Source organism: Schistocerca serialis, chromosome 1 (assembly GCF_023864345.2).
Source record: "Schistocerca serialis cubense isolate TAMUIC-IGC-003099 chromosome 1, iqSchSeri2.2, whole genome shotgun sequence".
NCBI lineage: Eukaryota > Metazoa > Arthropoda > Insecta > Orthoptera > Acrididae > Schistocerca > Schistocerca serialis.
In genome coordinates, this window is record NC_064638.1 from 211,622,868 (window position 1) to 211,694,956 (window position 72,089).

The 72,089-nt window shown below is 43.6% G+C and overlaps 1 pseudogene; it reads left to right on the forward strand.

The window, feature by feature from the left end:
- The first annotated feature begins 70,263 nt into the window (after positions 1-70,263).
- LOC126427338 (5S ribosomal RNA) lies at positions 70,264-70,381 on the forward strand (annotated as a pseudogene).
- Positions 70,382-72,089: the final 1,708 nt, after the last annotated feature.

The following is a 72,089-nucleotide window of genomic DNA, read 5'->3' on the forward strand; positions in this document are numbered from 1 at the left end:
CTTCCCGCGCGACTGCTACAGTCGCAGGTTCGAATCGAACATCGGGCATGGATGTGTGTGGTGTCCTTAGGTTAGTTAGGTTTAAGTAGTTCTAAGTTCTAGGGGATTGATGACCATAGATGTTAAGTCCCATAGTGCTCAGAGCCATTATTGAACTTCTATCAGTGCTGCTAATTTTGACGTTATGGCTGGAAGAGCATAGCGCTGTTCAGATAACAAAGATTAACTAACAACATTGTAATACTTCGCACTTCGTCCAGGATGTGCTTCCCGGCTGTCTATACGGCACTACAGCATAATACAGTTTCCTCATGCAGACACGTTCCCACGCTGCAAAACCATCTGCCGCACAGCTCAATGCAGGGTATTCTTTCCCTACCTTGCTGCTACTGAATGTTTTTGTCTGCTTGGCCGCAAATAGTTGTTGTTGTTGTGGTCTTCAGTCCTGAGACTGGTTTAATGCAGCTCTCCATGCTACTCTATCCTGTGCAAGCATCTTCATCTCCCAGTACCTACTGCAACCTACATCCTTCTGAATCTGCTTAGTGTATTGATCTCTTGGTCTCCCCCTACGATTTTTACCCTCCACGCTGCCCTCCAATGCTAAATTTGTGATCCCTTGATGCCTCAAAACATGTCCTACCAACCGATCCCTTCTTCTAGTCAAGTTGTGCCACAAACTTCTCTTCTCCCCAATCCTATTCAATACCTCCTCATTAGTTACGTGATCTACCCACCTTATCTTCAGCATTCTTCTGTAGCACCACATTTCGAAAGCTTCTATTCTCTTCTTGTCCAAACTGGTTATCGTCCATGTTTCACTTCCATACATGGTTACACTCCATACAAATACTTTCAGAAACGACTTCCTGACACTTAAATCTATACTCGATGTTAACAAATTTTTCTTCTTCAGAAACGATTTCCTTGCCATTGCCAGTGTACATTTTATATCCCTCTACTTCAACCATCATCAGTTACTTTACTCCCTAAATAGCAAAACTCCTTTACTACTTTAAGTGTCTCATTTCCTAATCTAATTCCCTCAGCATCATCCGATTTAATTTGACTACATTCCATTCGCCTCGTTTTGTTTTTGTTGATGTTCATCTTATATCCTCCTTTCAAGACACTGTCCATTCCGTTCAACTGCTCATCCAAGTCCTTTGCTGTCTCTGACAGAATTACAATGTCATCGGCGAACCTCAAAGTTTTTACTTCTTCTCCATGAATTTTAATACCGACTCCGAATTTTTCTTTTGTTTCCTTTACTGCTTACTCAATATACAGATTGAATAACATCGGGGAGAGGCTACAACCCTGTCTCACTCCTTTCCCAACCACTGCTTCCCTTTCATGTCCCTCGACTCTTATAACTGCCATCTGGTTTCTGTACAAATTGTAAATAGCCTTTCGCTCCCTGTATTTTACCCCTGCCACCTTCAGAATTTGAAAGAGAGTCTTCCAGTTAACGTTGTCAAAAGCTGTCTCTAAGTCTACAAATGCTAGAAACGTAGGTTTGCCTTTTCTTAATCTTTCTTCTAAGATAAGTCGTAAGGTTAGTATTGCCTCACGTGTTCCAACATTTCTAAGGAATCGAAACTGATCTTCCCCGAGGTCTGCTTCTACCAGTTTTTCCATTCGTCTGTAAAGAATTCGCGTTAGTATTTTGCAGCTGTGACTTATTAAACTGATAGTTCGGTAATCTTCACATCTGTCAACACCTGCTTTCTTTGGGATTGGAATTATTATATTCTTCTTGAAGTCTGCGGGTATTTCGCCTGTCTCATACATCTTGCTCACCAGATGGTAGAGTTTTGTCAGGACTGGCTCTCCCAAGGCCATCAGTAGTTCTAATGGAATGTTGTCTACTCCCAGGGCCTTGTTTCGACTCAGGTCTTTCAGTGCTCTGTCAAACTCTTCACGCAGTATCGTATCTCCCATTTCATCTTCATCTACATCCTCTTCCATTTCCATAATATTGTCCTCAAGTACATCGCCCTTGTATAATCCCTCTATATACTCCTTCCACCTTTCTGCCTTCCCTTCTTTGCTTAGAACTGGGTTGCCATCTGAGCTCTTGATATTCATACAAGTGGTTCTCTTCTCTCCAAAGGTCTCTTTAATTTTCCTGTAGGCAGTATCTATCTTACCCCTAGTGGGATAAGCCTCTACATCCTTCCATTTGTCGTGTAGCCATCCCTGCTTACCCATTTTGCACTTCCTGTCGATCTCATTTTTGAGACGTTTGTATTCTTTTGCCTGCTTCATTTACTGCATTTTTATATTTTCTCCTTTCATCAATTATATTCAATATTTCTTCTGTTACCCAAGGATTTCTATTAGCCCTCGTCTTTTTACCTACTTGATCCTCTGCTGCCTTCACTACTTCATCCCTCAGAGCTACCCATTCTTCTTCTACTGTATTTCTTTCCCCCATTCCTGTCAATTGTTCCCTTATGCTCTCCCTGAAACTCTGTACAATCTCTGGTTCTTTCAGTTTATCCAGGTCCCATCTCCTTAAATTCCCGCCTTTTTGCAGTTTCTTCAGTTTCAATCTGTAGTTCATAACCAATAGATTGTGGTCAGAATTCACATCTGCCCCTGGAAATGTCTTGCAATTTAAAACCTGGTTCCTAAATCTCTGTCTTACCATTATGTAATCTGTCTGATACCTTTTAGTATCTCCAGGATTCTTCCAGGTATACAAACTTCTTTCATGATTCTTGAACCAAGTGTTAGCTATGATTAAGTTATGCTCTGTGCAAAATTCTACAAGGCGGCTTCCTCTTTCATTTCTTCCCCCCAATCCATATTCACCTACTACGTTTCCTTCTCTCCCTTTTCCTACTGATGAATTCCAGTCACCCATGACTATTAAATTTTCGTCTGCCTTCACTACCTGAATAATTTCTTTTATCTCGTCATACATTTCATCAATTTCTTCATCATCTGCAGAGCTAGTTGTCATATAAACTTGTACTACTGTAGTAGGCATGGGCTTTGTGTCTATCTTGGCCACAATAATGCGTTCACTATGCTGTTTGTAGTAGCTATGATTAAGTTATGCTCTGTGCAAAATTCTACAAGGCGGCTTCCTCTTTCATTTCTTCCCCCAAATCCATATTCACCTACTACGTTTCCTTCTCTCCCTTTTCCTACTGACGAATTCCAGTCACCCATGACTATTAAATTTTCGTCTCCCTTCACTACCTGAATAATTTCTTTTATCTCGTCATACATTTCATCAATTTCTTCATCATCTGCAGAGCTAGTTGTCATATAAACTTGTACTACTGTAGTAGGCATGGGCTTTGTGTCTATCTTGGCCAAATGCGTTCACTATGCTGTTTGTAGTAGCTAACCCGTACTCCTATTTTTTTATTCATTATTAAACCTACTCCTGCATTACCCCTATTTGATTTTGTATTTATAACTCTGTAATCACCTGACCAAAAGTCTTGTTCCTCCTGCCACCGAACTTCACTAATTCCCACTATATCTAACTTTAACCTATCCATTTCCCTTTTTAAATTTTCTAACCTTCCTGCCCGATTAAGGGATCTGACATTCCACGCTCCGATCCGTAGAATGCCAGTTTTCTTTCTCCTGATAACGACGTCCTCTTGAGTAGTCCCCACCCGGAGATCCGAATGGGGGACTATTTTACCTTCGGAATATTTTACCCAAGAGGACGCCATCATCATTTAATCATACAGTAAAGCTGCATGTCCTCGGGGTAGTTTCCCTTTGCTTTCAGCCGTTCGGAGTACCAGCACAGCAAGGCCGTTTTGGTTAATGTTAGAAGGCCAGATCAGTCAATCATCCAGACTGTTGCCCCTGCAACTACTGAAAATGCTGCTGACCCTCTTCAGGAACCACATGTTTGTCTGGCCTCTCAACAGATACCCCTCCGTTGTGGTTGCACCTACGGTACGGCCATCTGTATCGCTGAGGCACGCAAGCCTCCCCACCAACGGCAAGGTCCATGGTTCATGGGGGGGGCAAATAGTAGTAATACAGAAACGTAATCTCAGTCAGAGGAGATTCTCTTTCTTGTAACAGGTCCCAATAGGCTACTACGAAACATGTTAAATATACACACCAAAAAAAGTTTTGAGTCGCCCCAGTTCCCAGAACTCCTGAAGATAGACGTTGACTGTGGGTATTGTGTCACAGACACAGCCTCTTTGACTGTTTAGAGATGTCACTAAACCCGCCCAAAAATGTAAACAACCATGCATGTTCAGCGCCGATTAGACGGAGGGGATCCGACAGCTGATCAGTTCCAGTCATTCCACCAGGAAGGAAGTACACGGCTCGTGTTGTCTGTAGTTCAACCATGCCTAGACGGTCAATACCACGGTTCAGTCGCGTCGGCGTTGTTACTTTGTGCCAGGATGGCTCTCAACAAGGGAAGTGTCCTGACGTCTCGGAGAGAACCAAAACGATGTTGTTCGGATGTGGAGGAGAGACAGAGAGACAGGAACTGAAGATGACATGGCTCGCTCAGGCTGCCCAAGAACTACTACTGCAGTGGATGACTGCTACCTACGGATTATGGCTCGGAGAAACGCTGACAGCAACGCCACCATGTTGAATAATGCTTTTCGTGCAGCCACAGGATGTTGTGTTACGACTCAAAGTATGCGCAAGTGGCTGCATGATGCGCAACTTCACTCCCGACGTCTATGGCGAGGTCCTCCTTTGCAACCACAACACCATGTAGTGCGGTGCAGATGGGCCCAACAGCATGCCCAATGGACGACTCAGCATTGGCATCATGTTCTCTTCACCGATGAGTGTCGCATCCCATCAACCAGACAAGGGTCGGAGACGTGTTTGTAGGCCATCCGATCAGGCTGAACGCCTGAGACACACTGTCTAGCTAGTGCAGCAAGGTTAAGGTTCCCTGCTGTTTTCGGGTGGCATTATGTGATGCCGACGTACTCCGCTGGTGGTCATGGAAGGCGCCGTAACGGCTGTACAATACGTGAATTCCATCCTCCGATCGATAGTGCAACCATATCGGTAGCATATTGGCGAGGCACTCGTCTTCATGGACGACAATTCGCGCCCTCATCGTGCACATCTTATTAATGACTTCCTTCAGAATAACGAGATCGCTCGACTAGAGTGGCCAGCATGTTCTCAATACATGAACCCTATCGAACATGCCTGGGGAGAGATCTACGCCGAAACGCCTTCGAGGAATGGGACAATCTGGACCTGATGAACTTGTGGATAGTATGCCACGACGAATAAAGGCATGCATCAATGCAAGTGGACGTGCTACTGGATATTAGAGGTACCGGTGTGTACAGCAATCTGGACCACTATCTCTGAAGGCCTCGCTGTATGGTGGTATAACATGCAATGTATGGTTTTCATGAGCAATGAAAAGGGCGGAAATGATGTTTATGCTGGTTTCAATTCCAATTTTTTGTACAGGTTCCGGAACTCTCAGAACCGAGATGATCCAAAACTTTTTTTGGTGTGTGTTATTCTGTAACAGACACATTTCAGTCTATACTGCGCGCTCATCTGTCTGTTGACTCTCTTGAAAACGGAATTAGCATTTTTATTTGCTGAATCATTTGGAATGCGCCATGTCTCTAGTCGTCTAAGATAAACATTTGCTTGTGCTCCATTCGAATATATTAATTAAGTCGAACAGTAAAGACGGTATGATAGTGTATTTAGTTGATATACTCAGTTAGTTGTGGTCTCCTTCAAAGTAAGACGTATTGAGTATTCTTTCGTTACTTAGACTGGTCAAAACGTTTCCTCATGACATAGTCTGCGCAGAAAGTTCTCCATCTTCAAAAGATAAAATCTGTTTACCTGAATTCTCATGTTTTTATGGATCAAGCAATAGAATTTGGGAACATGGGCATCCACAAGTAAGAACTAATAATGAATATTACACAAGTTCTTTTTTATGTTAGGTTACTTGTAGAAAGCTTTGTAATTCATCCTAAACCAGAAGAAAGAAGGACGCACCACGAAGGAATGGGACGGAAATCAGTCGCTGTGATGCGGTGTACGTCTAGCAGAAGATGGGGTAAAGCCGCTACTGTAAGTGAAATTGTATTTTCATGAAACCAATACTATTAACAAAAGCTTGTGGCATATACATCTCGAATCTACATACTGTAAGCTATCACATAAAATATTTAAGATAAGGTAGAAGTGCAATTTGTGCGATATATAAACGTTTTTCTGAATGCTCACATAGTGGCCACTTTTCTCTCCCTAATGAGGTAAGGAGGCAACATTAAAAAAAGTGGATAAGCTTATAGCTTTTATTTAATCACTGATTATAATTAAGAGAACAATAATAAAAATAAGAAAGAAACGTGTAATATATTTTTCTCCCAAAAGTTCAACAAAGGAGAAGTATCAATTATTCCTAATTACGTAAGTGGAAAAATCAACGACTAACTATGGATTAGTATTTCAGTGTAATTCATTCACAGTTCATCGACTCAGAAACAGTATGAAGTCATGCACAGAATTCGCATGTGAAATTGACATCGTCCTCATCACATCCAGCTCACAATTCTTGAGCCTATCTTTAGATCTAGAAAACGCTTACTTGCCGTAAAGGCAGACCGTGGTACTGTCCTCATCAAAGGAAGTTTCCTCTTTCCTTTCTTCTTGAAAAAGTTTCGTTTTAGCAGAAACTATATTAGCGTTTGGTCACTTTCAGCTTCTTACCATTATTTCGTCTTGCCTTACGTTGTAGAATATTGTCTTTTTTCCTTCGAACTTCCTTTATTTTATCAAAAGCTTTTCATCTTTCTTCCTTATAGCTTTAGCCGATACATTTTTATAAGTGATTATGGAAGTCATTAATTTTTAACTCCCAGTTTGTCTTCGACCCACACTTTGTTTCTTAGGCAAAGTGGAACCAACCTCTTGATTACTCAGTGGAATGTTCTTCGGTGGTCGGACGCTAAGGGGAGCCTTCTCTTAGAGAAGACTTATCACTTGAAGGCAGCTTATAAGTTGGTTCTGAGAATGAACCAGTACGCCTGGTTGGAGAAGGCATAGCAGTCTAGCGTCCAGAGGGACAAGCGCTTGGAGAAGACTCTGCGGTTTTGAATGAAACGAACCAATATTTTAACAAAGCATAGTATTAGTGTCCCTATTCAAAGGAATATCAGTAACTTCAACTGCAGTGTAATCTTAATCGGTAAACACGTTAGGGTCTAGAGCAAAACTTCCATCCTTTTCCAAAACATTGATAGCTGTCACTGGAACAGGGGCACGAAGAAATGCTTCACCCAAGAGTGCACTTGTTTGAAACAGTATAACAGTTCTTCCTAGATTATTGCTAAGAAATGTTTCACAAGCTTATGTGTCGAAGATTTTAAAGGCAGATATGAATATCACATACTAAGGTTGGAGCTTGTGGCTACAGCGTGGGGGCAAGTACACAACACTTGTATGATTTTCTCTGGCCTGATTGAGTAAACCTTTGTTCCTAGTTGTTGGAGTGACCATTTGACATTTGTAGAACTGTATCTTGAGCAGTTGGTTTTGCATGTCTTAAAAAATGGTGAATCCAAAAAACTTTCACTCTTCATACACCCACTAGGGTGGCACGCAAATTCGGTTACTGGCGGAGCATCATTTTTCAGTTCAGCCTTCAGTTTTCGCCAAGGGAAGATTATAAATGGGCGAAGGAATGGCCCGCATCTCGTGGTCGTGCGGTAGCGTTCTCGCTTCCCACGCTCGGGTTCCCGGGTTCGATTCCCGGCGGGGTCAGGGATTTTCTCTGCCTCGTGATGGCTGGGTGTTGTGTGCTGTCCTTAGGTTAGTTAGGTTTAATTAGTTCTAAGTTCTAGGGGACTGATGACCATAGATGTTAAGTCCCATAGTGCTCAGAGCCAGCCAGCCAGCGAATGAAATTTCCTCCTGCACGCTATGAGAGCTGACAGGAAACCTCTATGAGCTGATGTGCAAACACTTTGCTGTTCTTGGACTGAACTGTCAGAAGACTGGTTTAATCTACATTACAGTTACGATGAGCGGGATGAAATGGTTTATCTTGCAAATATTGTCTACGATCATCTTGTTGAATGCTTGTGCTATAAAGATAGAGGTGGATTCTGTCTCCCGAAGAGTAAAATTAATATGCTGTGCTCTAAAGACGCCACTCCGTCATTGGTTGCGATTTCAGACTCTTTGTTGAAACTATGTGGTATTTTGTTACGCACGACCAACTGAATCAACTGAATTGCTAATCGTTACAGGTAACTCACTGTAGTTCCATAAAATTGCTTTTCCTTTTCAAAAATAGGATTAAGCATTTCTTGCTCTTGTTCTTCACTGAACACTGCCCTTAAGCTTCCCACGGTCATTTTACTTCCAGCTGCATCTCTGTTTGTCACTATAACTTTTCGTTTTAACGTAACATGTGGAATATCGAATTGTTTTGCCGCTGCCGAGAAAGGCATATTATCAATCTTTGCTACTTCAAATGCTTTTTTGCTTCGCAATGTGGTCCGTTGTTTGTTACTCTGTTTGCGGGTGAATTTTCTTGCCAACTTGAAACTCTTTCAATCCCTTTCAGAAGAGCAGAATAATGGATATTAGTTTCATGTATAAAATGATTTTTAATGGTTTTAATTTGAATTGCTGTACTATGCATAAGATATCAAATTAGGTAAATCTCGTTGGGATAAGCAGGTTGAAAATAAACTGCGTTGGCAACTTTCCCGACGTACTGCGTGGTCAGTGTTCACGATTGAACACTATGTCACATTATGTCTGTATCAGTGCATCACACGCGAAACAATACAACTAAAGGAAACGACAAAGACTTATATCTGTAAGCCAAAATGCATAGCGTTAACCGTCGTATTGCAAAACAATATTGCTCTACATAAAGGTGAAGCAATTGAAGTAATATGCTTGCATTACCTTATAACAAACGATCGGAAAACGTAAACGTTTTTGCAGAAAGATAATAGAGCAAGTTTCCTTTGTCAAAGTCACTGACAACACTAATAGTGCCGATTACACCTAGTCTGGCACTGTTGAAGGCATCAGATAAGCCGTGGTCACTTTTCACAACCTGGGCACTTTACCCTGTGGCTCGTGTTCCCGCCATCATGTATTTTACACCCTGTTTTTAACGTACTTCCACCTCACTACGTTAGTTTAAATTGATACTGTCACTGAGTTTCTGCTTTGCCTGACCGTGACCGGCGCTACCACTGAGTATCGATATATCCCCTGTCGTAGTATCTTTGCTGGACTGCTATTACTTCCCGGTCGTTGACTGTCGTAAGCCGTTTCGGGGACGGACTGCCAATCAGTTGGAACTCGTCTGGAGCGCAGTCCGGACCTGCCAGTCTGGGAGTTGCAATGCTGCACTAGTGCAGTCGGGTTGCATCAGCAGTGAGGTCTGCGTCGACATGGCTCGCCCAACCATTGCCGCCACGCATCACATGAACCGGGCCACGGTCTTGGTGTATCGTTGGTCGGTCGTCCTACCGGACGACGCGTTTGGGCTCGCTGATCGTTCATAAGTCGTGTGTGTGTGTGTGTGTGTGTGTGTGTGTGTGTGTGTGTGTGCAGTCGGCTAGGTCCGCTGGCGGTCCCTGCGCAGTGTCGGAGCGTGCGTGGAGCTGTCCGATCGCTACGAGCTTCGTGGTTCAGCGACCCAGGACGTCAAAGTTGAGTAGTGGTTTCAACTACCCAAGCCACGTCCATTCATGTTGTGTGGTTCGTTTCGGTGGTTCTCTGTTGGGGAGGTTTTCCTGTGAGCAAAACTGAGTGTTTCTATCGCTCAAATTTAGCCGCCATGCGGTGCAATTAACTATATTGGTTGACTACAATTAAAGTGCACCAGCGGAATTTTCTGCCTTGTGGCCGTTTGTGTTCCGGTTACCTGTCCTGGCCACTAACGTAATTTTAGGCAGCGTTACTTCCTCAGCTTTTGTCACTGTCCAGCATGGTGTGTAGTTTTGACAGCTTAATACATATTTCATTGTGGATAACCACGTTCGTGATATTTTGTGTTTGAGATCTCATGTACCGATTGATGTCGGTCGGTCCGTGCTGTTCCCTGGTTGGGTTCTGACGGATCAAGTGTAGTTGGGCTCACCACCTGTCTCACCTAAGTGAACGAGGGCAGACCAACCTCCCTGGAGGCATCTGAGCGCCATTGTCGTTATTGTCTTTCCCACTGGTGTTTAATTATCTGTTTTCAGTTACTTAAAATTTAACGTTCATGGTTACAATGTTTCAAAAATTTCGGAAAATTGTGGGCTTGCAGCCTTCCAACTTTATTCAAAAATTATCTTTCAAGCTTTAACATTGCGGCCTTCCGCCTTTAAAAGATTATGGTAATACATTTTAAAATTTTGAAATTTAGTTGTGACCTTCAGCCATTTGTATTGCACCTTGCATATGTTTGTTCTGTCTACTTTGCCTTGAGGCTTTCCACCTAGCTGTGATATATGTTTTTTAATTATTTTATTCGATATTTTAACTGAATTTTTATCTTGTTGATTTTTAAGACTTCTTGTTTGGAGGCCTTCAGCCGTGAAAGAGTTGCATTTGGTAAATGTTCGGCTATGTGCCGTTTTGGTTGTAAATGTGTTATTAAATTACAATAAATTACAATTAGAAGGCGAAACTGACCCCAACCTTATTTGGCACTTTCCACAATCCTAATTACCTGTTCTGCCCAGCGGGTTTAGCGGGCGTTTCACCCTTCTTTCCCCTACAGACAAGCAAATGATTACAGTTCCGGATATATTAACTGAGTTATTCAAGAGAAAGAGCTCCACAAATTAAGCAAGTCAGTGGTTCGTTCGTTCACCTCTGGCCCTTATGCGAGCAACTTTTCAACTTGGCTTTCATTGATAGACTCGCATGTCCTTCTGAAGGATGTCGTGCTAAAGTCTGTCCAATTGGCGTGTTAAATCGTCAAAATGCTGAGCTGATTGGAGGACCGTGCTCATAATGCTCCAAACGTTCTGTATTGAGCGGAGATACCGACAACTTGCTGGCCAAAGCAGGGTTTGTGAAGCACGGGGACAAGCAGCAGAACTCTAGCGGGTGTGCGGGCTTTTTCTCTTGCAGAAATGTAAGCCCCGAAGAGCTTGCCATGAAGGGCCGCAAAACGAAGCATAGAATAGGTTCGACGCACCGCTGTTCTGTAAGGATGCGCGCATAACAACCAAACGGGTTCTGTTATAAAATGGAAATCATTACTCCTATTTTTATCCTACCGAACGGCGGGTGACAGTAAGGTTGCCCCCCACCACTCTCCGAGGCGTCCTGAGACACTTTTCTCTGGTCTTCTGGGCTCAGTTCGAAGCAGCACTCTTCACCGAAGACAACTCTACCCACTCAATGAGATTCCAGGCTGAATATGCCGACACCACTGCAGAAGAGTATGTTAGCTTACAGAGTTGAATGTTGATTGTGAGTGGTGCCATTTCATTTCGTAGCAGGAAGACTTTGTCATACCCATCTTCCTTAATAGCACAGCGGTACATCGGCGATATTCGACGCCCCATTTTGTTGCCCGTCGTGGTAAGCCGTCCTAGGCTTGCATTTAAGCAAGATCATGTCCGACAGCACTCTGTGTGGCTTTCGAGCACTTGTTCTCGTGCTTGCCAGACCCTACTTGGACAGCCAAACCTTTCTCCCCAATTGAGACCGTTTGAAGCATTATCGGGAGCTCCTCTCACCAGCTGCTGATTTTGACGATGTAACACACCAACTGCAGAGAAATTGGCATTTTATCCCTCTGAAGGACATACAACAACCTGACAATCAATACCAAGCCGAATAACCGCTTATCTAAGGGTCAAATGTGGACCAAAGCATTGCTGACTGGCTCAACTTGTGATGCACCTTCTCTTGAATAAATCATCCAATTTTACTGAAATTGTAATCATTTGTCTGTTTGTACATTTACATTACATATAGAGATTTCCGTACGGTTCGGATCATTCCTTCGTGGTGTGTCTTTTTTACCCCGTTGGTGCGTGTAAAGTGATTGCGAGTTATGAAATTATATCCAGTAACCAATCACATTAATTTATTGATATTGTCATATTTATTTTGTGTATCTAGAAATACTTCTCTTTATTCAAATACAGGGTGAGTCACCTAACATTACCGCTGGATATATTTCGTAAACCACATCAAATACTGACGAATCGATTCCACAGACCGAACGTGAGGAGAGGGGCTAGTGTAATTGGTTAATACAAACCATACAAAAATGCACGGAAGTATGTTTTTTTAACACAAACCTACGTTTTTTTTTAAATTTAACCCCGTTAGTCTTGTTAGCACATCTGAACATATAAGCAAATACGTAATCAGTGCCGTTTGTTGCATTGTAAAATGTTAATTACATCCGGAGATATTGTAACCTGAAGTTGACGCTTGAGTACCACTCCTCCGCTGTTCGATCGTGTGTATCGGAGAGCACCGTATTACGTAGGGATCCAAAGGGAACGGTGATGGACCTTAGGTACAGAAGAGACTGGAACAGCACATTACGTCCACATGCTAACACCTTTTTATTGGTCTTTTTCACTGACTCACATGTACATTACCATGAGGGGTGAGGTACACGTACACACGTGGTTTCCGTTTTCTATTACGGAGTGGAATAGAGTGTGTCCCGACATGTCAGGCCAATAGATGTTCAATGTGGTGGCCATCATTTGCTGCACAAAATTGCAGTATCTGGCGTAATGAATGTCGTACACACCGCAGTACATCTGGTGTAATGTCGCCGCAGTGTGCCACAATACGTTGTTTCATATCCTCTGGGGTTGTAGGCACATCACGGTACACATTCTCCTTTAACGTACTCCACAGAAAGAAGTCCAGTGGTGTAAGATCAGGAGAACGGGCTGGCCAATTTATGCGTCCTCCACGACATGGTAATGTACATGTGCGTCAGTGAAAAAGACCAATAAAAAGGTGTTAGCATGTGGACATAATGTGCTGTTCCAGTCTCTTCTGTACCTAAGGTCCATCACCGTTCCCTTTGGATCCCTGCGTAATACGGTGCTCTCCGATACACACGATCGAACAGCGGAGGAGTGGTACTCAAGCGTCAACTTTAGGTTACAATATCTCCGGAGGTAATTAACATTTTACAATGCAACAAATGGCACTGATTACGTATTTGCTTATATGTTCAGATGTGCTAAAAAAACTAACGGGGTTCCATTTAAAAAAACCTAGGTTCGTGTTAAAAAACATACTTCCGTGCATATTTTTATGGTTTATATTAACCAATTACACTAGCCCCTCTCCTCACGTTCGGTCTGTGGAATCGGTTCGTCAGTATTTGATGTGGTTTACGAAATATATCCAGCGGTAACGTTAGGTGACTCACCCTGTATATGAATAACTCGGTTCATGGCTGACGGTGCGCAAAATTCAGTTACGCGTAGCTAATGTAACGGATTGTAGGATCGACAAAAGTTTGATGTTTAGTATTTCATATACTTGACCGAATTTAAAAATCTAAAATGCTGTCATTATCTACTCATTAAGAGGTATAATCCTACTTTAAAAGTTTGACGCAGACAAGTATTAGAATTATAAAATGTGTTTACATGTTAAGGCAGCGTAACTCTCTGCGTGCAAATTTCTCTGACTATGTTCATCCACTATTTGACAGTGAGCGCACTTAACGATTTCCAACAAGCTTTGCACATAATTTCAAACCTTCACGAAACTTTTGTTCGCCGACAACTCGCACAAAATGAAAGAGACAAAGTTGATTAGTTACTACATCTTCGGTGCTCATTCAGTGAAACTTTAGCATCAAGCATGACATTTTCACTTATTACTTCTTTGCAAATAACTCCACTCGCAACAACTTCGGGGAGAGTACCCATACGTACCACTGAATGTACCTGTAGCATTATATCTTTGCACGACGCATAAAATAGAAGAAACACCGTCTGGACAGGCCTTGAAGGCCTAACGGTCCAACCGACCGCCATGTCGTCCTCATACTGAGGCACCACCGCATGGAGATACAGAGGCGTATGTGGTCAGCACACCGCTCTCCCAGCCACTATCAGTTTTCGTGCCACTACATCTCAGTCAAGCAGCTCCTCATTTGGCCTCAAAAGGGCTGAGTGAGTCCCGCCTGACAACAGCACCTGGCAGACTCGGACGGTGATCCATCCAAGTTCTAGACAAGCACGACAGCGCTTAACTTCGGTGATCTGACGAGCACTCGTGTTGCCAGTGTGGGAAAGCCGTGTGCTTGTACGACACAGAGTTCAGGAAATACAACGTCATAAGCATTGGGTTGCGTTAAAAACTATCTTATGTTTAAAATGGAGTGCAAATTACTTGGAGTTCTCTGATCCAGTGTTTGATTACTAGAGCACATGGCGACTTCCAACAAATTTCAAACGTAATTTCAAACGTTTCCTACACTTCTTGCCACTTAAATGCTTAACGACAACTATATAACTCAGTAATTATTTTTTAAAGAATCGGCGTTTGTAGCTGTTTTACACGTGGGAGTTAGTTTCTTTAAACAATCGGAAACGGAACTTCAATTCTTTAAAGAATGGTATTTATGAATGAAGTTAAATCACCCAGAAGAAATGAACGAAGCCAAAATCTCATATAACAAAAAGATTTAAGCTATTAAGGACTCCAGTATAAACTTATGTCCTAAGACGGCTGAGAGATAACTAGAACATGATGAAGCTTATCAGGTACAGCGGTATTCGTCCAGAATTTTGCGGCTCAGTAAGTATTAGTATTAACAATTGCCGAACATTGCCAAAAGGATGATTTAAGATAAAACGAAGCTCTTTCTCAGAAGGAATCCACATTCACATACAAAGATCCGCATAAAACGTAGAACTACCGGTAAGACAACCTAACATGACAGACGCTTGCGTCAAATAGGTCCAGTTGGGTTGGTAACAGAACGTAGTTCCAGTTCCGTTAGTCTACTGTTTGTATGCAAATAAGAGTCTTTAAAATGGTTGGCTCTGAGCACTATGGGACTTAACACCTATGGTCATCAGTCCCCTAGAACTTAGAACTACTTAAACCTAACCAACCTAAGTACATCACACAACACCCAGCCATCACGAGGCAGAGAAAATCCCTGACCCCGCCGGGAATCGAACACGGGAACCCGTTTAAAATGGTTCAAATGGCTCTGAGCACTATGGAACTTAACATCTATGGTCATCAGTCCCCTACAACTTAGAACTACTTAAACCTAAGTAACCTAAGGTCATCACACGCATCCATGCCAGAGGCAGGATTCGAACCTTCGACCGTAGCAGTCGCGCCGTTCCGGACTCAAGCGCCTTAAACCGCTCGACCACCGCGACCGGCAGGAGTCTTTAAACAGGACTCATATGCACTGCCAATCAACATCTTTTCATTGAATTCCAACGTGGCAACGTTGTCTTTTGTGATCGATATAGTCTGCATCCAGCCTTCATACATCTACAGTGTACACATAATCTCGGTTTGTACTGAGTAAATGCTGAACTTTTAGACGAATAGGGAAAGCAATTATTTTGTTCGTTCTATTACCCGGGAATGATACTACGCTTGCTAATTTAATGACTTTAGCACGAACCGAGTCAAGCCTTGAGAGCAACCAGGTTGTCGCTTAGGTAACTGCCGGGAACCTTTTGTTGCCACTGGATTATGAATGGAATTTTATTATTCAATAACTCGAAAATGACTGTTGGTATTTTCTTCTTTATTGCTATTATTATTCAACTGGTATGCTCTAACTTGCTGTAAATTTGGTCAGTGGTATACATTTGGGTATTTCTTTCGAATTTCTGACAAGAATTTTAGAGCGCTCTTTCTTTGCTTGTTTCTTGTGTGTCACTTATTATGGAAAATGAAATTGGCAGATTGAATGGACGGAGCAATTCTGGTAGGAAAGTGTCGTGTCGGCTCTAATTTTATTTAGAACTTGCTTCAGGACAAAAGATACTTCAAATAAAATTTCCCCTGTACATATGGTGATGATGATGTTTTGTTTGTGGGCGCTGAACTGCACGGTCATCAGCACCCTTACAAAGTCCTAATTTTAAAAAAGTCCATATTTTTCACATTCAAATCCACTCACTGTCACAAATGATGACGATGAGATTTGAGGACAACACGTATACCCAGTCCCAGTGCAGAGAAAATCCCCAAACCGCCCCGGAATAGAACCAGGGACCCTTTGATCCAGAGGCAGCAATGCTAGCCACTAGGCCACGAGCTGCGGACTTCCCTGAACAGAGGAAATATTTTTATTCATAATCATAATGTTAATAGCTATAGATGGTTTAGGTCGTTTCTGCTTTATGTTATTTTCGCCCACTACTGCATTCATAAGTACTTTACCCTCCATCTCCCCCCCCCCACCCGCATTGAACCACGGACCTTAGCGTTGGTGGGGAGGGTTGCATGCCTCAGCGATACAGATAGCCGTACAGTTCAAATGGTTCAAATGGCTCTGAGCACTATGGGACTCAACTTCTGAGGTCATTAGTCCCCTAGAACTTAGAACTAGTTAAACCTAACTAACCTAAGGACATCACACACATCCATGCCCGAGGCAGGAATCGAACCTGCGACCGTAGCGGTCTCGCGGTTCCAGACTGCAGCGCCTAGAACCGCAAGGTCACTTCGGCCGGCAGCCGGTCAGTAGCCACAACCAGAATGGAGGGGTATCTGTTGAGAAACCAGACAAACGTGTGGCTCCTGAAGAGGGCCGCAGCCTTTTCACTAGTCGCAGGGGCAAGAGTCTGAATGACTGACTGATATGACCTTGTAACATAACCAGATACGGCCTTGCCCTGCTGGAACTGTGAATGGCTAAAAGCAAGGTGAAACTACAGCGTAATTTTTCCCGAGGGCATGCAGCTCTACTGCATGGTTAAATGATGTTGGTATTCCCTTGGATAAAATATTCTGGGGGTAAAGGTTGTTGATGGTTGGGTTGTTTGTGCCAAGAGACCAAACTGCGAGGTCATCGGTCTCATCGTATCAGGGAAGGACGGGGAAGGAAGTCGGCCGTGCCCTTTCAAAGAAACCATCCCGGAATTTGTCTGGGGCGATTTAGGGAAATGACGGAAAACCTAAATCATGATAGTCGGACGCAGGATTGAATCGTCGTCCTCCCGAATGCGAGTCCAGTGTGCTAACCACTGCCCCACCTCGCTCGATCCCGGGGGTAAAGTAGTCCCCCATTCCGATCTTATGGCAAGGACTGCTCAGGAGGACGTCGTTATCAGGAGAAACAAAACTGTTGTTCTGCAGATCGTACTATGGAACGTCAGATCCCTTAATCGGGCAGGTAGGTTTCAATATTTAAAAAGGGAAATGGATGGATTAAGGTTAGATATACTGGGAATTAATGGAGTTCGGTGGCAGGAGGAACAGGACTTTTGGATAGGTGAATACAAGGCTATAAATACAAAATCAAATAGGGGTAAAGCAGGAGTTGGTTTAATAATGTATAAAATGTAGGAAGTGGATAAAGTACGAGTACTATGGACAGCATACTGAACGCATTGTTGTAGCCAAGACAGGCACGAAGCACACACCCACCATAGTAGTACAAGTTTATAAGCCAACTAGAACCGCGGATGATGAAGAGATTGAAGAAATGTATGATGAGATAAAAGACATTATTCAAATAGTTAAGAAAGACGAAAATTTTATAGCCATGGGGGACTGGAATTAAACAGTAGGAAAAGGAAGAGAAGGAATAGCAGAAGGTGAATATGGACTGGAGGAAAGAAATGAGAGAGGAAGCCGCCTGGTAGAATTTTGCACAGCTAACACTTCGTTAAAGTATCATGAAAGAAAGTTGTATACGTGGAGCAGACCTGGAGACATTGGAAGATTTCAGATTGAGTATATAATGGCAATACAGGTATTATGGAACCAGGTTTTAAATTGTAAGACATTTCCAGGGGCAGATGTGTACTCGGACCACAATGTATTGGTTATGAATTGTAAGTTAAAACTGTAGAAACTGCAAGAATTTAGGAATTTAAGGTCATGGGTTCTGGATAATTTGAAAGACCCAGAGGTTGTATGGAGTTTCAGAGGGAGCATTATGGAGCGACTGAAAGGGTAGTGGAAAGGAATACAGTAAAAGAAGAATGGGTAGCTTCGAGAGATGAAATAGCGAAGGCAGCATAGGATCACGTCGGTAAAAGGACAAGGGCTAGTTAGTACAAATGCATGGGTAACAGAAGAAATACTGAATTTAGTTGATGGAAGGACAAAATATAAAAATGAAGTAAATGAAGCAGGCGAAATGGATACACACTTTAAAAAAATGAAATCGACAGTAATTTCAAAAGGAATAGACTACAAATGTAAGGAGGTAGAAGCATGTATCACTAGGGGTAAGATAGATGCCGCCTACAGGAAAATTTAAGAGACATTAGGAGGAAAGCAAACCACCTGCATGAATATCAAGAGCTTAGATGGAAAACCAGTCCTTAGCAAAGAAGGGAAAGCAGAAAGGTGGAAGAAGTACATACAGAGCCTATACGAGGGACATACACTTGAGGACAATATTTTGGAAATGGAAGAGGAAAGAGATGAAGAGGAGATGGGAGATATGGTACTACCTGAAGAATTTGACACAGCATTGGAAGACCTAAATCGAAAAAAAAGCCCTGGGTGTGGAGAACATTCCGTTGGAACTACTGATAGCCTTCGGAGAGCCAATCATGGCGAAACTCTTCCATCTGGTGAGCACGATGTATGAGACAGGCAAAATAGCCTCTGACTTCAAGAAGAACGTAATAATTCCGAGAGTAAAGAAAGCAGGTGCTGACAGGTGTGAAAATTACCGAACTATCAGTTTAATAATTTACGGTTGCAAAATACTTGAAACTGGTAGAAGCTGACCTCGAGGAAGATCAGTTTGGATTACAAAGAAATGTAGGAACATGCGAGGCAATACTGACACTGCGACTTCTCATAGAGGGTAGATCAAGGAAAGGCAAACCTACGTTTATAGCATTTGTAGACTTACAGACAGCTTTTGACACTGTTGACTGGAATACTCTCATTCAAGTTCTGAAGGTGACAGGTACAAAATACAGGGAGCGAAATGCTATTTAAATTTCCTACAGAAACCAGGTGGCAGTTACAAGAGACGAGTGACATGAAAGGGAAGCAGTGGTTGAGAAGGGAGTGAGACAGGGCTGTATTCTATCCCTCATGATATTCAATCTGTATATTTATCAAGCAGTAAAGGAAAGAAAAGAAAACTTTGGAGTAGAAATTAAAGTCCAGGTAGAAGAAATAAGAACTTTGAGGTATGCCGATGACATTGTAATTCTATCGGAGACAGCAAAGGACTTGGAAGAGCAGTAGAGCGTAATAGACAGAGTCTTGAAAGGAGGATATAAAGTGAACATCGACAAAACCAAAATGGGAGTAATGGGATGTAGTCGAGCTAAATCATCTGATGCCAATTAGATCAGAAATCGAAACACTTAAAGTAGCTGATAAACTTTGCTATTTGGGCAGCAGAGTAACTGATGATGGTTGAAGTAAAGAGGATATAGAGACTGGCCGCGGCAAGGAAAGAAGAGAAATTTGTCAACATCGAGTATAGATTCAAGTGTCAGGAAGTCTTTCCTGAAAGTATAGGGTATGGTGGGGTAAATCCGACCTAGTAATTTCTTGTGGCTATAAAACGCTTATCCGAGGTCGGATCTTACCGTTATATACGTTAAATTGTAGGTAATATACAGGAGCAACTTTTTGCAAAATAATTTTGGTTATACCATCAATAGTTTTTGAGATACACGTATTTTAAGAAACGTCCTTTTTGCCATTTGCAAAAATGGTGGGGTAAATCCGACCTCCTATTTGTTTCGTTGATTTTGCACAGAAATAATTCTAAATGAACAATTTTTTTGGGAAGTTATTTTAAGCAATTATGTTTTTTACATAAATGAACAAAATTTATTAAAAAAATAACAATGTTTGGAGTACTAAATGTACTGAAAGTTAAAAGAATGTAAATTTTAATTGAAAAAAGATGATTTCATCGAAAGAGAAGAATTAATTAATTAATCCGAGTCTGATTGGCTATCGAAAAGGCTTATTAGCGAACATTTGGTTCGATTTGAACGTCTGGTTGGCTGCGACGTTGATGGTTGTTCGGCATTTGTTCGATTATTGAATTTCTCTTCGGTAACCTTTATTGCTTCTTGGCTTCATTTCTGACCTTCCTTTTTGATTCGCTCACCGGTTTCTCTCAGCTTCTGCCACTTCTGAAATGGTTTGATCTGACGTAAGGATGGATGTTCGGCCGGGCTTACGGCAACGTTTTGTTCCTTGGCGAGGCGGCGTGCGCAGGAACGGACGAATCGATTGCAACGTGTCGTTCAAACTGGATGTCGATGTTGTTGGTGTTGAAGCGGCGAGTGGTGGATTCAATAGATCTTCATCCTTTTTTTCACTACCATCGCCATCATCGACATCCATAGTGACTTTTTCCAGCAGCCGATCGGTTGTTTCGCTCGGCGTAACAAGGATGTCCGGGAAAATTTGTGGGTCGTTCGGCCAAATGCCACCTGCACGGAATCCAGCTTCAATGTTGGTTTTTGTGACACCGATTTCAGGCGCTCAGTTCACCATTGCGGGTAAATCGACAATTTCGATCGGCCGGCCAGGATGCATCTGAGGAAAGTTGAAGCATTGGTGGTTCATTGCTGTTTTGAATGGACCAGATACTGCAACATCGAGCGGCAGTCCAGAAATAGTTCGTTCGTGATCCATCCTGATCGATGTGCCCGTCAACGCAACCTGTTGGAACGCCATTCAAAAAATGCGGTTGTCAACGGGCTCTGGGAAATTCGAAATACAGTGGCATCCGCATTCTGATGGCTGAGACAGGCAAAAGCACTGTCACCAGTTTTCCCATCTCGGTTGAAGTGATTTGCCCAACATGTCGGTTGTCACGACGAGCAATCACTCGGACAGATCGATGCGCCGTTGTGACGCCCGTTACATCTACATTTCAAATATTGTGTGGACCAAATGAATGTGTGTTCATCACATGTCTATAGTTTTCAAAAAATTTGGTCACATTAAGTCGATTGGACGCACTTGCTCTTGGAAACTGGTTCCTTCTAGCTTTCGCGGCGAAAGTGTCGGATGCCGTTGCATAAATACACGGAACCAATCTTGTCCCGCTTTCGATTCCATTTTCCATGAATTACGGACATTGGCTTTTACTTGTGTGGCCAATTCGAAAGCTAATGACCTTGAGTGGTTGCTCGTCAAACCGAGGAAAACATCAGAAGCATGCTTCAAATGGTCTAAAGCATTTTCTTGTTCTGCGGTGAGAATATATGAAAAAAGAAGTCGAAAAAGTAAAGAAAAATGCAATAAAATTTGCTTCTTTTAATAAAACCAATAAGACGAAAGTCAAAAACGTTTGAAACCTTACTGTGCTATAGCCTGCATAAGCAACAACAATGTCATTCAAATTGGCTTCAGAACGTTGCGTCTTCACTACATTAGCACGGCGGTGCAACAGCAATGTCTATCTCGGAATGTGAAAATCACGAGCGACAGCTCGTAAAGACACTCCCATTTGCATTGCAGCAACTGCTCGGCGAATATCGTTTTGATTGCGTTTTGTAGTTTTTCGTTTGTAATTTCGTACAATTTTCCTAAAAATAAACAAAAATTCACTTTGTTTACATAATTAAATAATTCCATAGACATAAACGATAAAAAATATGCTGCCGAATTTACCCCACCATGCCATTTTTCTTTTAACACACATAGAAACAATTTACACGAAATATCCAAGAAAAACTATATTTACACTGAATAGGTCACTAAATGCAATACACAAATCACTTACCATTTGTTTTGCGATCGTTTTATTTAATGAGGTAAATCTAGTGATGCAATTTGCACAAAAATTAAATTGAAGCCCGCATCTCGTGGTCGTGCGGTAGCGTTCTCGCTTCCCACGCCCGGGTTCCCGGGTTCGATTCCCGGCGGGGTCGGGGATTTCCTCTGCCTCGTGATGGCTGGGTGTTGAGTGCTGTTCTTAGGTTAGTTAGGTTTAAGTAGTTCTAAGTTCTAGGGGACTGATGACCATAGATGTTAAGTCGCATAGTGCTCAGAGCCATTTGAACCATTTTTTTTAAATTGAAACAATCGAAAACACACTTGTTGTCTTTTGAGTGTCTAATGTCAAATGCGGTAAAGCTGTCAAGGTGACATTTTCGTTATTTCGAATGCTCTATATGGTAACACTAACGCGAAATCGCCCCGCTTTGCCGTTTCTCATAAATAGGGGACGATCGAATTTACCCATCCAGTCGGATTTACCCCACCTTACCCTATGTATGGAGTGTTGCTATGCATGGAAGTGAAACATGGACGATAAACAGTTTCAACATGAAGAGAATATAAGATTTTGAAATTTGGTCTACAGAGGAATGCTGATTGATTGATTGATTGAGGGGGGGTTATTGAAGGAGTTATGGGACTAACCGTCGAGGTCATCAGTCCTGCGATTCCAAAGTTACTCACAGAGGAGAGAGGGTTCACTAAAAGTGGACGGATTCACTCAATTATGTCAAACTATAAAACGAGGATGTTGAAACATACACAGTAGAAGTTATCAAAGGATAGTACAAATCTAAAAACTGGGAAAACAGAGGGATCAAAGAGCGGTCTTTTCAAGGGAGTACGAGGGGGGGGGGGGGGGAGGGGGAATGGTCATATGTACCAGACGGAGAAAACGACGTGAAGAGCGGCCCCAACCACAACCCCCTTCTTCTGCTGCTGCTCCAGCAGGAATAAAGCAAAACCTTTCTCTGCAAATAAAAAAAAATACTTTCATGGAGGAGACTGTGGACCATTTCAGCCATCCATGAATCGTCTGATAATATTAAAAATACGAAATTCCACCATTATAAGTGTCAGTCTGGCTCCACAATCAGGTTCGTTACGCAAGAGGAAACAATGAGTGAGCCTGGTAGGACTAATGTGTAGATGGCATAAGACAGTGGAGTCCTTCTGAGAGGGGTGGAAGGAAGAGCGCCAAACCACTGTAGACTCCTTGATAGCGCGGAGTTTTGTTATTGAGAGCAGTTGTGCACCAGGTACCATTCCAGTCGTGAGCAAAAAGAGTTGACGTGGATCTACATATCCGCAGGTAGAATTATGAAAGGGAATGGGGGTAAATATCTGCTTCTGTAGCCAAACGGTCAGCCAGTTCATTCCCCGGGATGCCCCCATAATATGGGACCCACAGAGGGACAACTGAGCAGGAGGCAGCTCCAAGGGCAAAAAGAAGGATAGCAGAGCCCAAAGGGTGACAAGAGTAACGTCGATCGACAGCATGCACGCTGCTCATTGAATCGGTGCGTATTAAAAAACAGTGGAGGGAGGCCTGAGTAACCGAAAAAGAGGGCCATATGAATGGCTAGCAGCTTGCTGTGAACAGACTGCGTGTTCCTAGCAATAAATGGTGTTCTAAGCCAGTAGGAGAGCTGAAAGCATATCCTGCCTTATCTATCGTCGAAGAATCATCAGTGCAGAAAAGGTGGCACCCTGGAACTCTGCAAGGATGGAATGATCAGGATGCTGGAAGACCATAAGGGTGACAGAGACCTTAGGACCCTCGGATAGGTCGGTCTTAATCTGTTGTCGAGGCACCATCCAAGGGGAGGTGTGGAAGGACGTATACAGGGCGCATTCCAATGAGAGGAGATGAAGATCCTGACAGGGGGAAGTGAGACACATTCCAACCAGCAACCCCACCATGGGTGGTTATTGGGAGGGAGAAATTCCTCGTTTGCAGAGAGGACAGGATACACGGGATGGTCAGGGAATTGGCACATGGCGACTGTATAAGAGAGCAGGATTTGGCTGTGACGTATCCATAAAGAGGAAATCCCTGATTCTGCAAGGCGACTCTCAGGGGGATTATTGCACCAATAGTCACATGTAAATCACAATGGAGAACAGTATTTTCAGAGTGCAAAGAGCCAATGAGCCATAAACCTGGCTACTGTACCTCAGTATGGACACGACTATAGCACCATAAAGATGGATAAGAGTAGCACGGTCTGCGCTGTAAGATGTATGAGTCAGGAAACATAGAAGATTAAACTCCTACATACATGTAGTATTCAGGTGCACCCTTTTATCAAAAATAAGGCCCAAGAAACTGGGCAGTGCTAAAAGATCGAGGAGCTGGTCGCCTAAATGAAGTTCTGGATAAGGCTGTACTTTGGGTCCAAGACAAAACTGTGTAACTCGCGTTTTGGACAGAGAAAACTGGAAGCCATTGGATGGCTCCTTGGCATAGACACTCAGCAGATGGTACTAAGTGGAAGCTCGTCCAAGTTCAAAAATCGTCGCCTACATACAGTGCTGGGATAACCAGGATCCCAATAGAGGTTACAAATCCATTGGACCATTGATGGCTATGAGGATGTGTGTGACACTTAACACAGAAACCTATGCATACCGTTCTGCTGAATTCGAGAGCCACTGTGTGAAGTGCCAACTCGAACCCGGAAGAGCCGGTGGGATAAAAACTGACGGATAAAAATCGGAAGGTGTTCGCGAAAGCCCTGGTCCTGGAAATAACTAAAGTGTGATGGCGCCAAGCCATGTCATATGTCTTATGTAGGTCGAAGAAGACCGCAACCAAGTACCAGCAGTAGTAGAAGCCTGTCGGATTTCTGTTTCCAGTCTGAGTAAATGGTTGGTTGGAGATCGTCCTTCCCAGAAGTCACACTGAAGAGTGAGAATTGAATACCCAACATAATCGGAATACCATCCTCCCAACAAATTTACAAAATACTTTCGTAAGACTAATCAGGCAGTAGCTACTGAGAGATGTTGGGTTGTTCCCAGGCTTAAGGATAGAGATAACTATACTGACTCGCCATTGTGATGGGAAAGCATCTATGAGCCAAATCCAGTTGAAGACTCTGAGTAGATGTTGCCTCTGGTTAATGTCCAAGTGTTGGATCATCTGCTTGTGGGTGGAATCCAGGGCTAGGACTGTTCATGTGAAGAGGTAAGAGCCTGCAAGAATTCCCATTTAGTAAAGGGTTCATTATAGTGTTCAGTTTGATGGGGGTTGAAATATTAAGAGGCCATCGACGCTGTCGCGAAGTGTGTCACGAGGTAGCCTGCAAGGACCAATGGATCAATACACACAGCTCCTTGGAGGATAAGATCCTGGACAGCTGACTATAGCTGGCGGTCCAGAAGGCTATGGAGCTTGGACCAAACCTGTGATGAAGAGGCATATGTGGCCAGGGAGGAAACATAGCTCTCCCAGCAACACTTTTTACTCTTCTTAATAATGTAAAGGGCCTTACCAGAGAGGAGCTTAAAAGCAAGGTGATTTATCTGTGAAGGATGTCGTTGAAATCGCTGCAGCGGCCGTCGGCAGTCCTGGACAGCGACTGATACGTCCTTGTCCCACCAGGGTACTGATCGACGACGAGAGGAACCTGTGGATAGGGGGACAGCAGTGCCAGAAGCATGAAGAATAGTGGCAGAGGCGTCGTGCACGACCGCATCAAAGTAATTAGAGAGAAAGGTGTCGAAGTACAGGCCTGTCTGCCTGGCAGTCACTTTCAACAAAGATCATCGTGGGGCGACCAATGTATGAAACGAGGAGAGCAGCGGAGGAGATCGTGAGATCGATAGCAGTAAACGTGCCATGAGCGGCACTGAAATGGGTAGGGGATCCGTCATTGAGGAGCCACAAATCAAAGTCTGTAGTAAGTTGGTCAATTAGGAGACCCCTACCCGTCTAAGTGGCATCCCTCACAGGGGAAGGTGTGCATTGAAATCCCCAAGGAGGAGATGGGGACGGGAACTGATGTACTAAGGTAGCTGTATCAACTTAAGGAAGTGGCCTACCACGAGGGAGATTCATTGCTGGAGTTGTTTGCGCTCTAACCATTATTGCTTGCAGATTGGCACGAAGGGGGACCCAGTCACTAATGACTTCAGGGAGAACCAAAGTGCCGACCCCTCTAGACGCTATCTCATGGCAGCACGGTTCCGACAGAATTCCCGATAACCACGAAATGTTGGGGAGTAGTCATCACAAAAGTACATTTCGTAAAGAACAATACAGAATAGGAGGAAACAAGATGTTGTATTTCCGGTAGCTGAGGACAGTATCCTTTGCCATTCCACTGGATTATCACTTAGCGAGAGTCCAGGTTAGACGTAAAGAAGCCGAGGGGAGGTCATGTCACTCAGTCAGTGGTCGTCACCAACAGGGATTGGGTGACATCCATAAATAAGATGTCAGACTAAGGTTGCGAGGGAGGAAATGACACTTCTGAGGGCACTGGGGGGGGGGGGGGAGGGGGAGCTTGTTCTGTGACTTACCTTCCTTCTTCTTCTCTTTTGGAGGTGGAGGAGGGCACGGCGCAAAGGGAGTACAGGCTTCTGCAAGATACAGAACCGAAAGAAAACTGGCGACCTTGCAGCACACACATAGTGTATCTCGTGGCAGAGTTGTGGTAGTAGGTTTCTGGCCTGAGAACTGCTTGGCAGAGGGGTCCTTTCAGCTGGAGAGTGGGAATGGATCCTGGAGGGGAGTGCTTGGGAAGTGCAGTGGAAAGGGAGGGCGGGGGTGACGGATCTAGAGTAAGGAAGAGGTAGAAGGGAGACAGGATGTACAGACGTAAAAGTTGAAGAAAGTGACACAATTTTTTTTTTGCGAGACCAAGCATAAGACAGGCGGTCCAGGGACTTGTACTCTTGGGTTTTCTTTTCTCTCTTGTAAGCTTGGCAGTCTGGCGAGCGAGGAGAGTTATTCTCATGACAATTGACAAACAGGTGGCTGAACCCATGGGCTTCCCTCATAGAGTGGGTGTTCACAGTCACCACAAAGAAGGTCAGTCGTACAGCAGGAAGACAAATGTCCAAAACGGCAACACCGAAAGAACCTCATGGTTGGTGGGATGTACAACTCCACATCACATCTGTAGCACATAACCTTGACTTTTTCCAGGAGTGTATCCCCCTCAAAAGCCACAAGGAAGGTGCTGCTGTTAGTGTGGTTGTCTGTATGACACTTATGCAAATGTTAAACAAAATGAACGTCACATCGATCCAGATTAGCCTGTAGTTCATCAGTTTGCAGGATGAGGTCTCTATCAAAAATCATTCCCTGAATCATATTCAGAGACTGGCGAAAAGTAATAGAGACTGGAACATTGCAAAGATGATCACAAGCATGAAGAGCTGAAGATTGAGTGGTAGAAGGAGCTTTGTTCAACAGGAAACCCGACATCATTTTACTGAGAGACTCCATCAAACATGTCTTCGATGTTCTCCACAAAAAACAATGGCTTGAGTAGAGTCACCGTCCATCCAAGTACAGACGATGTAGAGGGGAAAGTGTTTTATCCCAAGATGGCGAGACTGGCCCTTCTCCCACAGTGTGGCCAGGGAAGGGTCATACAAAGCAGATTGCTGTCAATCTCTCAACGTTCAAAGAGATGGCCTTTGGAGAAAAGCCAGATTTTTGCAGATTGATGCGCCATGCATCAGTCCTGATAAGACGAACTCCGATCAGGGGCTCTCCCCATGGGACCCACCAAATCGCAGCAAAGGTTGCTTGGCACTATGGCCATTACCAGGAGTTCTGATGCTCCTGAAAGACGAGCAACCACTCGTGGCATGTATGGGTCGGGAACAACCCAGGTATCAGTATTGTGATCCCTGTATTGTCAGAGGACCCAGCCAGATGGTTACATAACAGCCCCTCCACACAGACTGGCTACACATGCTGGTGATGCAGGCGGGGGGGGGGGGGGAGGGTAGGGGGTAACAGTGGGGAAGAAAGAGCGGGACGAAGGGGGGAGAGGAAAGCACGCTGTAGACGCTAGGAACGCGATTCGTTCCCAAAGGGGGCTCACACTAAAAACAGAAAAATGAGGTCAGACATCAAGTGGGGACATACGACGCCAAAACCGATGAAAGAGAACAGGAAGGAGGAACAAAACTACAAGTAATACAGAGGACGAAATGGATAGGCAAGTCGACATAAATCAGAACACAGAAAAAGAGGAAGTAGGGGGCATTGGGGAAGGAGTGAGGATAGGGAGCCACGGCAGGATGAAGGAAATACACAACCAGGTCAGGAAGAATGGGATGTAATAGCTCAGAGATCCTTGTGCACCACACACAAACTTTTAAAAGAACTGTGAGCCGTCTGGGAGGGGGAACGGGGAGGGGGGGCAGAATGCTGAAGATGTAACTAATGAGGAGGTGCAGAATAGAATTGGGGAGAAGAGAAATTAGTGGCACACCCTGACTATAAGAAGGGATCAATTGGTAGGACACATTCTGGGGCATCAGGGGGTCACACCAGTTTAGTGCTGGAGGGAAGCGTAAGGTATAAAAGTCGTAGAGGGTGACCAAGAGATGAATACAGCAAGCAGATTCAGAAGAATGTGCAGCAGTTACTCGGAGATGAAGAGGTTTGAACGGGGTAGAGTAGCATGGGGAGCTGCAACAAACCAGCCTCTGGACTTAAGACAACAACAAGTATTTTGCAATCTCTTTTTTTTTCAAAGGAGATATTTGTGTGTGGAGGGGGGGGGGGCAGGAGGTGGGCGGATTTTGCTCTTGAATATGTAAGTTTCTGATGCGTTTGGTCTCGAAATGTGAGAAACATGCTGAATTTGACTATACTCTACGGCAGCAGCAGCATTTGGCTACTATTCTTATGCTTGTTGTGTATCTGTGAGCCAAGTGACGCACCAGAAAAGTTGGATAATACGGCCTTGTTCAGAGGCAAAAGGGAGATGGGTAGACGCGAACATGTACGTAACGACACGGACAGCCACGTACACCGTGTGGGATCATGGGAAGAGAAGCTCTTTGATGCCGCGGCATATCATTAAAATATTACGCAGCAAAAACAAAACGTTTTAAAAGTGAAGTTACACAAGAGAAGCTGTGACGAATATTAACATGAAAGGGAAGCCCAGCAGTTGTGGGGTGGCGCTGTAAGCAATTTTCATCTCACAAATACTGAATAATTTCAAACTCGTAAAATAACTGTAGAGTGTAGTAAAAACCGCAGTCTGTGCTACAAGTCACTACACTTTTTTGTGTCTTTCTGAGAACGAAAGAAAAATAACTAATTAGTCATACTAGAGATACACAATTATTTCATTTATCTGGTATAGATTTTGAATAATCTAATTTAATGCATGATGTGCTGAAAATATTTCATAGTTTAGAGAATAAGGTAAACGATTACCTTCGCAAGGGTAGCGGTACGGAGGAAAGCAGACTCAGAAAAATACTGTGCACTATCGTTTGTATGGATTGAACAAAATTTATGCTATGAATTTACGATTATTGTGTCGCCGACTTGTGTGAATGTACACAAAATACGAACTTGTAGCATTTGATGGAGATACATTACTAGAAGATAAGTGGCGATCATATTAAATTGCATGTGCCTTAGTGGTATCAGTGTTATATTCATCTTCATCCGTAAAGCTTATCCTATGCAGCTTTAACCAAGGCAATAGATCTGGTCATTGACTGACGCCGTTATCAAATCACGATAGGCCAGGGACCACAGGAAGACGTTTGCTATGGGTCTTTATTGATCATCTATAGTCTCGTTTCGACTTTCCAGATATAGAATGTGACTCTCTGTTTTACATAGTAGTTAGAATTTCCAGTCTTCAGTTACGATCCTACAGAAACGCTGTTAACGTCAGAGAGTGAAACGTACCTTAGAATTCAAGCAATAATTTAGCAAGGAGCGAAGATTTGCTAGTATCTAATATCACTGGCAACAGACTACGACGAGAACATTTGTAGTCAGCACACCACCACGCGTAAGCGATAAAGATATAGTCTGCATTGGTTAATTTTTTGTTGTATTTGCGAATTCAGAACATTACTGGTTCTAAACTTGGTACACAGTTTCACGGTGAAAGTTTTCTGGCTGAACTGAGTCTTGTTCCATTATATCAACATCCCAGTCCGCATCGACTGTCTCTTTAATAGTTTACTTCCCGACACCCACGTGCCATGGAAATGGCTCGGGACAATCTGTTCATACAAACTGCCCGTACTAGATAAACTTCGTTGTTCGTTTCTTTTCCTTACTCAATATTTTAATATACTCCTTATGGGACACAGGAACTGTTGCTAAAATGTTTCATGTTGCAAGTGCGGTGACGTACGAAAAGATTCTCTGGGTCAACCGGTAGCACACCGCATAAACGGGGCCTAACCGAGAAAACTAGGAATGAATCAGCAAATAAACACTCATAGCCAGACTAACATAACCTATGAACCAAGTGTGAATGACGCGATATATGCCATAGGCTTAAGAATGTGATATGAACGAATAAATGGCGTAGACCCCGCTGGAGTTTACTAGCCACGCTGACTTCTCTATCACTGGAGATTTTAAAACCATGATTATGTTTTCACATTATGGGTTGTGTTCTACTATCTGCATACACAGCATTGTGTTCTTAATATGATGTACTCTGTATATTTGACATATCTTGCATTATTGTGGCTAACTTGTGGTATGTAAATTTGGTCTCTTTTATATTTTACACTACTGGCCATTAAAATTGCTACACCAAAAAGAAATGCAGATGATAAACAGGTGTTCATTGGACAAATATATTATACTAGAACTGACATATGATTATATTTTCACGCAATTTGCGTGAATGGATCCTGAGAAATCAGTACCCAGAACAACCACCTCTGGCCGTAATAACGGCCTTGATACGCCTGGGCATTGAGTCAAACAGAGCTTGGATGGCGTGTACCGGTACAGCTGCCCATGCAGTTACAACACGATACCACAGTTCATCAAGAGAAGTCACTGGCGTATTGTGACGAGCCAGTTGCTCGGCCACCATTCACCAGGCGTTTTCAATTGGTGAGAGATCTGGAGAATGTGCTGGCCAGGGCAGCAGTCGAACATTTTCTGTATCCAGAAAGGCCCGTACAGGACCTGCAACTTGCGGTCGTGCGTTATCCTGCTGAAATGTAGGGTTTCGCAGGGATACAATGAAGGGTGGAGCCACGGGTCGTAACACATCTGAAACGTAACGTCCACTGTTCAAAGTGCCGTCAATGCGAACAAGAGGTGACCGAGATGTGTAATCAATGGCACCCCATACCATCACGCCGGGTGATACGCCAGTATGGCGATAACGAAAACACGCTTCCAATGTGCGTTCACCGCGATGTCGCCTAACACGGATGCGACCATCATGACGCTGTAAACGGAACCTGGATTCATCCGAAAAATGACGTTTTTCCATTCGTGCACCCAGGTTCGTCGTTGAGTACACCGTCACAGGCGCTCCTGTCTGTGATGCTGCTGCAAACGTCGTCGAACTGTTCGTGCAGATGGTTGTTGTCTTGCAAAACGTCTCTATCTGTTGACTCAGGGATCGAGACGTGGCTGCACGATCCGTTACAGCCATGCTGATAAGATGCCTGTCATCTCGACTGCTTGTGATCCATCACGGCGTTCCGTATTACTCTCCTGAACCCACTGATTCCATATTCTGCTAACAGTCATTGGATCTCAACCAACGCGAGCAGCAATGTCGCGATACGATAAACCGCAGTCGTGATAGGTTACAATCCGACCTTTATCAAAGTCGGAAACGTGGTGGTACGCATTTCTCCTCCTTACACGAGGCATCACAACAACGTTTCACCAGGCAATTTACTTTTTTGAGCCTATGCCACATGTCGGGGCATTCACAGTTGGTTTGTAGGTTATATTTATCTGGCAGCGACTGTTCATTTTTTGGTGCATTCCCGTCTCTCTTCAGATAACGTCTTTTCTTTTTCAGTGAGTGAATAACGTGCTACATCCAGCGTGAGCACAATGTAATGCAGTCGTAAAAAATATTCAACAATCCCAGATCGTTTTGCTGTCTGATACCAAGTCACAATTCTCCTTTCTCAGAAACACGTCCCTCAATCTTCCTTGAAACCATTCCTCCGCCACCGCCACGGAAAACTTCACTGAAGCTTGTGTTCAGTAATCTGTGTTTCTGTGGTCGAAATATTACGCGGAATAACGGATTCGTGGATCTACGCCAAAACAAAAATTATATCACTTAATAACTTTTTACTTATGTTAAATAAGAACGTAAATTACTGCCAAAAATTTTGTGAAAGAAGACTATGGTTACTGATTAAACCGGTCACTGAAATAATTTTCTCTTTTCGCACCTTGAAGCTTTTCGGAATTGAAAGGAAAACGAGAGCAATTATTCGTCACGCCCTGAACAATTTCACTCTGAATGTGAAGTTCCTGAGAGAAGTCTCAGATTCTTTAGAATGCAAAAGAGAGGTTTTAGGAAAGAGGAAGGACTGTTATCAGTCTTCGTTAATATTGCCACAGAGAAAATCATGGGCATCCGAGGAAAGGAGAAAAGAAACAAGAGTCAGGAGGAATAAAAGGAAGGAACCGTAAAGTGAAGGTTTAGCCTTTGGTGCTGATTTGGCCGTATTGGCTAAAAACTAAAATACGACCCAAAAGATACAGGAAAAGCTTCATTAAATTTCTAAAAATCCTAATCCAAAAGTTTCCTATGAAACGACAGAGCATATAGAAGTTAAACATCTGAAAAATACGTAGGAATGAGACACAGGAAAAGACAACCGACTGGAAATGTTCGGATATCTGCGAGGCTGGATACAGTCCAGTGGGTTGAATAAGGAGAGTAATAAAAACAGAGTCGATGTACAGGACTTATCTTACAAACGAATGCAGAGGAGTAATAAATATCTTAGAATGAAATTTTCACTCTGCAGCGGAGTGTGCACTGATATGAAACTGCCTGGCAGATTAAAACTGTATGCCTGACCGAGAATCGAACTCTGGACCGTTACCTTTGGCGGGCAAGTTCTCTACCATATGAGCTACCCAAGACGACCCAGTCCCGCTCCTCACAGCTTTAATTCCGCCAATACCTCGTCTCTTACCTTTCAAACTTCACGGAAGCTCTCCTGCGAAACTTGCAGAACTAACACTTCTGAAAGAAAAGATATTTCGGAGACATGGCTTTGCCACAGCCTTAGGGATGATTCCAGAATGAAAAAAATAAATAAATAAAAAATACACATATAATAAATTTTTTATAAGTATTTGCCTTGCGAAACAAAAATTATACGTTCCGATGTAGTATCGAAACCAGTTAAATTATGTGGCTTCGCGTGTGAAATACGGACCAAGAAGGCAGAACTGCAAATAATTGAGAAAACGAAAAGGAGGAGTTTGACGAAAAATTAGGGACTAAAACTAAATATAGTATATGAAAGAACCGGGGAAATGAAGACAAATAAAGACATTCCGAAGAGATTAAGACAGAATGAGGAAAAGGAAGTTCAAATTATATAGATATGTTACCAGGATGGACGAAAAAATGTTGAACGAAAAATGCCTTTTACGTAATTAGATCATATTGACCAACAAAATGGGCAGACGTAGTCAGTAAGGACACAATAATAATTAGTGCCAGGCCAAAAGTAATACGTAACACAAATAAATACAGGCGATGCACTGAAAAGTCAAGACATTGCCGATGAAACTACATGGAAGTAGAGCGAAAGATCTAATGACGGAGCAGGTGAAGATAAGTGGCGAAAGAATGAAGAAGTTCTAGGAAGAGGAGAAGAGATTGGGCGGAAAACCTTAAAATCCAAGCTGTCCATAGTTGGCCTAAATCAACACATGAAAACAATCTTGTCTGAAAAAACGTGTTTCTTGCACTGTATCAATCTCGCCTTGATAATTTGAGTTCAGAAATGAATCCAAGCTTGACGTTCGAATAGAGAATACAATGAATTCTTTGATGATGGCAACCTATGCGTGTTAGGTAAAAGTAAACAGTTAAACAGCTAAGAGTTCACTGATATGAAAATCTTTTCAACGGGGCGACTTAGTTTAAATTATTGTACTTGTTATACGCTATTACTTTCCGCCTGATGCAAGTTAAAAAAATAAACGAACTGTTCTCGTATATTTGCCTTTAGTCGTCATTCATTGTGTTTTTCTGGGGCATGCAGCGTTACACTTGGCGATGTTTATGGTAGTGACAGAAAAAACTGGCCGAGCTTGGTAGGCCACACGATAAACTTATCGGTATGATTGTTTTCTTCGTCTGATGTCAGTCGCACTCACGTAAATTTTACGGCAGTTGATGAAAGAACCAGCAAATTTCATTCGACATATCGCTCTACGCTAAGTGGTGCTGTAAATCTCCGGAAATTTCCCGCACTCTCCGGGAAAAAACGTTATTTTCTGAGCAACCGTGAATCACTGAATATTCAGCGAAAGACAGTAATTAAATTCGTATATCTCGACCTTACGACTTTCTTTTTTCCTGTTACACGGGACACTAGACAGAAGAGAGGTAACCACGGGGAAGGAAAAGTTCTACTTCCCAATGCTGAACGTAGTTGGCGACTTGCCATCTTGAATGGAAAGAGGATAGTCTCACTAGACTGGAAGTAATCTATCGAAATTAAAGAAAGGAAACTGTGTTTGAATTTGCAGACTTAACGGAAAGTGGTTGGATTTTTCTTTCTGTTTCAACGGAGGACGTCGTTTCGCATTTATCGTCACTTAACTTCAGATAATTTTCTTCTCTGATCAACCTGTGTATGTAGAGAACTAGGCATTCTTTGATTCTTGCGCTTATCTGTTTTTAGAGGTTACTCAATCTACATTACAACTTTTAGCACTGTAAGTACGAAAACTCGAAGCCTATGCACTCCCCATCTCTACTAACCAGACTCAAATGTGATAGTGCATGTTTCCACAAACATCTTCGGATTCCTGTTCTAGTGGAGAAGAGGAGAACGCGGATCATCTGTTTGTTTGGTGTCCCAGACTACAAATAAGTACTGTAATAATCTTTCATTCACTTATGAAACTTGGTCATCCACTGCTAACTTTCATGACGACTCAGTTATTGCCAGACAATAAATGACTTTCCAACGTGATGTACAGACTCGCTGTTACAGGAACTAGCCGCATAAAATATTGAACACAATTAGCTGTCAAAAGTGGTATAAAGCATCTGAATAAAGAATTCTTATAATGTATTGCACAATGGTTAAGTAGGAAGGAGCAGAGGACAAATCCAAGCTGTAGGAAGATTAAACTGATCTTAGGAGAAAAGAGAAGCAACAGAATGAATTTCAAGAACTCGGATGGCAAGCAAGTACTAAGGAAAGAAGAGAAAGCAGAAAGATGGAAGGAATATATAGAGGGGCTCTACAATGGCAATGAAGACAATATTAGAGAAAGAGAAGAGGCAGCAGATGAAGATGCGATGCTGGCATTCCACTAGGAGAAAAAATTTGATAAAGCACTGAAATACTATATCAAGGACGAAACAAGGTCCCTGATATCACTACGAGAGGTAGCCATGACAAAACTAATTGACCAGGTGTGGAAGATATATGAGACATCCTAAATACCTTCGTACGTCAAGAAGACTGTAAAGATTCTAATTCCACAGAAAGAAGATGCCGACAGATGTGAATATTAAGGGCTTTCACCTCAATAATCCATACTTGCAAAACATTGTCTAGTGACGAATGGAGGAACTGGAAAAAGCCGAATTCAGGGATGGTAATTTTGGGGTCTGGAGAAATGTTGGACCACGAGATGCAATGTTGACACTACGACTTATCTTAAAAAACAGTTTAAAGAAAGCCAAACCTACGTTTACGCATTCGCAGACTTAGAGAAAGTTTTGACCATGTTGAGTGGAGTAAATTCTCTGACATTCAGAAGGTAGCAGGGATAAAATTCAAGGAGCGGAAATTTATCTTCAACCTTTACAGAAACCAGACTTCAGTTATAAGAATCGAAGAACATGAAGGAACGGTCGAAAATGGTGGTTCACAGGGTTCTAACATATTCCCAATGTTTTTCAATCTGTAGACTGAGCAAACAAGAAAGGAAACAAATCAACTATTTGGAGAAGGGAGGAGAAATACAAACTTAGAAATTTGCCCGTAATTTGGTAATTCTGTCACAAACAGAAAAGAAATTGGAAGAGCAGTTGAACGGAATGGAGAGTGTCTTGAAATGGGGTTCTAACACGAGTATGAACTAAAGGTAATAGATAGTAATGGATGGAGTCACTTGATGGAAGGCGACGTGAGGGGATTACATTAGGTTATGGTACAATGAAAGTAATGCATGTGATTTGCTGTTTTCACAGCGAAATAATAATATTAATGATGACCGAACTAGCAGGATATAAAATGTAAACTATTCATACCAAGGAACATTTCTGAAAATGAGAAATTTGTAAACACCAACTACAAATTTAGGTGTTAACAAGTCTTTTCTGAAGATATTTGTCTCGAATATAGTGTTGTACAGATGTGAAACGTAGACGATAAACGCATGAGACAAGAAAAGAAAAGTAGCTTTTGAAATGTGGTGCTGAACAGATTGTTTCAGAGGTTACGGTCAATAGTTCACACTTGGAAAGTAGAGACAAAAGTAGCTAAACAGCTTCACTAAATCTCGGTCAGCAAATCAACCGTTACCGAGGTATCGCATTAAGTCGAGTTGAGAACCAACTGTAAACGCCCCTGGATACCACGGTATTTACCTTGGTATCTCAAGGTTTGGAATCGACTATCTGTTTACGCATTCGGAACTGCTTCCGTTTCTGTGCACTGTGCAGTACCGCCTCACAATCAGCTACCAACGTGCCTTACCGTGCACAGAGGTTACGTCAATGAAGAGTACGCTGACATGCAATTCATGTATGACAAAGCGAATGGCACTGTCCTTGAGGATGCACGATTGTATGATGAAGCTTTTCCTCTTCCCAGACAGCCCGAAAGACACCAGGGACCCAGGGACTTCGGGAAACAGGAGGTTTCTCTCACCATGTATCGGAAAGTCGACCCAGATCCATTAGACCCGATGTGGGGGAAATCGTGTTGCACATTGTACACGAACATCCGAGTACTTCAACAGGGCGGATTGCTAACCTAGATCGTGTCCTGAGTCATAGTAGCGAGTGGCGGATTTTACATTGGCAAGTGCTCTATTAATATCATCTCCAGCGAGTGCAAGCCCTCAACAATTCAGACTTGCCTCCTAGAGAGAATTTCTGCCAGTGTGTGCAACAACGGTGTATCCTGAATCCCCTGTTTGTAAGCAGTATCCTCTTCATGGATGAGGCTGGATTTTTAACTACCATAACTGTCGTATTTGAGCCGATTTCAGTCCTGATGCTACACACATATCATGACATCAGCATTGTTGAATGTCTGGGCAGGACTGCTCGGAGATCTCATAATTGGACCACACTTCCTACCACAGCGACTAACCGAAGAGCAGTACACGCTGTTTCTGCTGACTGTACTCGCAGATCTGCATCTTGAAGTTCCACTCAAACAACTCCTGGAAATGTGATTCATGCATGAAGGTCCTCCAGCACATTTTCATTTAAGAGTGCGCCGGCTTCTAAGTCGCATTTATGGTCAACACTGGATATGTAGAGCAGGGACTCTGCCGTGGCCGCCCTTTGTCAAATCTTTTGAATACTTAAGATTGTGGATTGAAGTAGCCTTCCAGCACTTACAGAATTCCTCAAGACTGTCTAAGAGGATTTGCAACTTATTTCAGAGACGAGTTCAACGTTGCAGTCAGACGAATGGACAACATTTCGAACACCTACTTTAACGTTTAGAGACGCCATATGTTCCTAGACACTGATTAACAACGACCGAAAATGTGTTGTATCTCGACAACGGTTGATTCATGGATCCATGAGCTTTTAAGCTACTTTTGACCGATATTTTCCATGAATTATTGACCATCACTTCCGAAAACCCAGCGTAAGGACGCTGAATACTTTATGGCTAGATCTTATAACTAAAAAGAAAGTAATGAAACGAATCGGTGAGAGAAAAGAAATTTATGGCACAAATTCACTAACAGAAGGTACCAGTTGGTAGAACACATTCTGAGGCATCAACGAATTGTCAATTTGGTACTGGAGGGAACTATGGGAGGATAATTGTAGAAGGATACCAGGGATAAATACAGCAATCAAGTTCAAATGGATATAAACTTAGTAGTTATTCGGAGGTAAAAAGGCGTGCACAGGATAAACAAGCGTGGAGAGTTGCATCAAATTGGTTTTCCGGCTGGAAATTGAAACAACAACATACGGTATTGCTCTCTTTGTAAATATGTGTGTTTGTGTTGTATGAATGCGTGTACGTGTGTGTGTGTGTGTGTGTGTGTGTGTGTGTATACGAATTAAAGGAAAAATATCATAAAAGTATTGTTCTAATAATATTTGTATATTTTGATAAGGATAAGCTCGTTAAATGGTGTAAGCCAAAGGCCGATATAAAATAAAAACGTATTTTTTTGCCCTCCAAACACAAGCAGCTTACTGCTGCTCACCGTTGAGCAGTAGCCCCGCCTTCCGTGATTTGACTGTAAAGTAATGGCCACAGTCCTATAGACAATTCGGGAGCCTGATAGCAACTGGATAGAATCATCCAGACTGTCATCTCGGCAACTATTCAAAAGGCTGCTGGCTCTCCTTAGGAACCAGTGTTAGTGTGGCCACTGTTATGAGGTTGAACCTAACGGTATGGCTAGGCAAGCCACCGCACCGTGGCAAGAAGCGTAGCCCTGGGGTCGGAGATAAAACACCATAAAGTGTGACATTGTATATCGATACCTTAACTTCAGCAAACTAAGTTATATCTCTTCGTAATATTATGCTTGCATATCCTTGTAAAAACTGAAGAAACATGAAGACACGTTTTTAGGATTTATCGGCCTAGAAAAACATGTTCGAAATTCTAAGAAAAATGTGAGTACGGTATAAAGAAAGAACGAATAATGAGCAAGGCACAACAAGATTGGAAGACCAACAACGAAGTGCTCGAATTAAAAATACTATAAAATTTGGATGCAGACTGTGACTCCTACTGTCCACTCTATACATTGAGGAAGCAATGACGGAAAAGAAATTTTTCGAAGTGGAATTAAAATTCAGTGTGGAAGGGTATCAATGATACGATTCGCTAATGACTTTGCAATCCTGAGTAATGATGAAGAAGAATTCTGGGATCTGTTGAACGCAATCAAGAGGTTAATGACTTCAGAATATAATATGAGAGTAAATCAAAGAAAGACGAAAGAAATGAGAACAGCAGAAATGAGAATACGGGGAAACTTACCATAAAAATTGGTGGTCACCAAGAAGCGGAACTTAATGGTATTCTGCTATCCTGGAAGCAAAATAACCCCCGACGCACTAACCAAGGAGGACATTAAAAGCAAACTAGCACTGAAAAAAGGGAATTCCTGGCCAAAAGAATATTAGTATCAAACATAGGCTAGGATTTGAAGAAGAAATATCTGAGAAGGTACCTTTGGAGCACAAAATTATGTATAGTGAAACATGTACTGTATGAAAACGGTAAAAGAAGACAACCGAAATATTTGAGATGTGGTGATACGTAAGAACGTTGAAAATTAGTTGGACTAATAAGGTAAGGAATGAGGAGGTTCTTCGTAGAATTGACCAGGAAAGTAATACGTGGAAAGCAATGACAAGAAGAGGGATAACCTGACAGGATATGAGGGAATAGCTTCCATGGTACCAGAGCGAGATGTATGGGGTAAAAACTGTAGAGGAAGATAAAAATTGGACAGCATCCAACAAATAATTGAGGATATAAGCTGTATTTACAAGTCTGAGATGAAGATTTTGACACAGGAGAGCAATTCGAGATTGCCCGTATCAAACCATTCACATGATTGATAACTGAAAATGAATAAATAAATGAATCCTTGTCATCTTGACCACAAACACTTTACTCGTTTTTCCACACTAACACGTAACATTTCAGTAGGTAACGAATCTGACGCGAAATGGCAGTACGACTGCATAGTCTCCCAGTCCTGAGACAGGAGCATGAATGAACGCTGGAATCCGTTGGCATCGTCTCGTAGCGGCGGTCCGCGTTTCTCTGCTGCGGCGGAGCTGGAATGACAGCGTTACCGCTAGTGATACTCATGTAGTGTCCTGCGGTCGATAGGAAAGAACAAACGACCGCGTTTGAACACACTTTATTATAGCTAAAACGCCTTCTTGGCGTGCACTAATTTCCAAACGCAAGAACAACAAGAAACACAACAATTCTTGTGGTGACAAAAACCAGATAAGAGTACAAGACAATGCTCTACACTACAGGTTTCTACTGAAAGGTATGAGGAGTGTCTACTGGGCTAGAGCCGGCATAGGTATTGGCCGGAGCTGTCCTAGCTGTAGGTACACACTGCCGGCCAGACTCCGCTGGCGTACTTATAACGCCGATTCGGCGGAGTGCTACACGTAGTCATATAACTTACAATTGGTGCATCTCTGTCACATGACTTTTCGCGAATTAGTTCCGTGTTTATGTGGGAAGTCTGTTGTTATTTAATTCCAATGAAGATGTTTGCCTGTCTGGGTGGCCGAGCGGTTCAGGGCGCTACAGTTTGGAACCGCGCGGCCGCTGCGGTCGCAGGTTCGAATCCTGCCTCGGGCATGGATGTGTGTGATGTCCTTAGGTTAGTTAGGTTTAAGTAGTTATAAGTTCTAGGGGACTGATGACCTCTGAAGTTCAGTCCCATAGTGCTCAGAGCCATTTGAACCATTTGAAGATGTTTCGATCTGAGATGTTGAAGCGAGGTCGGCAGTCACCTTGCTTGTCTGTTTTTTGGGCCCTATAACTGATATTGGGCTGCTACGGAAATAGACGTGGTTTAGGGGTAGCGTCTTTGATTAGTAATCAAATTGTCCTCGGTCCCGGGTTCGAATCTCGTCGCTGCTTAAAAGTTGATCAGTAATTAGCTTTGGTGGCTGAAGACTTCAGGCATAAGAAGTCATCCTGCATTCCGCCAACGGCCTTGTCAAAGAGGTCGGAGGCATGGACAGAGGTTCAGTTCACTCTCTTGCCCTTTGGGTGGGAAATTGCCCGTAAAGGTGGATGAATCAGTAGTGATTAACGGCATGAGAATGCAGAAGGCAAAGGAAACCACTGCATTAAAGACATGTAATGTACATCCACAAGACATGTTGCCTGCAATTGAAAAGTGTCATGATGATCTCTCCACTAGCAAAAGATTCTGGAATAGTCCGCCATTCATATCTGCGGGAGGGGATTGCCAAAAGGAGGTTACCATGAGAAAAAGATTGAATAATCAACCAAAGGATAACGTTCTACGAACTGAGGTGTGGAAGGTCAGAAGCTTGAACGTGGAAAGGAAAGTTGAAAATCTGAAAGGGAAATGCAAAGGCTCAATCTGGATATACTGGAGGTCAGTCAAGTGAAATGGACAGCGATTTTTGGTCAGATGAGTACAGGATAATATCAAAAGCAGCAGAAAATGGTATAATGGGTGTAGGATTCGCTACGAATAGGATTGTAGGGCAGATAGTATGATACTGTGAACAGTTTAGTGATAAGATTACTCTTATCAGAATCGAAAGCTAACCAACACCGACAACCATAGTTCAGGTAAACATGCCGACGTCACAAGCAGAAGATGAAGAGACAGAGAAAATGTATAAGGATACTGACTGGGTAATACAGTACATACAGGGAAACGAAAATGTAATAATCATGGGAGACTGGAATGCAGTTGTAGGGGAAGGAGTAGAAGAAAAGGCTACAGGAGAATATGGGCTGGGGACAAGGAATTAGAGAGCAGAAAGATTAATTGAGTTCTGTAGCACATTTCAGCGAGTAACGGCGAATACTCTGTTCACGAATCACAAGACGAGGAGGTATACTTGGAAAAGGCCGGGGGGATACGGGAAGATTTCAGTTAGGTTACATCATGGTAGAGAGAGATTCCGAAGTCAGATTCTCGATTGTAAGGCGTACACAGGAGCAGATACAGACTCAGATCGCAATATAGTAGTGATGAAGAGTACGCTGAAGCTTAATATATTATTCAGAAAAAATCAATACGCAGAGAAGTGGGATACAGAAGTACAAAGCATGCCGAAGTGGCCGTGCGGTTCTAGGCGCTGCAGTCTGGAAACGCGAGACCGCTAAGGTCGCAGGTTCGGATCCTGCCTCGGGCATGGATGTGTGTGATGTCCTTAGGATAAGTAGGCTTAACTAGCTCTAAGTTCTAAAGGACTAATTACCTCAGAAGTTGAATCCCAAAGTGCTCAGAGCCATTTGAACCATCAAAAACAGAAGTACTAAGGAATGACGAGATACGCTTAATGTTCTCTAAGGCTATAAATACAACAGTAAGGAATACCTCAGTGGCCAGTACAGTTGAAGATGAATGGACATTTCTAAAAAGCGCCGTCACAGAAGTCGGAAAGGAAAATATATGTACAAAGAAGGTAACTACGAAGAAAGCATGGGTAATAGAAGAAATACGAAATACTTAATTTGATCGATGAAAGGAGGAAGTTCAAAAATGATCAGGGAGACTCAGGAATACAGCAATACAAGGAATGAAATAAATAACAAGTGCAGAGAAGCTAAGACGAAATGGCTGCATAATAAATGTGAAGGAATCAAAAAAGAAATGATCGTTAGAAGGACAGGCTCAGCGTACAGAAAAGTCAAAACAATCTTCGGTGAAGTTAAAAGCAAGGGTGATAACATTAAGACTGCAACGGGAATTCCACTGAAAAATGCAGAGGAGAGGGCGCATAGATGGAAAGAATACATTGAAAGCATCTGAGAGGGAAAATTTGTGTGATGTGATAGAAGAGGGAACAGGAATCGATTTAGAAGAAATAGGGGATCCAGTATTAGAACCAGAATTTAAAAGAGCTTCGGAGGACTTAAGATCAAATAAGGCACAAGGGATAGATAACATTCCCTCAGAATTTCTATAATCATAAGGGGAAGTGGAAAGGAAACGACTATTCACGATGGGGCGTAGAACGTATGAGTCTGGCGTCATACCATCTGACTTCCGGAAAAATATGATCCACACAATTCCGAAGATTTCAAGGCCCGACGAGTGTGAGAATTATCGCACAATCAGCTTAACAGCTCATGCATCCACGTTGCTGACAAGAATAACATACAAAAGAATGGAAAAGAAAATTGAGGATGTGTTAGATGACCAGATTTAGAAAAGGTAAAGGCACGAGAGAGGCAATTCTGACGTTGCGGTTTATAATGGAAGCAAGACTAAAGAAAAATCAAGACACTTTTACAGGAGAAAAATAGACGTAAGCTATAGAGAGAGACTTCGTATACAATATGTACAATAGACAAGAGGGAATAATGAGAGTGGACGATCAAAAAGCAAGTGCTCGGATTAAAAAGAGTGTAATACAGAGATGTAGTCCTTCTCCCCTTCTGTCGAATCTGCACATAGAAGAAGCAGTGAGGGAAATAAAAGAAAGCTTCGGGAGTGGAATTAAAATTCAAACTAAAACGATATCAATGATACGATTCGCTGATGACATTGCTATCCTAAAGTGGCATTGCTGTCCTAAAGTGAAGAAGAATTACATGATACGCTTAACGGAATGAACAATCTAATGAGTACAGAATATGGATTGAGAGTAAATGGAAGAAAAAGTACTGACTAGTAGTAGAAATAAGAACAATGAGAATCTTAACATCAGGGTTGATGGTCACGAAGTAGTTGAATGAATTCAGCTGCCTATGTAGCAAAATGACCAATGACGGACGGAGCAAGGAAGGCATCAAAATCAGGCTACCAATAACAAGAAGGGCATTCCTGTCCAAGAGAAGTCTACTAGTATGAAACATAGGCCTTAATTTGATGAAGAAATTCCTGAGAACGTACGTATGGAGTACAGCATTGTCTGGTAGTAAGACATGGCCTGTGGGAAAACTGGAACAGAAGAGAATCGAAGCATTTGAAATGTAGAGCTACAGATGAATGTTGAAAATTAAGGTGGACTGATAAGGTAAGGAATGAGGGGTTCTGTGCAGAATCGGAGAGTAAACGATCATGTGGAAAACACTTATAAGGAGAAGGTACAGGATGATATGAAATCTGTTAAGACATGAGGGACTGCCTTCCATGGTACTAGAGATAACTGTAGACGTCAAAAACTGTAGATGAAGAGAGAGATTGGAATACATCCAGCAAATAATTGAGGACGTAGGTTTCAAGTGCTACTCTGATTTGTAGAGGTTTACACAGGAGAGGAATTCGTGGCGGGTCGCATCAAACCAGTCAGAAGACTGATGACTCAACCCCCCTCCTCAACACCACCAAATAAAAAAAAAAAAAAAAAACTACTCGGAAGTGGAATCTCATCAACGCCGTCGTAAGTTTCCCTACATTGTCGTCTTCGAGGCTTCTCTCGAATATCACTCTGAAATGTCTCCTTTTGCAGTATCTAGCTCGTCCCCTCACTAGGACGGGTCCTCCCTGAGCGTTCTCAGAGATACGTATCTCATGCACCCGATTGACCGGCTGGTGGTCTTCTTCAGGAGACTAAAATTTTTCGAACTCTTTCATAACAAGTGCGTACTGTTCCAATTCCAGAGGATGAAAAACAACAGTCATCGACTAAGAAAGTTGTTACTGGAAGACATTCCTTCGGTGGCGAGCTGCATCTCGCTCTGTTGTGTCTTGTGGACGCCTCCACCTCTACCTTCGAAACGCGCCTTTAAACCTGAAAACGTGTGCTTTCACTCCAGCCGAGATTCTGGGTGTGCATCGACGAGCGCCGTGTTGCTTTCCTGGGCTCCAAGACGCACAGGTGTGGTTGCCAGCTCCGGTGTCTGGCGGCTGCAGTGTCGGGGCGGCAGATTGGCAGTCTCGTCTCGCCGTGTGCTTAAAGTTTTTATTACTGAAAACGAATAATATTAGTGGTGTCGCATCTGACGTTTCACATCTGGGAGTGGGAGTAGAGGTGGAAAGCGCTTAGAACGTGTGAAGCAACTGAGGCGAATTGATATTGATGTAAAACCGACAATATTCGGGGTTGCTTGGCTGGTGGGTGACAGTCATGATGGCAGTTGACCCGTAGCAGCGGATGTGGTGGTATGGTGGAAGATGTGATGAAACGTTAGGTTTATTTGTGGAATGTGTGGAGTAATTCCAAATGCGACCGGTAACTTATCTGGCGAAATGCTGAGAGGTTAGATATGTCTAGAATCAGTAGGTCTAGGTGTGACGGTGGGAAGCTGATGACACAAAAAAGAATAAACAAATTTGGTGTCGTTAATTCATGAAACGTGTTGTTATTATTGTGGTGTCACCGCCAGACACCACACTTGATAGGTGGTAGCCTTTAAATCGGCCGCGGTGCGTTGGTATACGCCGGACCTGCGTGTCGCCACTATCAGTGATTGCAGAACGAGCGCCGCCACACGGCAGGTCCAGAGAGTCTTCCTAGCACTCGCCCAGTTGCACAGCCGACATTGGTAGCGATGGTTCACTGACAAATTACGATCTCATTTGCCGAGACGATAGTTAGCATAGCCTTCAGCTACGTCATTTGCTACGACCTAGCAAGGCGCCCTTACCAGTCAATATTGATGCTGTAAAACATGTACCGTCAAGAGCAATATTCACCAGTTATGGATTAAAGTTAAGTATTCCAGAAGCTACGTACCTTTTTTGCTAGTCTCAAGACCTTGTCCTGTTCCAGACCTCACGCCGGCCTGCGTGAGCTTAAACGCGTGCCTTTCGGCTTCCTGTCATAGTGGATTGCCAGTCCACAACAGTTGGCGACGAGAATTCTGCGTTCGTAACTATATTGCCCTGATTTACTTGTGTCATGGCTTCGCGACAATCTCCAGATGTACTGTCCGAATTTTATCGCTTGCAGAATCAGCAGACGCAGGCCTTATTGGATGCCCTTGGACAGCTCGTCCAGGGTCAACGTGCAATGCAAAACGCTGCGGCAGCCGCCGCTCCACCGCTACCGCAGCCACAACGCGCAGTTGCACCATCTTTTCGTCCTTTTGATGCTGCACTGGAAAGCTGGACGGAGTGGTCACACCAATTTGGATTCCATCTCGCCGCCTACAGAATTCAAGATAACGAGCGGCAGCCTTTTTTGTTAGAATCCGTAGGCGTCCTGACGTAACGTGTGATAGTGAAATTATTTCCCCGACGCGATGTAGCAACTCTGTCCTACGACGAAATTTTGTCTGCATTAGATGCCTATTTCAAAGAATCAGTCAATGTAGTTGCAAAAAGGTATACCTTTTTTCGTACAAAACGTACGGCCGGTCAAACTAATCGGGAGTGGGTTGCAACTTTGCAAGGCCTTACTAGGGACTGTGCTTTTGAGTGTCAATGTGGACTCCCTTATTCAGATACTATGGTACGTGATGCAATTGCACAGAACGTTTCTGATGTTCGTATACGGGAACAGATTTTGAAACTAGTCAATCTCTCCCTTCAACAAGTGATGGACATATTGGATCGGCAGGACACACTTGACTTTGCTCAGGAATCATTTGAAACTTCACCAGCCGTGTGTCACATTCACTGGCCCGCCGGGCGCGCTGCACGGAACAGTAAACAGCCCTTGCGCCCGTTCGCTCAGCTGCCGCCTGGCTCTCAGCCATGTGTACCACGCAAGCAAGCAAATGCAGTGATAAAATCATGCCCGCGGTGTGCTACTCGACATTCGCGTGAGAATTGCCCGTCATGCCAAGCTATTTGCTTTTTCTGTAATAAAAAAGAACATGTTCAGAGTGTTTGCCAGAAAAAGCTCAGATCGGACACTCACAACCATTCCAGGCCCTTTGCTTCGCGCCGGAATCGGAATCGAACCAAGAATACTCAGGCTCATGAACCTTCGCCCATGGAAATTCATGTAGTTCACTCCACTCCGCCCAGTGCCACTCGCTCTAACAGTGACAGTGTTCGTCCCATAAATAGTGTGCGTCGACATCGACGGAAATCCCGTCAAGTCGCAAGTGATTTTGTACCAGTGTCAGTTCACGTTGTACGAGACAGTCGCTCTTGTCGTCAGCAGGACAATAAACTTTTTGTCCATTTGGACATTCACGGCAAAGTGATACCATTCCAGCTCGATACCAGAGCTGCAGTTTTACTGATCAATCGAGACACGTACAACCAACTGGGCACACCTCCGTTGGGTGCCGCAAATATTAAGTTAAGTAGTTATTCAGGACAAGCTATCCCTGTGTTAGGACAGTGCAGCCTTCTTGCAACATACAAGGGACAAACAAAACTCGTGTCATTGTACGTCCTTCGTTCTTCTTCTGCAGTGAACTTGTTTGGTTTCGATTTATTTCAGTTGTTTAACTTGTCTATAGTAAATCAGGTCCTATCAGTGAAACAGACTGTGCCTTCAGACAGTGTTTCTCGTCTATGTGAAGAATTTGCAGACATTTTTGCACCGGACCTTGGTTGCGCTAAGAACTATAAAGCACATTTGGAACTGAAAGTAAACGCGCAACCGAAATTTTTCAGAGCGCGCAATGTTCCCCACGCATTGCGTGATGAGGTCGCAAGAACATTACACGATTTGGAATCACAAGGTGTAATGGAACGTGTGCAGGCTTCTCTCTGGGCATCGCCCTTAGTAATTTTGCCAAAACCTTCCGGAAAATTGAGACTTTGTATGGACTTCAAGGCAACAGTGCATCCACAACTATTGATTGCAACTTTTCCATTACCCCACCCGGAAGATCTTTTTGACAAACTGTGCCCGGGTAAATATTTTTCGAAGTTGGACCTCGCAGATGCGTACTTGCAAATACCGGTGGACGAAGAATCCCAGTGCGTTTTGGTGGTTAACACGCATCTTGGTTTGTATCGATTCAAACGACTGCTGCTCGGGGGTGCATCCGCCCCTGCATTGTTTCAGCAATATCTGCAAACTGTTTGTGCGTCGGTCCCTACTGCAACAAACTATCTGGACGATATTGTGATCTCCGGACAGACGGAAGACGAACATTTAGCCAATCTCAGAACATTATTTCAGGTCTTGCGACAAAATGGTCTTCGCTTGCGGAAGGACAAATGTGTGTTTTCTGCTCGTGACTTACCTACCTGGGACGTGTAATCAATGCCCAAGGCATACATCCGAGTACCGAGGACCTCCGTGCCATAGAAGACTTGCCTTTGCCGCAGAATTTGAAGCAGCTACAGAGTGTGCTGGGAAAAATCATTTATTCTCATCGCTATGTGCGCCACGCCTCTTCTATTTCAGCTCCGCTTCATCGCTTACGCCGTAAAGGTGTTCCGTTCGTCTGGACGACGGAATGCGAACTCGCCTTTTGCCAGTTGAAATCGGCGTTGCCTTCCAATACTTGCCTTACGCCATTCGATCCCCAGAAACCCCTTTTGTTGATGGTGGATGCCTCAGATTTCGGGATCGGTGCTGTGCTTGCGCACAAAGATGGATCGCACGATCGCCCTATTGCCTTTGCGTCCAAATTGCTCTCGTCTGCGCAAAGAAATTATTCACAGATTGAGAAAGAAGCTTTGGGTCTCGTATTTGGTGTTACTAAGTTTCATGATTTCTTGTATGGTCGTCACTTTACCATCATCACAGACCAGAAACCTTTGACATCGCTTTTTCATCCGAACAAGCCTGTACCTCCGCGTACAGCGCAGAAATTCATTCGCTGGTGTTTTTTTCTCTCGCAGTACCGCTACGACATCTTGTATCGGTCCACTGCTAAGCACGGAAACGCCGATGCGTTGTCCCGTTTGCCTGTTGCTGAGGATAGAGCATTCGATTCCTCCAAACTTGCTTGCATGTTCATTGATGCGGAAACCGATGACGTGGTCGAATCGTTTCCGATTGATTTTCGTCGTGTAGCTACAGCCACAGCTGCTGACCCTCTCCTTGCTACCGTTTTGCGTTTTGTTGCTACGCAATGGCCCTTGCCAAAGTCACGGATCGAGGATCCGTAGGTTCGCCGATTTTTTGCTAACAAGGAGAGACTTTTTGTACGACGTGGTGTTTTGCTGTTGCCTTCTGATAATGATCAGTCCAGAGTCGTAGTCCCACGTTCGTTACAGTCCTCTGTCTTACAGCTTCTCCACCAAGGACATTGGGGTATAGTGAGAACGAAACAACTTGCTCGTCAGCACTGTACTTGGTTCGGAATCGATGCTGCGATTACGAATATGTGCTCTTCTTGCATGGCGTGTGCCGAACGACAATCCGCACCACCGCAGAAATTCTTTGCATGGCCAAAGGCCACTTCCCCTTGGCAACGCTTACACATCGGTTTTGCTGGTCCATTCTGGAATGCTCGATGGTTGGTTCTGGTAGATTAATTCAGTAATTTTCCTTTTGTTGTCCGGATGTCTTCCACGACGTGATCTGCCACCATTCAAGCGTTATCTGCTATCTTTTGCATTGAAGGTCTGCCACAGATTATTGTTTCCGACAATGGCCCACAATTCATGTCCGCAGAATTTCAGTCATTCTGCAAGGCCAATGGTATTCAACATCTGACATCCGCGCCGTTTCCGCCTCAGTCAAACGGTGCCGCTGAACGATTGGTCCGGACTTTCAAGTCACAGATGTTGAAGTTGAAAAAGTCGCATTCTCGGGAGGACGCGTTATTGCTCTTTTTTGTCCTCGTATCGCTCTCAGCCCCGAAATGGTCGCTCGCCGGCTGAGTTGCTCCACGGTCGTCCTCATCGAACCTTGATGTCTTTGCTACATCCTCCGCATCAGATTCCTGTGCAGCGGCAGACGCCTGCTTTTGCTCCAGGCGACGTTGTCTACTATCGTCACTATCGCGGTTAACGGCGTTGGCTCAAAGGGCGCATTCTTCGCTGCCTCAGCCGCGCTATGTATCTGGTTTTGGGGGCCTCTGGTGAGGTGCGCCGGCATCTCAATCAGCTGCGCCTCTGTCGTCGCACGGGTTCTGCCGCTCCACGTCTGCTTTCAGCGACGGTGCCGTCCGGTCAGCGCCCTGGGGACCCATCTACTGGCTCGCCTCAGCCCCAGGTGTTACCGACGATGCCTTCCATTTTGCCCCATGGCGACGCGCCGCCGCCGCCTGTTCTCCCGCCGGCGACGCCCGTAGTGGACGCGTCGCTGCAACCGCCGGGCGCCTCCCTGGGTCACGCGCTGCCGATCGCTTCCCGTGACCAGTTGTCCTCCGCCATGGAACTCTTGCCCGCTCTGGACCATACGTCGTCTTCGCCCGTCGGGTGCTCCAGCCCGATGGAGGTCGATCCTTCGGCCCCTCCTGTCTCTCTACGGGCGCATACACCGTATGTTGGCGTGCACCCTGAAGCAGGTTTTCAGGCGTTTCATGGCTCCCCTCGGACCGAATGGCAGGGTGCGGGTGGCACAGCCTCGCCTATTGTTAGGCTCCCCACCTCGTCGCATACGCCAACATGGGGTCCTCCCCACGGCGGGCGGAAGCCTTATGCCACAACCGTCCGCCGATTTGCGGGGGAGGAATTTGGTGTCACCGCCAGACATCACACTTGCTAGGTGGTAGCCTTTAAAACGGCCGCGGTCCGTTAGTATCCGTCGGACCCGCCTGTCGCCACTATCAGTGATTGCAGAACGAGCGCCGCCACACGGCAGGTCTAGAGAGTCTTCCTAGCACTCGCCCAGTTGTAAAGCCGACTTTGCTAGCGATGGTTCACTGACAAATTACGCTCTCATTTTCCGAGACGATAGTTAGCATATCCTTCAGCTACGTCATTTGCTACGACCTAGCAAGGCGCCCTTACCAGTCAATATTGATGCTGTAAAATATGTACCGTCAAGAGCTATGTTCACCAATTATGGATTAAAGTTAAGTATTCCAGACGCTACGTACCTTTTTTGCTAGTCTCAAGACCTTGTCCTGTTCCAGACCTCACGCCAGCCTGCATGAGCTTAAATGTGTGCCTTTCGGCTTCCTGTCATAGTGGATTGCCAGTCCACGACAGTTATTATGGTCTTTAGGCTGGAGACTGTTTTGATTATTTTTTCCACGCTAGTCCATACTATGCAAGACCTCTCATGTCAGTGTAACTATATTCATTTCAACTTGCCTACGCTATTAAAACCGTGTACTCCCTACAGTTCCTCGCCCTTCAACTCACAACCTTCCATTAGCAAACTGAGGAGGCTTAGATGCCTCAGGTTGTGAACTATAAACCAATACCTTCGTCCTATCCATATGATTTTCAGTATTCTTCTGCAGTGTCAAGAGCTTCAGTTCTCTTATTGTTTGAGCTGCTTATCACCCTCGATTCATTTCCGTACAGCGGTACACTCCATAAAAATATCTTCAGAAAAGACTTTCTAAAAATTAAATTTATCTTCAAGTTAGCAAATTTCTCTTTTTCAGAAATGTTTTACTTGCTTTTGAAAGTCTGTTTTTTATACCGCCTATACTTCGACCATCATCAGTTACTTCACTGCCTAAATAGCACAAATTACATGTTTTTTTAATACTTTATTTCTTAATCTTATTTTATCAACGTCATCAATTTTAATTCGACAGTATTACATTACCTTTGCATTACTTTTGTTGATATTCATCTTATAACCTCTTCGCAAAACATATTGTCCACTCCGTTCGATTGCTCTTGCTAGTCCATTGCCATCTCTGACTGAATTATACTGTCATTGGAAAACCTGAAAAATATTTGTTTTCCTCCTTGAAATTCAATTCCCTTTCCAGAAATTTCCGTGGTTTCATTTACCGCTCGCTCAGGAGAAAGCTTCAGGCTGTGTGAAGCGGACTTCGTAATAACGTACAATTAGATTTTTTAGTTATATTTTAGTATACGTATGTATACAAGTCACCTGTATATTTCTCATTCGGGAACAAGTAGAGAGCTTTCCATGAGTCATAATCAGTTTCCACTTCACGAGCGCACTAAGGCTTTTGTGTTGGTCAAATATCCAATGTTAGCTGTGGTACAGTAAGACAGATGGCTGTCGAACTAAGACAGTCTGTGACCACTAGTAAAATGGTTCATCCAAATCTTTCACACCAGTGGCTGAACGTACACGAGTAGACAAAGGGCCACTGTATCACACACCAGTGGAAGGCACTTCTGTACACACTTGTAAAGAATCCGGCACGAAATGACTTGAGAGGGAGAGAGAGGGAGAGACAGACAGACAGACAGAGAGAGAGAGAGAGAGAGATAGAGAGAGGCGGACAGACAGATTGATTTTTCTTTCCATTGCACATCTACTCTTAAATTAATTATTGGGTACAAATTCCGTAAATTGATTCCTGAAATTGGGAATTAAAGTTTTTTCTTGTGTAAGGGTTGTTCCAATCTCAAGTGTCACTCAGTCAAGTAGTAATTATATTTTTCCCCTCATTTATTATATGAATTCTGTGCCTTCCATTATTTTATTGTAATGTGTCTGAGTTGTGATGTCTTCTGTGAGATCGCTAGCGCTATCCTACTGGCGCCACTTGTATACACGTTCCGTCGACTCTGGCACTCATCGTATGATCTTTGCTGGGTTATGTCTTCCCTCTGGTGCTGTGTGATGGTGAGTGGTGTGTGGGACACAAAGCTGGATGGGTGTGTCTGAATACCGCCCGTCCTGGCGAAAGCATCGAGTTGATTCGGTTGACCGTTGGACTACGGGGGTCCGCATTCTCCTGCAGCGTTGACCGTTGCTACAGGCGAGTTTAGCGGGAAAGAAGGGGCTCTCGTCCCGTGCAAACTCGTTACGAAGTGTATGTCAGTTGTGGTGTGCTAAATACGCAGAGATATACTGAACAACTTGTTAGGAGCTACGAGTAGGGTGGCAGTGTTAGCCGGTGCCTACCTGGAGTCCTGAAGGTATTAACTCCCTTGACATTTATTTGGAATTACGTATGAAGACTGATCAGTAAGTTCTGTATTGTGGATTATTAATTCTGCTCCGGTGTGAGCTGGCCAGGAGGCCGGTTCCTTTATGCCTTAAAGTTACCCCTTTTGGGGCTATGTGTGTCAATCTGGAATTTCTGTAAGTGCCAAGGTAGTATTTTGCAATGATAATCTGGTCCTTGAAGTAGTTGTTTATTATCATTGATTATCTGATACTAATGATTGAAGTTTCTGTTTGTTGTAGACCTTATGGTCCTTTCCGGGGCGAGTCATTGGGTTTGGCCGGTAAATAAAGTTGGGAGCGCTCAGCCTAAAGGTGGGCATGTGTGTGAATCGTGTGTTTGCGTGCTTGTGTTTGCACACTTACTCCATGTTGAGGAGCCCTCACGGTTATAGATACACATTTTAACTGGCCATCTGCCATTCGGTGCTTATCCAAATTACAGTGTCTGTTAGCCCCTAAGAGGCCCATTAAAGGTATACCTTGACTTATTTAATCTTGTTTGATTGTTATTATTCCATGATTATTATTCCTCGTGTTTTCCTTCAATTAATCTCGAACCTTGTAGTGATCTCAGTGTCTTGATTAACACACTGTCAAGTCACATTAATGCGACCACCGGTTAATAGCCACCTTCTGCAACGCAGACTGCAGGAAGAGAGTAATGAGTTCTCAGAAGGTACCGATAGTGACGCCATACCGACTCCAGTGGTCTGGCCGACGGCTATAGGTTTCTCGGTTGACGAGCAATCCGATGGAGGTGGTCCCAAAAATTCTTGATCTAGTTTAAGTGTGGGGAGTTTAGCGTCCTGGACCCTTCTGACGATTCTTTCACTGTGTTTGCTTTCAGACGATTCTACTAAGATCAAAGCAGTTTTTTTTTTTTTGGTCATCAGTCTTCTGAGTGGTTTGATGCGGCCCGCCACGAATTCTTTTCCTGTGCTAACCTCTTCATCTCAGAGTAGCACTTGCAACCTACGTCCTCAATTATTTGCTTGACGTATTCCAATCTCTGTCTTCCTCTACAGTTTTTGCCCTCTACAGCTCCCTCTAGTACCATGGAAGTCATTCCCTCATGTCTTAGCAGGTGTCCTACCATCCTGTTCCTTCTCCTTACCAGTGTTTTCCACATATTCCTTTCCTCTCCGATTCTGCGTAGAACCTCCTCATTCCTTACCTTATCAGTCCACCTAATTTTCAACATTCGTCTATAGCACCACATCTGAAATGCTTCGATTCTCTTCTGTTCCGGTTTTCCCACAGTCCATGTTTCACTACCATACAATGCTGTACTCCAGACGTACATCCTCAGAAATTTCTTCCTCAAATTAAGGCCGGTATTTGATATTAGTAGACTTCTCTTGGCCAGAAATGCCTTTTTTGCCATAGCGAGTCTGCTTTTGATGTCCTCCTTGCTCCGTCCGTCATTGGTTATTTTACTGCCTAGTTAGCAGAATTCCTTAACTTCATTGACTTCGTGACCATCAATCCTGATGTTAAGTTTCTCGCTGTTCTCATTTCTACTACTTATCATTACCTTCGTCTTTCTCCGATTTACTCTGAAACCATACTGTGTACTCATTAGACTGTTCATTCCGTTCAGTAGATCATTTAATTCTTCTTCACTTTCACTCAGGATAGCAATGTCATCAGCGAATCGTATCATTGATATCCTTTCACCTTGTATTTTAATTCCACTCCTGAACCTTTCTTTTATTTCCATCATTGCTTCCTCGATGTACAGATTGAAGAGTAGGGGCGAAAGGCTACAGCCTTGTCTTACACCCTTCTTAATACGTGCACTTCGTTCCTGATCGTCCACTCTTATTATTCCCTCTTGGTTGTTGTACATATTGTATATGACCCGTCTCTCCCTATAGCTTGCCCCTACTTTTTTCAGAATCTCGAACAGCTTGCACCATTTTATATTGTCGAACGCTTTTTCCAGGTCGACAAATCCTATGAAAGTGTCTTGATTTTTCTTTAGCCTTGCTTCCATTATTAGCCGTAACGTCAGAATTGCCTCTCTCGTCCCTTTACTTTTCCTAAAGCCAAACTGATCGTCACCTAGCGCTTTCTCAATTTTCTTTTCCATTCTTCTGTATATTATTCTTGTAAGCAGCTTCGATGCATGAGCTGTTAAGCTGATTGTGCGATAATTCTCGCATTTGTCAGCTCTTGCCGTCTTCGGAATTGTGTGGATGATGCTTTTCCGAAAGTCAGATGGTATGTCGCCAGACTCATATATTTTACACACCAACGTGAATAGTCGTTTTGTTGCTACTTCCCCCAATGATTTTAGAAATTCTGATGGAATGTTATCTATCCCTTCTGCCTTATTCGACCGTAAGTCCTCCAAAGCTCTTTTAAATTCCGATTCTAATACTGGATGCCCTACCTCTTCTAAATCGACTCCTGTTTCTTCTTCTATCGCATCAGACAAATCTTCACCCTCATAGAGGCTTTCAATGTATTCTTTCCACCTATCTGCTCTCTCCTCTGAATTTAACAGTGGAATTCCCGTTGCACTCTTAATGTTACCATCGTTGCTTTTAATGTCACCAAAGGTTGTTTTGACTTTCCTGTATGCTGAGTCTGTCCTTCCGACAGTCATATCTTTTTCGATGTCTTCACATTTTACCTGCAGCCATTTCGTCTTAGCTTCCCTGCACTTCCTATTTATTTCATTCCTCAGCGACTTGTATTTCTGTATCCCTGATTTTCGCGGAACATGTTTGTACTTCCTCCTTTCATCAATCAACTGAAGTATTTCTTCTGTTACATGGTTTCTTCGCAGCTACCTTCTTTGTACCTATGTTTTCCATCCCAACTTCTGTGATGGCCCTTTTTGAGATGTCCATTCCTTTTCAATTGTACTGCCTACTGCGCTATTCCTTATTGCTGTATCTATAGCGTTAGAGAACTTCAAACGTATCTCGTTACTCCTTAGTACTTCCGTATCCCACTTCTTTGCGTATTGATTCTTCCTGACTAATGTCTTGAACTTCAGCCTACTCTGCATCACTACTATATTGTGATCTGAGTCTATATCTGCTCCTGGGTACGCCTTACAATCCAGTATCTGATTTCGGAATCTCTGTCTGTCCAATGGGCCACAAAATGTGATTAGTCTGAAAAGGCCACCTGCCACCACTTAGTGGATATCCAGTTGTGATGTTGTAGTGCAGAATTCAGCCTTTGTCACTGATGAACTGCAATCAGCATCGGACCGCGAACCAGCCGCCTGGTGCAGGAGCCCATACGCAGCGACGTTGGCTGAACATCGTTGAGGAGACGATGTTGGTAGCTGATTGGTTCATCTTGGTGGTCAGCTGTTACAAAAAGTGCGAGTCTATTCTCTCGCACGCATCTTACCAGCCGTGGTTCACAACTGTTATTAGTGGGCCGTCATACACGACAGATGCCATGGCGTCGGTTTTGTCGTTCACGGTAAAGCTTAATTACGGCGGCATGAGAACAATTTATAAACTAAGCTGTTCTGGAGATGCCTTCACCGTTGGGCCAAAAGTCAATTATCATGCCCTTTTAGACGTCACATAAATTGTCCCGCTTCTGCATTACGACTACGATAACGTCTGAGTTATTTTCCGCTTCAACCCCCACCCCCCGGACACTCTTTATCGCTTTATATACCATCCACTGTTAACGCTACCACGTGCCATCTGTGGATGGTTACTGAACGTTGACGTCGAACGTAGGTGATGGTCACATTAATGTGACTGGACAGTGAATGTAATTTTCCGTAAATTAACATGGCAACCTTTCAATTGGAGTTTATTGTCTTCCTCCTTTGCTTGAGTTCACATGTTGTCTTTGTGTTCGCTTCTCGGCCGCTTGTATCGTAAAAGTTTCCAGATGTGTAATGTTGATTCGTGTGGCGTACTCGTAACTTCCTGCAGAGGAAACAGTTGGTAAATTCGTCAATTTTTTGTACCATGTTCTAGTCTGTCAATGCAGTTCCTTTGTCTTATCAGGATATGATTAATGAGGTCAGAACATATGCGGCTTCTACGAAACAAGAATAGTCTCTCATGTGGCTATTTGAGTCCGTCGGGAGTTAATTGTTGCAAACGGAGGCCTTTGTGGGGAGTGTGGGCATAATGAGGCAGTGTCTGACGAGCCGTCTTATAATATTACAAGTAAATTATGTGTCATGCTATTTCAGTTGATAATTTCAGTTGAAAGTGGGCTTCTTAAGTTTGATTGCTGACATTTACCTTTGTTCCTAAATGTTTTGTCCTACGACGAACGGTGTGCGAAATGTGATAAACACATGCACATTTAGTTCATAGTATTTCGAGGACAAGGAATACTGCAGTTGATCGAAGAAAGAATGTTCGGTTAACTTGAGGAATACAGACATACAAGTCGCTTACAAATGAAATAAACAGGAAGTGCAGGGAGGATAAGGAGAAATGGGTGCGGGAAAAATGTGAAGAAATTGGAAAAAGGAATGATTGTCGAAAGGGCGGGCTCAGTCTATAGAAATGTCAAGGCAAGGGTAGTAACATTAACAATGCAATCGAAACTCCACTGTTAAATGCAGAGGTTAGAACATATAGATGGAAAGAGTATATTGAAGTCCTCATAGACTTGTCTGGTGACGATATACGAGAAGAAAGAGGAGGCGATATAGAAGAAGTAGAGGATCCAATGTTTGAAACAGAATGTAAAAGAGCTTTGGAATAATTGAGATCGAATAAGGTAGAAGATATAGGTAACATTACATCAGAATTTCTAAAATGACTAGGGGAATTGTCAACAAATCGACTTTTCAAGTTGATGCATAGAACGTATGAGTTTGGCGATATACCATCTGACTTTCGGAATAACGTCATCCACACACTTCCAAAGACTGCAAAACCGACAAACGCGTAAATTATTGTACAAACAGCTAACACCTCATGCATCCAAGTTGCTGACAAAAATGATATGCAGAAGAATGGAAAATAAAATTGAAGATCGTTGGATGACCATTAGTTTGGCTTTAACAAACGTAAAGGCACCAGAGACCCAATTGTGACGTTGCGGTTGATAACGGAAACAAGACTGAAGAAAAATAAATACACGTTCATAGGATTTGTCGACCTGGGTAAAGCTTTCGACAACGTAAAATGATGCAACATGTTCGAAATGCTGAAAAAGTAGGGGTAAGGTATAGGAAAATGCGGCTGGTATATAATTTGTACAAGAACCAAGTAGGGAAAATGAGAGTGGGAGACGAAGAACGAAGTGCCCGGATTAAAAAGGGCGTAAGACAGGGATGCAGTCTTTCGCTACTGACTTTCGGTTTTTACATTGAAGAAAAACATTACAGAAATAAGAGAAAGGATCAAGTGTGAAATTAAAATTCAAGGTGGAATCATGTCAATGATTCGCTAATGACATGTGAAGAAGCGTTACAGAATTTGCTTAGTGGAATGAATAATGTAATGAGCACAGAATATGGACTGAGAGTGATTTGAAGAAAGATGAAAGTAACGAGAAGTAGTAAAAACGAGAACAGCGAGAAGCTTAACATCAAGATTGGTGAACGCGAAGTAGATGGAGTCAAGAAAATCTGCAGCCTAGGCAGAAAAAAACCCATGCGATGGGACGAAGGAGTACATAAACATCAGACTAGCACTGGCAAAAAGGGGCATTCCTTCCCAATAAAAGTCTACTAGTAACATAGTTCTTAATTTGAGGGAGAGGTTTCTGAAAATGTACGTCTGGGGCACAGCATTCTATGTTGGTGAAAACCAGAAAAGAAGTGACTCGATGCATTTGAGATGTCGTGTTACAGAGGAATGTTGAAACTCAGGGGGACTGTCAGAGGGTTCAGTGAATCACCTTCAAGCTGTCTCTCTACGGTTCCACTCTCGAACGGCGCGAGGGATAAACGAGTGCTGAAATTTTTCCGTGCGAGCCCTGATTTCTCTTATTTTATCGTGATGATAGTTTCTCCCTACGCTGGTGGGTGCCAACAGAATTTCTTCGCAATCGGAGGTGAAAACTTGTGATTGAAATCTCATGTGAAGACCCCGTCGCAACGAAAATTTTAATGATTGCCACTCCAATTCACGTATCATGTCTGTGGCACTATCCCCCCTATTTCCTGATAATACAAAACGAGCTACCCTTCTTTGACTTTTTCCACATTATCTGTCAGTCCCACCTGGTGCGGATTCCACGTCGCACAGCAATACTTCAGGATAGGGAGGATAAGCGTGGTGTAAGCAGCCTCTTCAGTAGACCTGTTGCACCTTCTAAGTCAGAGGTTCCCAACAAAATTTTCTCGAGGACCCCCTTATCGAGCATAATTGGTACCTTGTCATATCACAGTAACAAGTACCTAAACAGCCAAATTAAGAGTCTTTTTATACGTTTTCTATTTTTGGTACTTAGAAAAAACATTGACATATTCGTTATTGAAAAAATATTGAGCTTAAAACTTTTTCAATTTAGCCATCATTGTTATTGTTAAATTTTTTATTATTGCTCAAAATCTTTGTATTCAAATCTGAGTGTTCAGTATAACAAACTCCTTAAAAAAATTGAGTATGAACTGAAAATGAAAGGAAAAAATTAAAACTTTCAAGTGTACTACACTTGAGATAGCATTGAGTAGACATGTGTGAAAAATAAGAAAACACTAATTTCATACAAGGTATTATTTATTTGAAAAAATACAGTTACAACAGAGTACTCCATCAGTGTAAAGCTAATTTTCAGTTCTTAATGTGATGAGTTCAATCTGACCTTTGAGTCCATTATTTCTGAAATATTAGTTTCCAAACTTGAAACATTCACGCTGAAATCCGACCGCATGTCGAGCCGATTCCTATATTTATTTTTCATGAAACACGTGGAAGAAAATGCTTGCTCACATCGATATGCGGTTGCAAATGGATCTTTTTCATTGTCTTATCTCCAAGTTCCTTGTAGTCCTTGCGTGCTGATGCCCAGAAGGCTGTAATTTTATCACCGATGAAAATGTTTATCATCGTACCACAGTTGGACAGATCCGCAAGTTGATCTTGCTCTTCTTCAGTGAGGCCTTGGATTTTGTCTATTTTTTCACAGGTGAAGGGACTTCGTGTCCATCTGTCGTTAGGGTCAGGTTCAGGGTAATACTCTCTAAAATTGGTGGCTAGGCTGCGCAGATGCTCGGCAACATTGATCTTGATCTGGGTAGGCAAACTCTCCTCTGCTGACTCCAAGAATTGTTTTAAAGTATAAAAGTTAGTTAGTGACTCGTTTTCTATCCTTGTCTCCCACATCTGACATTTTTTGACCATAGCACTAATCTTATCCTCAGCTTTGAACATGTCTACATTTTTTTCCTTGTAAACTCACGTTTAACACATTTAGTGTTCAAACACATCAGCTAAGTACTCAACTGAGCAAAGCCAAGAGAAGTTGGTGAGAAAATCCGCGTGCTTTGTGTCATGAATGAAGACACGAACCTCGTCTCTAAATTCAAAAAATCTTGACAGGATCCTACCTCGAGAAAGCCATCTTACTTCCGTATGAATAAGAAGTTGCTCATGCGCACTGCCGATCTCTTTTCACAACAAAGAAAATAATCTGGATTGCAGATGTCGAGTTTTAGTTTATGATTTGAACTACTTCGTTAAGTATCTTTTGCAAAGGTTCAGGCAATCGTTTGCCTACTAAGGCATCACGTTGGATACACCAGTGAGTCCATTTCACCTCAGGGGCTATTGTTTTTTTTTTTTTTTTTTTTTTTTTTTTGCTAGCCACTGACTTTGCTCCATCCTTCGACAATCCCAAACATTTTTTCCAGGTGGCATCGTGGTCATTGAGATAATTATTTAATGCAGTAAAGATATCGTCTGCTGTTGTATCCAGTAGTTAGCACGAAAAAAGAAAATCTTCGAACACTTGGTCCTCCCATAAGAATCGTGCGAAAACCAACATTATAGCTTTTTTTGATATGTCTGTGCTTTCATCCAATTGTAGAGCGTACATGTCACACATGCAAAGTATAGCCAGCAATGTTTCTTCGATGTTAACTGCTATATCAGTAATTCGTCTTTGAACAGTATTATTTGAGAGCGGGACAGTTCCTACTACCTTAGCAGCTGCATCACCTACCATTCTCTTGCGAAGTATTATTGCTGATGGCAGTAAAATTTCCTCATCAATTGTGTGGTTTTTCCCACGTTTAGCAACAAGCTGAGCCACCTCGTAAGACGCAACGGTTGTATTTTCATTTACATTTGCACCACAGTGTTTGGTAATTGTTTTACGAGATGTTTTCAACTCTGGTAATTTATTTTTGAAAAAATCTAATGACTTGCTTTTGTACTCTGTGTGCTTTGTTCCAAGATGGCGCCGTAGTTTTGCTGGTTTCATACATTCATTCGAAAGGCTTTCATAGCAAATTACACATTGAGGTTTAGCCTGTTTGTCAGGTCCAGTGAACGTAAAACCGACTTCCAAGTAATCAATGTTACATTTTCAAATTTTTCCAGTAAGCTTGGAAGGGTTAGGTTCAAGAGTCGCCGACGATTTAAGTTCAATGGAGACTGACAACTTCGGTTTGAGAGTCACTGACTTACTTGCTTGAACATCAAATACATTATCTTCTTCATCTGTAGGCCTTTCTCGTTTTAACGAACTACTTTTTAACCAACGGTCCATTTTTAACTACGCGAACTGTAACTTCTGCGAAAAACAACGCTTTACAAACACTACTGTTTTAATACAGAATATTGAATATGTAAACAACATGGTCTGGGAAAGCACTGGCAATAAATTAACGGTGGCCGATTGTCGTCTGAAATGCGAGTTTCTGTGTAAAGTGACTGTCAGTTGTCAGTTTCAAAGAGGCAGCGCGCGCAGTCTAACGGCATAGAGCAGAACTATTTGCCTCTATCTAATTCTAGTTTTGCGCTAGAGTGTGCTAGTGTCAGTTGGCTCTAGGAAGACGCCAGACGCAGAAGTTAGCGTAGTGGCCAAAACAAAAAATCTGTTCAAAAATGTTCAAATATGTGTGAAACCTTATGGGACTTAACTGCTAAGGTCATTAGTCCCTAAGGTTACACACTAATTAACCTAAATTATCCTAAGGACAAACACACACATCCATGTCCGAGGGAGGACTAGAACCTCCGCTGGGACCAGCCGCACATTACACGACTGCAGCGCCCCCTCGGCTAAAAAAAAAAAAAATTACTTCTGTTTTACTCGACTTCTTTCCGTCTATTACTACGAACTGTGACCTTTCTGACAGGAAATCACGAATCCAGTGACACAACTGCGGCGATATTCCGTAGGCACACAATTTGGTTAGAAGACGCTTGTGAGGAACGGTGTCGAAAGCCTTCTGTAAATCTAAAAATATTGAATCAATTTGACACCCTCTGTCAATAGCACTCATTACTTCATGAATATAAAGAGCCAGTTGTGTCTCGCAATAGCGATATTTTCTGAATCCTTGCTGACTATGAGTCAATAAATCGATTTTTTCGATGAACTTCATAATGTTCTAATACAGTATATGTTTCGAAACCCTACTGTAAATCTACGTTTCTAGTATGGGCCTGTAATTCAGCGGATTACTCCTACATTCTGTGTACTGGTGTGGTTCAAATGGTTCAGATGGCTCTGAGCACAATGGGACTTAAAATCTGAGGTCATCAGTCCCCTAGAACTTTTAACTACTAAAACCTAACTAACCTACGGACATCACACACATCCATGCCCGAAGTAGGATTCGAACCTGTGACCTTATCGGTCGCACGGTTCCAGATTGAAGCACCTAGAACCGCTCTGCCACACCGGCCGGCGTACTGGTGTGACTTCAGCAATTTTCCAGTGTTTAGGTACGGATCTTGCTGTGAGCGAGCAGTTGTATATAATTGCTAAATATGGAGCTATTGTATCAGTGTACCCTGAGAGAAACTTGACTGGTACACATTCTGGACAGGAGGTCAGGTGATTGTCTGTCACTTGTGTTTTACGTCTATACGCGTGATTTCCACACTCCTAAACATACCTAGGTCCCCTGTTTCCGATGTGATAGAGAAGGGGAAACATGCAGGATCACGTACAGCACAAAAGCGTACAGGCGGACCTCGTCTGTTGACTGACAGAGACCGCCGACAGTTGAAGAGGGTCGTAATGAGTAATAGGCAGACATCTATCCAGATCATCACAAGGGAACTCCAATCTGCTTCAGGATCCACTGCAAGTACTATGAGAGTTAGGCGGGAGGTGAAAGAACTTGGATTTCATGGTGGAGCAGCTGCTCATAAGCCACACATCATGCCGGTAAACGCCAAACGACGCCTCGCTTGGTGTAAGTAGCGTAAGCATTGGAAGATTGAACAGTGGAAAAACTTAATGTGGAGTGACGAATCACGGTACACAGTGTGGCGATCCGATGACAGGGTGTGGATATGGCGAATGCCCAGTGAACGTCATCTGTAAGCGTGTGAAGTGCCAACATTAAAATTCAGAGTAGGTGGTGTTAAGGCGTGTGCGTGTATTTCATGGTGGGGTCTTGCACCCCTTGTTGTTTTGCGTGGCACTATCACGGCACAGACCTACTTTAAGGTTTTAACACCTTATTGCTTCCCGCTGTTGAAGAGCAATTCGGGGATGGCGATTGCGTCTTTCAACACTATAGAGCACCTGTTCATATTGCACGGCCTGCGGCAGAGTGGTTACACGACAATAACTTCCCTGTAATGGACTGGCTTGAACAGAGTCCTGGCCAGAATCCTATAGAACTCCATTGGTATGTTTTGGAACGCCGGCTTCTGGCCAGGCCTCACTGACCGACTTCGATACCGCTCCTCAGTGCAGCACTCCGTGAAGAATGCGTTGTCATTCCTCGAGGGGCCTTCCAGTACCTAATTGAACGTATGCCTTGGAGAGTGGAAGATGTTGTTAAGGCTAAGGGTTGGCCAACACCATACTGAGTTCCAGCATTACCGATGAAGGGCGCCACGAACTTGTAAGTCATTTTCAGCCAGGTGTCCGGATACTTTCGATCACATAGTGTATACTATATACAGATTTACATTTTATGCATTAATAAAAATACCTATCCTGCTGTCCACATGAATGCTCGTTAGAGCTTATTTCAAGTAAATTTGTCAAGACCGTTTCAGGAATTAGGATGACAATGTTTCCCCCTTGATAAGAAGTCATCCATTATGTCGCTTGAATAGGTATATTAAAACAAGCGCGCAGTATTCTTCGGTTGTAACTTTGCGGCGAAACCGATTACTTTTCGAGTCTTGCGAGCTCAAACGTACCTTTTTATATGTAAATATTTACGCAGGGCATTTCATGTACGATGGAAGCTCTGTGTCAGGCACTGCATTCTACATCTATATCTACATCCATACTCCGTAAGCCACCTGACGTGTGTGGCGGAGGGTACTTTGAGTACCTCCTTCTATTCCACCCTTCTACCTACCTTCCCTTCTAGTATTCAGATGTGGAATTCTAGTATCCAGGAATTGTAGTATTCTAGTACTCAGGTGTGGAATAGAATACCCTTCTATTCCAGTCTCGTATTGTTCGTGGAAAGAAAGATTGTCCGTATGCCTTGGTGTGCGCTCTAATCTTTATGATTTTGTCCTCGTGGTCTCTTCGCGAGGTATACGCAGGAGGGAGCAATGTGCTGCTTGACTCCTCGGTGAAAGTATGTTCTCGAAACTTCAACAAAAGCTCATACCGAGCTACTGAGCGTCTCTCTTGCAGAGACTTCCACTAGAGTTTGTCTATCATCTCCGTAACGCTTTCTCGATTACTAAATGATCCTGTAACGAAGCGCGCTGCTCTCCGTTGGATCTTCTCTTTCTATGAACCCTATCTGGTGCGGATCCCACGCCGGTGAGCAGTATTCAAGCAGTTGGCGAACAAGTGTACTGTAACCTACTCCTTTGTTTTCGGACTGCATTTCCTTAGGATTCTTCCAATGAATCTCAGTCTGGCAACTGCTTTACCGACGATTAATTTTATATGGTTATTCCATTTTAAATCACTCCTAATGCCTACTCCCAGATAATTTATGGAATTAACTGCTTCCAGTTCCTGACCTACTATATTGTAGCTAAATGATGAAGGATCTTTCTTTCTATGTATTCGCAGCACATTACACTTGTCTACATTGAGATTCAATTGCCATTCCTTGCACCATTCGTCAGTTCGTTTCAGATCCTCCTGCATTTCAGTACAATTTTCCATTGTTACAACCTCTTGATATACTGAAGTATTATCCGCAAAAAGCCTCAGTGAACTTCCGATGTTAATACCAACGGTCCTACGACACTCTCCTGCGGCATACCTGAAATCACTCTTACTTCAGACTTCTCTCCATTGAGAATGACATGCTGCGTTCTGTTATGTAGGAACTCTTCAATTCAATCACACAATTGGTGTGATAGTCCATAAGCTCTTACTTTGTTCATTAAACGACTGTGGGGAACTGTATCAAACACCTTGTGGAAATCAAGAAACACGGCATCTACTTGGGAACCTGCTACTAAGCCGCATTTCTTCTTGGCGGTCTGCAAATTCTGGCATCCTTACCTCAAGAACCATCACAGTGGAGACACGGGACGGAGTTGCTAGATGTTGGAATCACTCTCTAGTCTTCCTTCCCAATCCCACCGTGAGAAGAGAGTAGGACTCCGGACACTGCGTGGTCGGATTAGCAGGTGTAAATCCACAGACGGAGCGAGACCCCGCTGTAGGTGGGGTTCTGATTTGGGAGACGCCGCGCCCTGTGCCGCTCTGTCCGTCCGCGCGACAGCGTCGTCGGCGGCCGCGTCGCGTGAATTAGAGATGTGCTCCGGCAGTGCGGCGCACTGTGGCCCACTGCAATGGTCTGCGCTCTGCAGAGCCGGGCATCCGCGTACCGCGCCGGCTCGAAGCCTGTAAGGAGTCCGCGCCGGGCTTAATTAAGCAGTCGCCCCCTGCCCAGTGCCATGCCTCGTGACGCAGCGCGGGTTGCTTGTTACACCGCCGCTGGCTGGCGCTTAAGGGGCCGTCCCGGTGCTCGCTACACGGCTGTCCGCGTCCGTGGGGCGCAGGCACTGCCTCGCAGACGTCAAGGCGCGTACTCCTCTAGTTGCCAAGTTCTTCCGAAAATAACTTCACTTGGGCTATAAATGTAATTGCAGGGGAGTATAACGTAATTTCTTCTCATATCATCTATTGGCAACAACAAAAAAATCTTTTCAAAATAGAATAACTCCTTTCCCCCAGTCAGTGTTCATCATCAGAATGTCTGTAGATAAAATGAAAATTGGTTGAGTGGATGTAGGACTCACCTCCTGACGGTTACGTACAAACTTAATTACACTACTGGCCACTAAAATTACTACGCCACGAAGGTGACATGATACAGACGCGAACTTTAACCGACAGGATGAAGATGCTGTGATATGCAAATGATTAGCTTTTCAGAGCATGTACACAACGTTGGCGCGGGTGGCGACACCTACAACGTGCTGACATGAGGAAAGTTTCCAACCGATTTCTCATACACAAACAGCAGTTGGCAGGCTTTGCCTGGTGAAACGTTGTTGTGATGCCTCATGTAAGGAGGAGAAATGCTTACCATCACATTTCCGACTTTGATAGCCTCTCGCGTTGGTCGAGATCCAATGACTGTTAGCAGAATATGGTATCGGTGGGTTCAGGAGGGTAATACGGAACGCCGTGCTGGATCCCAACGGCCTCGTATCACTAGCAGTCGAGATGACAGGCATCTTATCCGCATGGCTGTAACGGATCGTGCAGCCACGTCTCGATTCCTGAGTCAACAGATGGGGATGTTTGCAAGACAACAACCATTTGTACGAACAGTTCAACGACGTTTGCAGCAGCATTTACTTTCAGCTCGGAGACCATGGCTGCGGTTACCCTTGACGCTGCATCACAGACTAGAGCGCCTGCGATGGTGTACTCAACGACGAACCTGGGTGCACGAATGGATAAACGTAATTATTTCGGATGAATCCAGGTTCTGTTTACAGCATCATGATGGTCGCATCCGTGTTTAGCGTCATCGCTGTGAACATTGGAAGTCTCTATTCGTCATCGCCATACTGGCGTATTACCCGGCGTGATGATACGGGGCGCCATTGGTTACACATCTCGGTCGCCTCTTGTTCGCATTGACAGCACTTTGAACAGTGGACGTTACATTTCAGATGTGTTACGACCTGTGGCTCTACCCTTCATTCGATCCTGGCGAAACCCTACATTTCAGCAGAATAATGCACGACCGCATGTTGGAGGTCCTGTACGGGCCTTTCTGGATACAGGAAATGTTCGACCGCTGCCCTGCCCAGCACATTCTCCAGATCTCTCACCAATTGAAAACATCTGATCAATGGTGACCGAGCAACTGGCTCGTCACAATACGCCAGTCACTACTCTTGGTGAACTGTAGTATAGTGTTGAAGCTGCATGAGCAACTGTACCTGTACACGCCATCCAAGCTCTGATTGACTCAATGCCCAGGTGTATCAAGGCCGTTATTACGGCCAGAGGTGGTTGCTCTGGGTACTGATTTCGCAAGATCTATGCACCCAAATGACGTGAAAATGTAATCACATGTCAGTTCTAGTACAATATATTTGTCCAATGTGTACCCGTTTATCGTCTGTATTTCTTCTTGGTGTAGCAATTTTAATGGCCAGCAGTGTATGTTGTCAGCAAGTCATCCATGCTGCGAATCAAGAAACATGTCAATTTTTGCATGATATTGATATCGGTGTCGACAAGATACGGGTCCCGGGAATTCCTACACGTTTGAGAATGATTTAATTATAAATTTATGTTTTTTGTGCAATTTTGCATTGACTACTGTAATTTTTCATTTATGTTTTACTCCTGGAGTTATATTAACAAACAATGCTTATTAGCAACACTGATATATTAAATTTTTCGTAAAATGCGTTATTGAATAATGTTTCACTTAGCTGAATCTAAGTTTAAGGAACAGTGAGCGTAATTTTTTGCTATGGTATGCACTTAGGCATTGACTTGGATGTTTTTGTACCGTGAAGGCATCATACGGTGATCAGCCAGGACATTATGACCACCGACCCGTACAGGTGATAGCAGCATCACCGTTTGAGGAATGAATGGTAGTCAGACACATGCACGATGCATGTATTATCACTGAGAGTGCTGTCCATGAGTAGAATGAAGAAGGCGCTATCAATCTGAGTTTCACCGAGGGGAGCTTGTGATGGCGCAAAAAGCTCCGCTTGAGCCTCATAACCACAAACCGTTATATAGGATGGGATATTGACTTTAAAAGACATGTCAACTGAGCGAACCCAACTATAACCTAGGATTTTGTGACGGCTCGACCATTTTTCGTTTCCAATCTGTAGGATGTCACCATCGGTTGTTGTGGCCGAGCGGTTCTAGGCGCTTCAGTCCGGAACCACGCTGCTGCTACGGTCGCAGGTTCGAATCCTGCCTGGGGCATGGATGTGTGAGATGGCCTTAGGTTAGTTAGGTTTAAGTAGTTCTAAGTCTAGGGGACTGATGACCTCAGATGTTAAGTCTCATAGTGCTTAGAGCCATTTGAACCAGACTCGTAAAACAGGACAGACGGTGAACTGTACCAGAACTAACATTAGTCTTTAACGCTGGGCAGAGTACAAGTGTACAAGTGTGTGAGTGAACACACAGTGCACCAAATAATCCTAGTGATGGGCCTCTGCAGCTGAAGACCCATGCATGTGCCAATGTTAACAGCATAACATCGGCAACTACAACTGAAATGGGCAGATGACCATCGGCACTGGACGTTGGCGCAGAAGCAGAGCGTTGCCTGGTCCGATGAATCCCGATAAATTCTTTATTATACCGATGGAGGGCGCGAATCTGTCTTCCAGGGGACCTCTACTGCGGGATGGAGACAAGTTGGCGGCGGCTCCATTATGCTCTGGGGAACATTCACGTGGGAATCTATGGCCGAATGCAGCTCATGCAAGGCACCGCGACTACCATGGAGTATCGTACACTGGTTGCAGACAACGAACACCCCTTCATGACAGCCGGCCGCGGTGGTCTCGCGGTTCTAGGCGCTCAGTCCGGAACCGCGCGACTGCTACGGTCGCAGGTACGAATCCTGCCTCGGGCATGGATGTGTGTGATGTCCTTACGTTAGTTAGTTTTAAGTAGTTCTAGGGGACTGATAACCACAGATGTTAAGTCCCATAGTGCTCAGAGCCATTTGAACCATTTGAACCCTTCATGACGACCATGTTTCCCGACAGCAGTGGCGAGCTCCAATTGATCTACCGGTCTCCCAACTCACCAGGTTTGATCCCGATCGAATATATCTGGGATGTGCTTCAAGGCCCCCCTCCCCAGAATTTATGGGAATTAGGTGACTTGCGTATGAAAACGTGGTGCCACCTCACTCCAGCGAGCTACCAAGACCTCATTGCTTCCATGTCACGTGGCGTCGCCCCTGTTCCAAGAGTGGAAATAGCAGCTGTTAGATATGTGGATGTAATCCTCTGGTGTATCACTGTATACCTTAGATGTGACATGAATTTGAGCTTCATACGTTTACCCATTCCTTTGTTTGTCCGTTCCTGAGGAAAAGATGCCTTTTCGCTTTGTTGTACTGTGAAAAATTGCTTTTTGGCCAAGTTTCATGACTCTAGATTAAGTACTATATAGGTTGCGAGTTTCCGAGTATCAAAATATGTGTCATACAGGACTGTGTCTCTTCATTCCATTGAGTCAGAAACTTAAAGCTTGTACACCAACAAAAGGTAACAAATTTTAGTATCTGACATAAATTTCAACTTTGTATGTGTATTAATTTCTGAAAAAAGGGGTCTTAACAGATGGAAGGACCGACAGAATGATTATAGTTCAAAGGGAAGTACTCTACAGCTTTTGATGAGTGAGTTTGCTATATCAAAATGTGTGACATATATGGCCATATCTTTTGATTCCATTAGAAGCTTAAGGTTTTTACAACACTAAGAGATGGCAGACTTCATTACGTCGCCAAGGGGTGCCAGACTTTAGGATGTGACATAAATTTCAAAACACAGATGGACAACAAAGTGCTCCTATAAGGGTTCCGCTTTTACCTATTGGGGTACAGAATCCCTAAAAAAAGGGGATAGTAAGAATCGTTACAGAATCCCTACAATCTGCCAGGAAACTATCTTACGATAAAAAAGATAAACCTCTATCTAAAACTCACGCTGCAAGCGGCTGCATAACTTTCTCGTAGTGTTGTCAAAAATGTATAGGCAACATTAAGTAGAAGTCAAGATTTTATAGATGAAGTGCAATTTTTTTATTGTGGATTCTTGTATATTTTCTTCATTTAGTGTACTTATTTGCCAACGGCCTTGCCACAGTGGTAACACCGGTTCCCGTCAGATCACCGAAGTTCAGCGCTGTCGGGCTGGGCTAGCAGTTGGATGGGTGACCATCCGGTCTGCCGAGCGCTGTTGACAAGCGGGGTGCACTCAGCCCTTGTGAGGCAAACTGAGGTGCAACTTGTTGAGAAGTAGCGGCTCCGGTCTCGGAAACTGACCTACTGCAAGGAGAGCGGTGTGCTGACCACATCCAGTGACGCCTGTGGGCTCAGGATGACACGGCAGCCAGTCGGTACCGTTGGGCCTTCATGGACTGTGCGGGAGTAGTTCAGTTTAGTTTTTAGTGTACTTATTAACTTACCGGGTGGTTATAATTAAACTTTCCCTATTTAACACGTAATAACACGGAAACTAATTACCGTACGAGTACCAAACTTGGCAGCATTACTGTCAGACACATGGGGAAGAGAAATAATGCAGAATCAATTCAGTTGAAACGCTTTTAACGTGCTGCTACACCTCATCATACCATTACATACCGGTACCATTACTGCTACATAAGGGGCTCAGTATGGCGCAGTCGGTGTCCAGAACAAAGTGCAGGATAGCGTTCTTCACAGCAAAACGAAGCATGTCCATAGGTATGCTGACTACCTCTCTTTATACGCTGCGCTTCAGATCAGCACATATGCGAATGTTCCCCTGCTAAGCCCTGTCCTACAGGTAGCCCCAGAACCAGAAATCAGAGAGAATGAGATCAGGTGATCGTGCCGGCCAAGCATTTGGAAACAGTCGGCTGATTACTGGCTCTGAGCACTGTGGGACTTAACATCTGAGGTCATCAGTCCCCTAGAACTTAGAACTACTTAAACCTAACTAACCTAAGGACATCACACACATCCATGCCCGAGGCAGGATTCGAGGCGGTCGCACGGTTTCAGACTGAAGTGCCTAGAACCGCTCGGCCACAACCGGCTGATTATTCGATCGTTTCCAAATGTTTTGGTAGAAGCTGATGAACGTCACGAATAATATGCTGTAGGGGCCCATCTTACATGGAAAATATTCAATTCAATGCGTCTCTCTCCTGTAGGATGGTATAACATGCTGGCGAAGCATATCACAGTAACACTGGTCAATCACACTAAACGTCTTTGGTCCTTGAGCGCCAACTTGTTCAAAAGAGAATAGGCCAGAGAGAATAGGCCAGTCATGAATGTAGCCGTGAGTCCACACCATACAGTGACACTTTCAGCATACAGAGAAACTTCATGCACAGTAATTGGTGGTAAAGATCCCAACACTCGGCACTTCTTTGTGTTCGCCTCATATGTCAGAGATAATGATCTTTTTTGCCCACAGGATGGTCCACGTCCAGTCTGGTACCAAGCGCCGCGGGTTTCGAGTCCGTACCTGACGGCACGGACCTCGATTACCACTAGAGGTCTCTGCAGCCATCGTGCCATAAGCCGTGGCTGCGCGCGCTCCTGGGCCGCGTATAATGTGAGGGCGCCACTGTGGAGCACATGGCGAGCCAATGGCGACGTACCCTATCATGCATTTAAGCGCCTACCTCTCACTCAGCGAAGCAGTCTGATATTCGCGTGAGTCTCTCGATATCTCGCTTACAGACATCGTGTTTACTTTGTTGATTTCCGTGTACTAGTGGACATTGCTGGTTTGGTGAGGTTTTCGCTTGTGACCCGGTGGCTTCTTGCGTGTTGTTGTTCTTGGTGTCTTGCTCGATCGTTTGTCGTTGTGCGTGTCCATCCTTTCCGTTCGTCCGTGTTGTTTGTTCGCGTGCCGCTCCCGTTCGGTCCCGCCGCGCTTTCGTTCACAGCCACCC